Source organism: Periplaneta americana, chromosome 14 (assembly GCF_040183065.1).
Source record: "Periplaneta americana isolate PAMFEO1 chromosome 14, P.americana_PAMFEO1_priV1, whole genome shotgun sequence".
NCBI lineage: Eukaryota > Metazoa > Arthropoda > Insecta > Blattodea > Blattidae > Periplaneta > Periplaneta americana.
In genome coordinates, this window is record NC_091130.1 from 72001097 (window position 1) to 72072230 (window position 71134).

General features: G+C 35.8%; 1 protein-coding gene across 2 annotated transcripts; it reads left to right on the forward strand.

Moving 5' to 3' along the window:
* The first annotated feature begins 6832 nt into the window (after positions 1-6832).
* On the forward strand, positions 6833-54934 carry LOC138713451 (trypsin alpha-like). 2 transcript variants are annotated; one of them, XM_069845560.1, is made up of 7 exons: positions 6833-6897; positions 10926-11014; positions 22561-22652; positions 27414-27555; positions 45312-45425; positions 46460-46618; positions 53713-54934. In XM_069845560.1, the coding sequence occupies exons 1-7, from the start codon at positions 6837-6839 to the stop codon at positions 53890-53892; spliced, it is 837 nt and encodes a 278-aa protein (XP_069701661.1). In that variant the 5' UTR covers positions 6833-6836; the 3' UTR covers positions 53893-54934. The 2 variants fall into 2 exon arrangements, with proteins under 2 accessions (XP_069701661.1, XP_069701663.1); XM_069845562.1 differs by lacking the exon at positions 45312-45425.
* The last annotated feature ends 16200 nt before the right edge of the window (positions 54935-71134 follow it).

Here is a 71134-nt window from a genome sequence, read left to right on the forward strand (position 1 = left end):
CATATGCCTTTCTAACCAATGGCGACAAGCTACATTGTTGAGTCTTGAATCTAACTTCGCCACACACAAAACAAAATAAGTCAGGCTTATTTTTACATTGACGAGACATGATGCATTGAATGTAGTTCACTGTGTCCTTAGGCCTTAAAACATTAGTACTTCACACTTAACAGCACTCCACAAACAGCACTTTCAATGAGCAGTATCACGTGGTGAATGGAAACATTTGAAAGTAAACAAAAATTACATTTAAAATGCTGGAATTATGGTATGATCAACCTGGTAGTGAATGATTGATGTAGATATATATTTCTAAATGTGTCTAAATCTATCCCTGAACTGAAAATGTTTGATAGAAGAAGCAGGATATTCGAAAAATAATTTAAATTAAGGAAACATAGCAATATTATTGAGGAAATACATAAAATATTAATTGTGGATTTTTTGGAAAATGGTTCGTCTTAGACAAAAACTGAGTAAAGATTCGTTATTTCCAGCCATAAATATACAAGAAACACATGTTTTCATGTAAAGGGCATTTTTCATGTTGTACGTGTAATCTTTCGTTTCGCTTTTTCCTCGTTTACGAAATATGACTTGAAAATCGATGCTACTTATACCGCTTCTTTCGCGCACTCGAATCTTCACAGTTCCGCGACACCTATCACAGCTCTCGCATTAATACTCCACTCTATTTTTTCCTTTAACTAATATTAATACAGTACTCTAGCTGAAATACAAATTCAATTTGAATTCAAAATATGTATCTACTTTGTGACTCACCTTCAATATGAAAGTGTGGATTTTTTTTTATTTTAGTAGGTTATTTTACGACGCTTTATCAACATCTTAGGTTATTTAGCGTCAGAATGAGATGAAGGTGATAATGCCGATGAAATAACTCCGGGGTCCAGCACCGATAGTCACCCAGCATTTGCTCATATTGGGTTCAGGGAAAACCCCGGAAAAAACCACAACCAGGTAACTTGTCCCGACCGGGATTCAAACCCGGGCCACCTGGTTTCCCGGCCAGACGCGCTAGCCGTTACTCCACAAGTGTGGACGAAAGTGTGGATTCGAAATGAATTGGTCGGAACAAAGAGCCATTGAACAGTACAAACATTTTATATCAGCTGATTTTCAACACTCTTCTGTAAATCACACACACACACACACACACACACACAAACACACACACACACACACACTGTTTTCTCTACCACGCGCATATTAGCATGTCTGAGGACAGGTGAATGAAACTGGTAATACACAACAGAATGTAATGTCATTATGAAGCCCCTATCGCTCAATGTGTCTAATGTTTTACAGATAATTTTATGTCTGAAATACTCTTCTACCCTTCGAATTACAATTTTATATTGCCTACAAAATAGAGCTCCAAGGTTTGCACAAATCGTAAAGTAATTTTTACTCCTTCAAAAGTAAATATAGTGCCGTTTATATGACCACTCCAGAAATCCAGAACTAGTAGGCTAATGTGTCTTTCTTAACATCCGGGGAAATACATCTCTTAACCATCTTCTCACGTAGTTTCTCTTTGTCAGTTTACCAGAACTACTTCATTTGATAATGGCATTAAATGGCTTATCTTCGTCTACACGTTGTTTTACTTTAGGTCCAAATTTCCCTTCGGATCTTGGAAGCATATGCACAATCGTGTTCCTAGACTTCCAGCTGCATGCCTATTGATTTGAACGGTGTACGAATGTCATGGATTGCACTACTACTATATTAATGTGAGTTAAGATAAAAAAATTAACAACTGTGATACGGTATCGCAGAACTATGATGATCCGAGTGCGCGTAAGAAGCGGTATAAGTAGCAAAGATTTTCAAGTCAATATATTTCGTAAACGAGGAAAAAGCGAAACAAACGATTATCATCAAGTTTCTTAACGAACCAAAATTAGCTTACATATGCATTTTCATGAAATTTAAGCACCATGACATGGGACGGTTCCCTTATCAGAATAAGCTGACAGGTTTCCGACAATTCTCAAAAATAATACAATAAATGTAACTAATCAATTTCCTCACGAGTTCATCTGGAAAATCCACTGTTTTCACTAAAACACTGCATGGCGGAGGTGGATAGTAACACACAAATTCTAAGTAAAGTCGCCGTCCGCGTAGTAAGAACACTCATGCGGTCAAGACGGATCGGCGAAAGTGTCACAAGAGTGCAGACCAGCTTTTCTTAATACTGTTCGATGCTTAGCGAGCACTCGCTCGCAGCCGACTACTTCTTAATACGATGTGTTTCAAGCACACGCTCCCAGCAGAGTGCTCGATCTCAGGAGAAATGCTCACCAAGAAAACAAAGAGAAGGATCCAATACATAAAGATCATTACAATTTCGAAATAACCAATAGGCATGCTCCCTTCCAGTTAGCCTCGACCATCCGAAAATTGCACACTGTCATTTAGTGAGAGAAAAAAAGGAAACGTAAATGGATTAAATAAAGTTAAAATAAAACAAAATAAAAGGAAAGAAAAGGAATAAAGATAAGATGAGGAAAAGGAAAAAAAGAGAAAACAAGGAAAATGAACGTGGCGTGGAAACCAAACGCCTCAATATACATTACCGTGGCTAGTTGAGACTGTTCCAATGGTAGCCATCAACTAATAAACTTCGATTTTTAAATATTCCAAGTACAAATACGCAATTGTCAACTGAATTAAATCAGAGAAGAACAAAGTCCTGTGAATCTTTTAGTAATTTACCATATTTCTACATACCCACTTATTACCGTCATGAAGTAAAATAATTACAACATCGTTATCAGCATAAGGACTACCACTTGTTCGTACAAAAGGCTGGATAAAAAGTAATGGCAACAGTTCGATATTTCTGACATGGCTTTATTCACAGGAGTAGAAAATTTACGTATCTTCAATATAGTCGCCCCCCTTATTTATCATCTTTTGCCAAATGTTTGGAAGGCGTCGTACACCGTCAGCGCGTCCATCTTTGTTGATGTTCCGTATTGATCTCCTTTTAGCACGGAAAAGTTCACCTCTGGTATTGTACCGGGTCCCTGGCAGTGGTTCTTTCACTTTGGCGAAGAGATCGTAATCGCATGGACTCATATCGAGTGAGTATGGTGGATGTTCCAGAATCTCCCATTGCAAGCGGCGCAAGAGGTCCTTGACAGCAGCAGCGGTGTGACTCCTTGCATTGTCATGAAGAATGATGGGGTTTTGAAGCACCAAGATTCGTCGTTTTCTCCTGAGGGCTGGACGAAGGTGGTGCTGCAGGAACCTGCAGTAGTAGTCCGCGTTTACCGTCTGCCTTGGAGGTACAACGTGGTGCAGTATTACCCCATCAATGTCGTACGTCGCAATGAACATCATCTTCACAGCACTTTGTGTAGGGCGCACTTTCTTTGGACGAGGAGAACCGGGATGCTTTCATTCATTTGATTGGCGTTTCAAGTTTTGTTCGTATGAGCGAGCCCACGTTTCGTCCATAGCGACAATTCGTCCAAGAAAGTCGTCATTTTACCTTTGTACTGGTCCAACAAGGCCTGTGCAACTGCATAGCGGTGCCATTGTTGCATCTGGAATATTTCTTGGGGTATCAAACTCGCTGCAATATTGCGGTAATCCAGAATGTTGTGCAGAATGTGGAGCACAGTTTTGTGACATACTCCGACTTCCACTGCTAACTCACGCTCAGTCCATCGGCGTTCAGCATCCAACAGGGAAGCAAGGAGTTAAACTGTGTTGTTCTCCACGTAGGGTCGTCCTGTACAGAGGTTGTCCTGAACGGCGTCCCTGCCTTCCCGGAACGCTTTAACCCATCATGCCACTCTGCGATATGGCAACGCTGCATCGCCATTAGCTTCACGCAGTCCCTGGAAACATTCTTGTGCACTACGACCTCGTGCCACTTCAATTTTGATTCAGGAACGTTGCTCTAGTTTTGTAAACATGGTCTTAGGGCACTCGCACTATCCCTATGAAAGTCAACGTTCTACACACTGCAGTAGATTGACAGAGTACTGTCGCCACTGGCTGCACTAACTCATCTAGCAGTCCTTGTTCATGTCCACCAGCTGGCAGCTCTCGAACGCACCATCGTCATGTGACAGCAGAGTTGCCATAACTTTTTATCCAACCTTTGTATTTAAACTTCGATTATATTTAGGCTATAGTATTTATTTTGAAGCCAACTAGATTTGCAGCATGTTTAAACCAAGTGTAGGCCTACAATCAAGCTGGGACTCAATATGGAACACAAGCAACTGGACATCAATTCACGAATCTTCACTATAAAAATGCAGTTGAGACAGTATGAACTTCAAAATAAAAAAAACAGGATATATAATTGCAATAATAAGGTCCCTGTGGGTATTAAGGCCCACCTAACGGATCTTTTAGTATGGCCGCTACTGAAGTTGGTTTAGAAATACACTAATGAGGTAATGTCTAAAGATGTTTATTTATGTAACAAAATACAAAAAGAACAGACTGATATATCAAAATGTTTCCCTGTTATTCCAAATTTAGTAAATCTTTACAACTGGGCCTTATTTCCCGAGTAGTATGTTAATATGTACCTGCCGTAGGGTAATAGAGCCCAAAGAAAATACATTTCAATTAACTTATCAAATTAGGAAACAGAGTTAATATCACAATAACATAAAATGAAATGAATACAAGCAACAATTACATGTACTGGAATACCTGAACAATCGTATTTGTAAACAATAGTGACAATAAACTTCTGAAAATCTGAAACAGTGTGTCACAGAAAAAATCTGACTATTCCAAACATTTAGGGCATACACGAATATCTTTATTAGAGGCAGTGAGACCCACACAAACTTCATGGAGCCACAACGAACATGATACACACTATCTCATATCCAATGCTTCAGCTGATTCACAGACAAAACAGTACCAATCCTTATTAACATCATGTCTCGACTGGGAGATATTGCTCTTTTTCAACGCAACTGTTCTCGTGTCCTCAATACTTTCCTCCTTAGTGTTTTTCCTTTTAGGGGATGGATTCTTATTCCCCATTTCTTTATTATTGTCATTCTTATATCTTTCTTCTTCGCTCTCTTTGGTTACTTTCACAAAGAATTCCTTTGTAAGTGTGACTGCTTTATAATTTAATGCTTTTTTACGGATTACCTGTTTGTCGCATGCTACTTTCTTCGGTGTGCTCAGAATAGTTGCGAATGGGCTTGTTATTTTACCAGTATTTTTTTGTTTGTACTCCACTTGTTCTGACACCTGATTGTCATCACTCTGGCTACCTTCTATCGTTCATTGAGGTGTTGAAGGCTGAGAGCTAAATGCCTTATTTTCTATACCAAAGAAAGATGATTCAGTTGTAATTTGTGAATGAGTTGGTGCTGGTATTTCTGACTCCTGTTGTTCCAGTGGATGTTTAGTGACCAAACTTGGCGCAAAGACTGTTTCTGGTATAACATCTGGCGCAAAAAGATAGATACCAGTGGCTCGGAAACCATTGGCGACATTTTGTACGGTCATGCATTTATTCCAGACAGGTGTAAATATTGCTGAGAATCTCTCTTTATGTAGTCGCCTTTCAGGATAAAGCTCCCAGTATCTGAACAATGTTTCATCCCAAAGTGTTCGAAGGATCTATAGACTGTTTTATCAAGTGGTTGCATGTCATAAACACATAAGAGTAAATGTAATGTCTGCGAACAAAGTAGTAAACTGTACTTGAATTATTTATGTAGCCTACTTTAATTTTATCCCTAGATATTTATTATTATTATTATTATTATTATTATTATTATTATTATTATTATAACATTTGCAATCTGAAGTGGAAGTTCATACTCAACAATATAATTAACTTAATTAATCGTCTTGCAAATTTTAATAGTTGTCGGGAAATAAGGCCCGGGCCTTATTTACCTGTTGTTGCTTGAGCCTTATTGCACGATCACAGACCTGGTATGATTTTGAGGTTATGTCTGCGTCATGGAGATTTGGAAAAATTATTTTGAACTTGTATCTGGAACGATGAAATATCTCTCAAGCATAACATGCAATAACACTTTCAATATTCTGAGCATTGAAATATATTATTACATTTAACTTTACTTCCAATATCATAGTTTCTCTCCTCAAAATGTTTCGGCCGGTTTCTTCTTGTTACTCCATTACTACCAACATAAGCTGCGCGCAAATTATTAGGCAGGTGTAATTTTAGTTCCCCAACATGACTACAGAGTGATCACTCTTCCTCTTAGCCTTGATCCGCGAATTTCAAAGTTGGGCCTTATTTCTCGATGGGCTTTATTACCCACTGGGACCTTATATTTCTTAATGCAGCTTGAAATGTTACTTTCAATATTATTCACTTTACATTCACTTCAAATGCAACTTCATTGAACACTATACTGCAAGGGAGTGGACGAAACCTAGAACTATCCCCTGCTAGGCGCATTCTCAATGTCATGATTTGACTGTGCTAAGGTTCGCTGCGTGTCCACATTTCAAGCAGGCGTCCAGCTTGTTCGTAGAAAAGCCGCATAGTTGCGTCAGGGACCAATGTTAAACAAGTAATGTTTCTGAAACTAATATAATATATTTATAACCATGTGTAAATATTAATAAGTGCTTTATTAAATATACTGTAAATAATCTCTTTGCTTATTTCAAACTATAAATGTCTGTCTTGATATTTATTATGGAAATAAGTAGTTAATCATAATTAGAAATATTTTATATCTATCATAATTCAAGTTAGGGGCCTACGTGTATTTCAAACTATTATATAAATAACCAACGCCACAGATATGCATTTCCATTTACATTCGGTAATGTTTAAAACGATGTTGCTATCTATTATTTTGTATCTGGTTGCTGTTTGTGGATTCTCAGGTATGTACGTAGGATACAAGCAGTATGTAATCTAATCTTAGCCGTACATGAACTGTCGGCATCACGAAATTATGTCTATTATCTTTGAATGCAAATAAATCATCACCGCCATCAGTATCACCACCACCAGGGCTTGATTTAGGCAGGAGTCTATGGTGTCTCTGCTTAGGGCCTCATGATTGTGGGGGCCTCAAAATCCAGAAAAAAAGCTTTTCTTAAATGAATTATGCAAATGAAATAAACAACTCTGCCAAATGAAATCAGAATCGACGAAATAGGTAATTACGTAATTAATGATGTTAGAAAACGCATAAAAATCACTTCATTATTTTAAGTTTAGAGTGACAAGTTGATTGCAGAGTTTAATGTGTTCATCTTGTAAAAGTTGGCTACTTTGTACAGATTATTCAATTGTAACAGTGTAACAGTAGGCCTATTTAAACAATTAATAATGAATTCAGCAGTCAAAGTCAATAACATTATCAGTTCTCAATGTATTAAATGTTAAACCAAGTACTAGTGCTGTGATCCTGGCAGGTACCGAATTTTTGTTAATATAGGACCATTATCGGTGTGTAATGGTGATGTTAAAGAGGAATCCAAAATTAAAAATGGAATCCCAAGCAATTTTGAGTTAGGTGCCATAAAACAAAACGGAAAGATATTGAAATTCAATAACAGGAAAAACAATGCTGATCACTGAGCAAGTATGTTTCTTCAGGTGCTACTGACAGCAACTTTCCTTTACACACAGAGATCTCCAGTTTCAAAAAGTTAAGAATATTTTAACACAGACCAATGGAGATGTTTACACATGGAGACAACAATCCGCCACAGCTACTATTTTGGGGAGAGTCGAGGTATTTTTTACATAAGCCTAAACCTGAATCTAGAAAAAATGAACACTCCATGAAAACTCCTAAATTACGGCACAGGTACTACAACCAATACAATCAGCTCTGACCCTGTCTTATGGCTACATTTAATAACTGATAACTTATGGGATCACTTTATTTTTAATCGTCCTCAAAATAGAGAATTAAATATGTGGTGAAAGGAGAAGGTGACAGAATTTAGAATAAAATAGACAGGCCTAGTCATATATGAAAACAGGAGGCCTCTGAAATTGTAAATCAGGCCCTGACCACCACTACAACTATTACCTCATCAACATCGTGACTGCCATCAGAAAACAACTTAGTTTCCTAGGCTAGTTAATAAACTCAATCTGATCGTCTACAAAGCTCAGCACAAGATTCACATATCCTTCAATCGCTGATGAACAGATTATATCAAAATTATGTGAATTAGTCTAAAATAGCGACAGGAGATGTATGAAATCATTTCGATTGCTATGTATTTTTTTATATTAGGTAAGGATGGATTTAAGAATTAAATAAATAATACGAGAGAGCAGGATGAGAGCAGCGTATCCAATAAAACCAGATTATGAAGCGAGACTGACGACACAAAATATGGAGAGAATGGAGTGGCATGGATCACGTGAAAAACTGACGAGGCACAAACTTCATGTTACACTTGTATTTCCATGGTACCGAACCGCGAGTGAGTCAGAGTATACCTTCCATGTCAAAACGTTACATTCGTTCTCTTTTTTACCTCTAAAATAGACATTTTGCATAAAAAAATGGAATATCTGTTAGTGAGTCGCCACGATAGGGTAGAAGTCGTCATTGATGACGAGGTGCTTATCAAGCAATTAGGTATTATGTTCATGAACATACATCAACCTAAATGGAATAGAAGAAAACTCAGATAAAACAACGAATACAACAAAGCTCAAGAATTCCAGTGAGAATAATTTCCAGGGAAAATTGTTCCGGGGGCGGTTATCGATCCCAGGACCCTTCGCTTAGCACACAAATGCTCTACCGACAGAACCACCCAGGAAATATACATAACACCGTCACAATTTTTCCCTTTATATCCACACAACAAACACATTGATAGCTGTGAAGATGGGCTATTAATAAATGCTGGAATTTCAACGGTGGAAAAGGAAGCTAATAAGGAAGTAAGAACAGGAATTAATGCGGAAGAGACAGTGACGGGCAGAAAAGAAGGATGATAATTAAACTGGTTTGGACATATTATATCTTGCTGGGTCCTGAGACATGTTTTATTATATTTTTGAAATTCAATATAAGTCTACACTTCAAAAAAAAAGTCACTTACATGAGAAAAAATGCTGAAAATATTATGCAGGTTACAGTTTGGGCACAAATGCAGGTATAATATACCATACTTCAGGTCTCTACATATACAGCTTATATCATATTTTTTACTCTTAAAATATAACGTTTACTGTGTACTTCGAAAGCATGTCGTACGATGCCTTGACCTTGAGTTGCTGGTTGCCATTTTCATTTACAAATAATTGAAACACGCATTGTAATGATAGAATAGATCTTCTTGTGCTTTCTATAAGTCCCAAGAGATATCAGGAGCTTAACAAGCACAGAAAAGAAATGATCGATGACGATTCCACCTAGTGGAAAATTTGAAACTAAATGCATGTATGAAATACAGTATACTATATTTCAGGACCTAGAGGGTAGTACGGATACTGGAAGAACGTCTGCCTGCGTAAAATAATATTTCAGTGGAGACCATCTGGAAAGAGAAAGATAGTAGACCACATTCCTCATTACTTCAGTAATAGATGTCGGTAACCTGGGACAAGTTGACACCTTGCAATTAGTCTTGGCGGGGTGGACTGAACGGCAAGATGCTAGCAACAACAGGGATATTCTTATGTAGGTGTACTTCCATAATAATAATAATAATAATAATAATAATAATAATAATAATAATAATAATAATGATTACAATTATTACAATTATTACAACTATCGCCATGTAAAAACTAAAAGTTTTCTGGTCTCACCCACAAATGTCTAGCATACTCGTCTATACAGTAGAGGCCTGCACGGGCCGAAATTCTTAGACCCGGCTCGATCTGAACCAGATCCGAACCCGACATTAGCTTAGAAAGACATGTAGAAGTACAGAATCAAAACTTGGCCGTAAAAACAAAATGAGCTACGTACTTAAAGTTACATTTGTTTTGCTACTGTCAGCAGACTAGAAGATAAAACAGAGCCCAGGGGCCACAGGAGTCAGGAACAGAGATTACCACTCCAGTAGGAGCATGAGAAAACTGATCTTCCAGTGCCTCAATGCTCTGTGTCTATGACAGAGTAGAGACCAGACAAATGCAGTTACGAAATGCGAACTCAAACTAAACAATAACTTACGATACCAATAGTCTACTGCTCGGAATGGGTGCCTGGTGGACATTAAAAACTTCGTATTATTTTTAAACAGTACATAATTCGCGGGAAAAAAATGATTTATGTTCCTTTAAGACCTGAGCCCGGCCCGAATCCGACAAGGACCAGCGAATTTCAAGCCGAAACCGGCCCACGGGCCGATCCGGGCCGGACCAGGCCTAGCCCCGCGGGCTTGACCTGAGCCCGTGCAGACTTCTACGTATAGGCCTACAGTGCCATATCTTCATTTCCTCTGACTTGGTGAAAGTTCCGTAGCTCTGGTTTGACCCCGCGATTTCAGGCTCTTTCCAAAGCTAAAATCGACATTGAAAGGTAGAAGAATGCAAGAATGCAGACCTTGGACAGGATTACGAGGCAGCTGAAGGAGACCCTTAAAGAAGTCTTTGCAGATTGTTTTGAAAAGTGGAATGAACCTTGGGGTTTGTGTGTGAGGTCCCAATGGGAGTACGTTGAAGTGGAATAAGACGCCATTGTCCTGGGCAGGTGGATGGATACTGTCCAGACAGATCTCGTAAAGACAAAACAAAGTACACACACACACACACACACACACTCATAGTCCCAACAAAATTCAGATCCACTTTCCCCACGGAACATGAAAAAGATCTGTGAGTTTGTTCTAATTTAGAAATTAACACTACATGTGACGAGTTAAATGTCAACGCAACTTGCAAAACCTACTTATCTGTTCAGAAATGAATAATTTACTTCCAGATGGCAGTGCTACGGATGAATTAGGAAGTCCGCTACAGCCAAGAATAATTGGTGGAAGAAATGCTACACAAAACGAGTTCCCTTTCGTGGTAAGCACTGCAAGGATCACTCTATTCTGTATATTTATTTGCAGTTTTTTCTCTAAAATATCCGTCTGATAAGACTGGCATTAGTTCTCGAAACGAAACATATTCCAAATTACTCCTGTGTTACGTGTGCCCATAGCCAATGGTAAGTCACGCCCGCATGTAAGCTCGTCGGGGACCGTCGTACTTCAGGGTATCTCTGTTAACTGAAAAGATACCTTCTATTGAAGGAAATAATATACATGGCCATATATTTTACGTATGTGTGGAAATAAATTGCTTCCCTCATTTTGTTTCAATGTGATATAAAATAGTGAAAATCGTGCTGACAGCTTCCAAAATCAAGTCTTTTTCTCTTGGCTGTACAATATAGGGCGGGTTTTGCCCGCTCAACAATTTTTTCCACTGTGACCTCTCTCCGGATAAATGTCTCTATCCCATCACCTGTTTTCCCTTTAGCTCGATCTCCCATTTCTGTCTTGGTTTTGGTCTCAAACTTCGCAAAGCACGTTTCCAATCAAATTCCAATGCGCAAGATATGAACATGACCCATCCAGGGCAGTTTCATGAGGTCAGCTCGGTTTTAATCGTTGATACATTCGTAACAACCCCTAACCTGGTGGATCAGGTTATTTGAAGTCGAAGTTCTCTTGCCTTAGTCTTCGGAGATTCGAAATCTAGTATAACTTAAAAACCATATCAACTTAAAAAAATATACTTTTAGGTAGAAATGATTCTAACAGAGTAAATGTAAAGATTAGTTTCTGTGAAAAACGAGCGTCGTACGATTAATAGAACGGCGACAATCCAAAGTTAAAAATTCCCGGAGTTACAGAAGTGATGTCACACTCCACTGTGGCGAGCAGCAACTGGGCTTTGCGGTAATTGTAAGCTTCTTCCCGCGTCAGTCTCTTCCTAGCATTAGTGTAAGTTTCCGGTGTCCAGTGTCCGATGTCGTGTCTTATATGAAATAGTTATTTCCATGAATCATGGCTGGAATCAGCCATAACAATTTGAGCCCAGGAAAGGTGAAATTGTAAGAATACAGAAAGAAAGCAGTGAGAATACAGACCGGCTAGGAACCACGGACTGGTGTTTCTGTGGTGAATATTTCTTAAGCAATTCATCAAGAGTGTTTCTATCGCTGTGAAAATATAATGATAAGAGACGTAAAGAGAAGTACTGAGTGTATTACATTTCATAATGCATTTCACGCTGTTGTACTAAACAGAGATGTTGAATACTGCTAGGCATGTTATGATGGTGAGGGCGGAGTCTAATTTTGAAAGGGAAAAGTTGCGAGATATACGCTATGTAGCTTACAGACAGTTTGTTTACTGGATTAATTCTTGGAAATCCCTCGGAAGAGGAAACAGAAAAGTCATACCTTCATGTGTAATAAGAGAAATTCGTTGGGAATACCCCGACCCTGACAATAAGTATTACAGAAACTTTCAAAGTGCTGACAGAATGGAAATTTTGTATTTTGATTAATCAGGAATTGTTTTTAATTTTTAAAATTCACCACAATTTATTATATTTTGCAACCGACACTCAGAACATTAAAAAGAAATCTTAATTTTTACATTTTTTTCTTATTCTACCAATTTGTTTCTTCCTTTTATAAAGTTTTAATAACTTTATCTCCAATAAACATATTGTTGGCCATTTATAATTGTTTCAATGTTGGTGATAACTCGATCAAAAAAAAAAAAGGAATCAATTTCAAAAACCTATTATAATCTGCTTTTTTTTTTAATTCAAAGTTTTAACTCATAAATTTGTATCAATATACACATCGAAAATTTTATTGGATATTGGACAAAAGGTGACCAGAGTAGTAAACATTCGCACACAATAAAAAATATAACACTCTTGTTCATTTTTAAATTGTTATATTTCGGTAAAACCGCTTCTCCTATAGAGTCAGTGCACTCGTCACTACTGCTACAAGTCGTTTCACAGGACACATTCATATCATTTACCTCTTCACTTTCAGACGCTTCACAGTTTGAAATACTTCTGAAAAGTTCACCCCCCAGCTCACATTCCACACCTAATTCATTGCAATTTGTATATGTGTTTAAATTAACATCAGAGACTAGTCACGAAGCTGGAGTTGATGAGGTTGCTAGGAACAATAAACTGTGCAGGTACTCTTTCGCATTGTCTGTAATTAGGCGATAATAGCGATCCTAGTGGTTAGCAACTATGTATAGATGCATACTTATTACATATTGATCTTCGTGACTGTATATACTAGATTGTGTTAACATCATCACTTGTTTGTTCTTGGATATCACTGGTTTCTGCTTCATCGTACACTGTCTCACAAAGTTCGCTCTATGAAGTTGTAAATGACTAGTCTGTTGCTTGTTTTATCATCCTCTTCCATACATATCCACCAGTATTTCACTGACTTTGATGATGTTCGTTAATTTCACTCGGTTTCAATTTTAAAGAAGGGATTGCACTTTCTTCAACCGGTCTACTTGTTTTGATACGCAGAAGTTAATTTCTAAGCCGGGATGTAATTTCAAAATATTCTGGAGTGAACTGTTCGGAACAAACGACGGAATTCCGAGTGGGTTCGAAATTACGCCGATTTATTCAATTCTTCCACGCTTTGAATCTAATCAGTGACCTTTGGCGATTAGGAAATACATGAATACTTATCCCAAGATCTATGTTTGTAGTATGTGAACATCCAAAAACACAACAATAAGACATTTCCGATAAAATAGCACACAAACTTATATATAAAATAATAAGACACTATAGTCCCGTCGCTCTAATTTCCGGCAGACAATCGCGTTGTAGGTCGGCTACATTTAAACGTGTGCGTCTTGTGATTCGCTGACTCATTTCTTAAGGCTCGATAAATACTTACTATAATCGCCAGCCATTTTAGCTCTTTTTTTGGCGTTCGCAGAAAGCATACGAAGACGTTATTTGCCGCTCAATTATTTGCTGAATTACATTGCGTTTGATTTATTATCATAGGAGCTACGACATGATAATTTTTAACGGTGTGGCAAATAGATTCCTCGTATGGTAGCTCGGCAATGTGAGAACAAAAATGGCGAACGATACTACCTACCTACCTATTACTGCTAGTAGACTTTATAGAGCCTTTACTTTCTAAGACATAAGCAAAGGGGCGGAGTCACGCCGGAAATAACAGCGTCGGGACTATAGTTGTTTCACCGTACGAAACGCTACTGAGTGAAGCTCAAAGGAAAAATTGCAGTGAACTATTCGTACCTGGAGTTGTGACGTCACGACTACAGCTGGTGTATCATTAATTCATTATACACGCAGTTTTGAGAGAACGGGCGTCATAGAAACTGGCGGTTTTCAGTGCTATATTTCTCTTAACAAAACCTGTATTTTGAGTACCACTTTATGTTTAAGTTGACAGGGCCTTTAATAATGAAAGTGGTCAATGACAAAACGTTTTATATTAATGAATTTCATAATGCAATTTGCATTTCATAGCGTATTCCTCACTGTATAATATGGAAGATGAGCTCTTGAAAGCGGTACACTCTTAATGCTACGTTTACACGGCGACAATTTAGAGAAGAGCTAGAAATTATAGTTGAGTATCACCGTGTAAACGGTTGTGAAAGCAGGTATCTCGTTCACTCTAATATCTAAATAGAGAGTCTAAATAGAGCGGCCTTGAAAACTGCTCTCGCCGTGTAAACACCCTGAAAAGAGAACTCGTATATACTGTCAGCTCTCATTATAGCTACTCTAAATTAGTCAGCTAAGTTGAACTTTTTCATTAACTCTCGCGACTGTTGCGTACGAGATTATACAAGCTTGCGCATAACTCTTGAAATACAGGTCTAAAGTAATAATCATGCTACGTTTGCACGGCGACAGTTCAGAGCGAAGTTCTGAAGAATCATGAGAGCTCTCTAACGGAGTGTTTACACGGTGACAGAATATAGCTTCTCTAAACCCATTAGCAAGTTCTCATGAGATTTATATAATTCTAAACTCTAAGTTACTCTCTGGACCTTTTACATGGTGCAGACAGTTTAGAGTGACAGAAAGTGTTGAGAGAGAGCAGTTAGAGAAGAATAGGCTGGTCAGTGTGTTTTCATGACATCATCACCCATCTAACTTCTGAGCAGTGTGTCAGCAGTTGTGTAACCTGACCGCGCATAGCACTTGAGTTACTAATATTGTTGGGTGAGTCATTATTTATTTATTCGTATAGAATACTATAATTGCACGAAGGACGGAGTTGATAGTCTTGATCAAAAATGTGCAAATTATAGCTCAAGTCGGCACACATGTAATTTACATTCTATGAATCAGAGATGCATGAAAATAGTACCAATGGTAAGAGAAAATAAAAAAGTTTAGTTGTGTTAACATTGTTTCCCTATTTGATAACACGCCTCATAATAGTGCATATAAACAAATTTGTTCATTGTTGAGGCGAAATGGCTGCTATAGACGACAGAAGAGCTTAATTTTCATGTGAACCAGTCGGTTATTAATGTGCAAAAGCATTACCAAACAAAGTTTGGTGCAGATCCACCCAGTGGGCCTAAAATCCGTAAATGGTACACATATTTAAAGGCACGATTCTTCGCAAGCGGTTGCGACTCTATCCATACCTACTACAGTTGCTGCAAGCCCTAATACCAGAGGACAAAGTACTACGAAGAAATTTTTGCACAAGTATGTAGACTTTAATTGGAAACGATGATGAATTTATTCGTTCCGTGATATTTTCTGACGACGTCACTTTTCAACTTTCTGGTAAGGTGAACAGACATAACCTCAGAATCTGAAGATCGGAAAATCCGCGTACCTACGTGGAACTTGACTATAGGCTTGATGTGTGCCGTGTTACTAAGGAGGAGGGACACATTGAACATCTTTAAGTCAAGAAACTAAACGTTTGTAGTTTCTCTTTCCATTGGTACTAATTCATGCATCTCAGATTCATAGCACGTAAATTACATGTGTTCGAAACCGGAAAGGTCTTTTGTAGGAACAAAGACAATTTTCAGGCTTCCTGGTGAAAGAAAGGCAACGGATGCAGCTGAAGAAGTGGTTCTTGAGAAGAAGAAGAAGAAGAAGAAGAAGAAGAAGAAGAAGAAGAAGAAAAAGAAGAAGTGCTTTATGCCCCCCAAAATTAAAGAGGAAAAAAATATTCTTGCTACAAGGGCCAAAGTCCAATTTACCTCCAATGTTAAAAAAAAAAAGTGTGCAGAATTTGCGATGAAAATGACTGATTGCGTTTAAGCTCCTCAAAAGAGACCGCGTGTTCAAAGAAAAAAAAAAAACAATAATTTTTCACATAACATTGTTCATCTTCATTCAATATATTGTGTTTATAATGGTTCTACTAATACAGTGTAATAGTTGTGCCTATTTCGTTTTGTTAAATTATAACTATATTTCTGTTAACAGATACCGGTATAGACCCCACTGGACCAGTTATGTGATTTGTTTGTAATGTACTAGGTGAGTGTTATTATTATTATTATTATTAATATGATGCATTATCAATAGTATTAAAGGAATATAGAAACATTTCCACATCAAGTGAATGGTGATAATTGCACAATAATAATAATAATAATAATAATAATAATAATAATAATAATAATAATAATAATAATAATAATAATAATAACAAAATAGTGATATTATTATTTTTATTATTATTATTATTATTATTATTATTATTATTATTATTACAGTTCGCACTCTATGGACCTTACGCTGTACCTCCTCCAGCAAATAAATAAGCAAGAATAAAACCCACAAATTAACAACTAAAACAATGGACCTTGCTAAAATTACGGCCAAATTACAATAAATTAGCAAAACTAAAACCCAAGTTCAGACGCCTCAACAATCTCAGCTAATTTTGACAATGCCTGATTTCTCAAGGTCCTTATTCTTGTAATTCTTGTTAAAGACATTCCACAAACAACTTTCCAATTCATATGCTTCAATCAATCTTCGTGTCTTCGACACTCCATTGTTTTTGGCCGTCATTTATACTGCTTCTGTCGCGAGAGTTTATGAAAAAGTTCAACTGAGGTGAATAATTTAGAGTAACTATAATGAGAGTTGAGAGCATATGCGAGTTCTTTGTCCAGGGTGTTTACACGGCGAGAGCAGTTTTCAAGGCCGCTCTATTTAGTCTCTCTAATATCCAATTAGAGTCAACGAGATACCTACTCTCAAAACCGTTTACACGGTGATATAGCTCGAACGGAATCTGGTGAAGCTTGACCTTGATGGAGAAACCAGTTCTACAGGCGGTTAAGAGTGGAGGGGGTAACGCTTTTTCAGTCTCGCTTGCATCTCGTCACATAACATCGGTCGGTAGTCGATCCCACACCACAATACTGTTCTCTCCCTCCAAGTTTCACCAGGTTCCGCACGAGCTATACTCAGCTATAATCTCTAGCCCTCTCTTCTCTAAACTCTCGCCGTGTAAATGTAGAGACGCAATTCCGCCGCTCAGAGCGCTGTTCGGTTCTAGATATTTGTAGCAGAACACTTATTGACATTGACATTCGGCGCATTTAAAGGACTCACCGTTGCGTATTAAATGCGTACAATATTTTATGGTCAATAGACGTAAGTTCAAAACTTCTACGTATCAATTATATTAAAATAAATGGTTGTCATCTTTCATATGAAAAGATATTACATATTATAAACTCAGGCACTACCGTCCTGTTGTTCAATTCATACACCATACCTTTTCGAACATAATGAAAGAAACTTAATATATTTTACATGAGCAATGTAGTCTACCATTTTCATATGATTATTTATTATTATTATTATTATTATTATTATTATTATTATTATTATTATTATTCATAATTTATTCTGTTAAGAACAATAAAATAATATGTTTAGGATATAAACCTGTTGCTAGGAAGCGTAATGTGACCAACAGCCTTTACTTTATACTAATGACAATCCTCATAGTTGTGTCTTTTTTGCCAATTTCAGGTCCGATGTGTAAGCTCCATGCGTGTTCCGGCGAGATATCCACGGTTTTTCCCACGTAGATCTATTTCTCCTCTGCCTTCTTCAATGCATAAGAACTGCGCACTACAGCGGTAGAAAAACGTTGTGTTTCTGCCATAGTTGTAAACGCACTGACCAGCCTGTTCTTTTCTATATGCTCGTAACACTTTCTCTCACTCTAAACTGTCTGCACCATGTAAACGGTCCGGAGAGTAACATTAGAGTTTACAGTTATATAAATCTCATGAGAGCTCGCTAATGGGTTTAGAGAAGCTAAATTCTGTCACCGTGTAAACACTCCTATAGAGAGCTCTCCTGATACCGTACTTTAGATCTTCTCTCGCTCTAAACTGTCGCCGTGTAAACCTAGCATTAGAGGTCTTCTTAAGGGGAGGAAGTAAACCTGTGAACACATAGTCATAGAGTAAAATAATACTGTCACTAATAGAATGCCCAATGAAAAAAGAGTCTATTATTTCTCCCTCATGTTGAATTTCGACACTACATAACCTCTGAAGTTGAAAGAATAGTTAGATAATACTGTATTAACATCGCTTCTATTAATCATGGATATACACTGAACTTAAAGATACATTAACAGTTCACACTGAACAAAATGGATTAATTTAATTTCATGTTTGCAACAGCAAATGCTGGATAACTTTCGCACCTGACCTTGGAGTCATTTCGCAGATATTATCACCTTCATTTCACTCAGACGCTAGGTAACAATCGGAATTCATAAAACAAATCAATTAAAGAACAACATCTTATAATCGGCCTCGCTGGGATATGTCTGATGCATGTGATACCAATTCCAGCAACAATCAGTAAGGTATCTTGCGTGATTTTTTCGTAAAAAGAATGAACGTCGTGGTGCCTTTAAGCAGTCTTCAACGTCTTCTCAACCTTATGCCTTCTTTCGATGTTCATCTCAAAAGAGTGTATGTAATTATGTTCTACACTTATTATTCATTGTTATAAGAGAAAATAAATCGATTAGTATCGGTCTTCCACGTCCCCGAATACCATGGCATTACCGCCATTACCTTTATATAAAAAAAACTTTTTTAATGGTGACGAATCTAATATTTCTATTGCTTTCAAGCAATCTTTATATCAGGAATTTACTGGCATGCCAGAATCTCATCGTTTGTCCCAATCTCATCCAAGAACTCGTCACCCTCTTGGTTGTAGCACTGGAGATGTTGGAAATAAAGTTATAGACTCGTCTTGTTATGTTGACTTCAGTCACGTTCATCTTGCACCTGATTAAAAAAAAAACTTTAGGGGTTACTAAATGATATTCCCGGTACCATTTTTTATTTATTTTGCCAATTCACAGAATAATTCATAAGTTTTCTACTGCATGTTGCTAATAGAACTAAAAGACGGTAATGAAAGAATTAAAGTTTTTATAATAGACTGATTCCGACTTAAGTTACGGCGAGGAAAAAATATTACTTTAATCCAAGGAAGAAATAAATTCAGAATAAAGTATGAATGACACATGTCATGTGATAGAATAGGTACTTAACTAATATGAACACTATTTTAATTTTATGTCAAATGGTCTTCCAGAGGTTTACTGTCTTACTTTCTTTTGTAGTCATGTATAGCGGAAGTCCCAAATCTCCGGTCTCATAGATAGAACATAGTTATTATAATGTAAAGTTCCGTTCCATTGCAAAAGGAAAGTATTAGCCTACTGCAACAGACATTCAGATTGATACCTCTCATGAGCCTTACCGAAATGGATACGAGCATGAAAACTTTTTTGCATATTGCAGATTTGCACATTTCTGGTGCGCAGCGCGAATGTTTGTAAGAGATCCGCAATTGAACAACGTTTGAGGGACTATGGGAGCCATTCAATTTCGTTTTGTCTGAATGACGATGGTGATATTCATCAAATGTTTTACGCTGGGAGAGACCTCACATAAAAACCATCAGTTCAAACTTATCCAGCACAGTAAACGTTACATCTTTCTCAGCAATAGCACAATTCATTTTCGTTTACCTGGAACAATGATGGTAATTATCACATATGAGGCCGAATATTCTGTGTAGGATGTCCCTTATTTTACCAAAAAAAGGAAAGAAAAAAGTCGAAGATTTTTGCGCCCGTCTCGTAAATATTTTACATTTGGTCAGATTTACTTGAAAAATAAAATTTCACCTCAACAGGATAACATTAAGCCATGCCGACTCGAACGCCATATTTGAATGTTAGGAATTCAAGGTCTTGTAGGTTGAAGTCAGTGTAAAAGCTATTCATGAATGTATAATATCTATTTTATTTTATTAAAATTGAATACATTTTTGCTCTTTAGAGTGCATTATGGTTTTTAGGATTCTTGTGGATACTTTCTTTTCAGAGTTTTTTCTTCAATCAGGTTTCAGTCTATGATGATCTTGAACACAACGCAACACAATGGCAATAGTCCATGAAAATCTTGCATTAATTTAACATCCCTATCAGGAGAGACATTCCACAGCTTTTAACACATTAACTATCCTTTCAGCTTCTAAATATCAAGTGTTGCTCGTCCATGTCGAAGGACTTTCTTGAATAAAACTAGTGCCCATCTTCAGGCAAAAGTACAGAAAACTCTGATCTTGGTTGACACAAAGTCGGCTATTGTTTTCTCTGAAATGTAGATAAGATTGAATTAGGAGACGTAAATTAACAAATTAAAAGAATAAAGAATTGTAATCAGAATAAAATTAAATTTACAACTATTTGCCCATCCAATTCTCCACAAACAGGAACATATATCTTTTCCATGTGTAGATTCTCTCTATTCAAATTTTGCTACTATTTTGATTTTGAGTAGTACGTCTTATTCATGATCAAAGAGCGATAGGACAGACAACGATAAATACCACATATGGTGACAAAATTTCTTTACAGCTACTTTTGAAATTGTGAAATTTATTCTTTTATATGATTTCAGAACCTTTAAGAAGCAGAGATCTTGACAAGGAGCTTTTACAGATGCACTAAACTGAAACCACGATTTGACATAAACAAATACAGTGAACTGAGAGGCATCCCTTAACGCATTTTTATCTTTAATGAATATTTTAAGTTGAGATCTTAGCAAAAACATTTTTAAGCAATATATTGCTCTTGCAATCTTGCTTGATGCATCGCCCCAGGAGGACATATTTCTAGTTTTTTTCCAGGGTCTCTTCCCAAAAATATTAAGGAGAGCTCTACGAGTTCACGGTAATCACTTCTCAGTGTTAGTTTATCTGATTCACTGTCATAAATGTCTAAGATTTCCTTTATTTCCGACTCATTGAAAAAACATCCACATTCTTTCTGCCACTTTTAAAATTATTCTCATTGACACTTTTCCAGCTTTCCCTTAAATGTTTAGTTGTATATCAGGACTGCTTGTTACATCACTGCCTCTGCTGTCGACTGAAGGATGTATACAGAATCTCTTACACTCAGCTAAAATCTATCCAAAGCAGCCACTGACTTTGTAGTGATAAAATTTTTGGTACCTCGCCTTGTAGCATTCTGCATTGATGTACTCTCAGAAATCTAAAAACTGACCAACATCGAGTTCATCTAAACTTGGAAATGCCTTATCTGAATCTTCAGATGATGAAAAAGGAGGTACAACAGAAGATGTAGAAGTAGATGCTGGACACTGTTGTCTCGTTTGCCTTCTCTCTTCCAATTTTCTTTGCCTCGCACTTTGTTTTATTTATCCGCGATTTTTCTGTCAACCCCTGCAAAGTAGTCTTTATGTCCTGGCTCTCGCTGTTGACGTAAAAATATCATGTCTTCTTCCAACTTTGTTTGTAAAGCATTGGCATGTGCGAAATCAAATAGACTGTCCAAATTATTTATAAATTTCTCTTCACGGCACTTACGAAGTCTGCAAATTTTGCGTTTTTTTTTGCAATTTTCTCCACTCCAAATGCAAATTAATAAGTTTTTGTGAACAATGCTCAATAGCTCTTGTCGGAATTCTCCCAAAATACAACGCACTCAAGAACCACAAGATGAGCACTTTCATTAAGAGTTAATTTTACCTCCCGTATGTTATAAAATAAAACTTTCAGCACTTGGCTATTTGATGGTAATTTGTGTCCAGTTATTTGGTGTTTTATAACGCCTATTAAAAACAAACGTTTCCTGGTACTGCGTAATTGATGTGACATCATGTTAGAGTAACGACTCGAAAATACGTGCGACACGATCAATAACAGATGATTGTACTGCACGTACTGACTGGCCGAGGCTTGACTCAGCGTGAGAAGTCTAGGCATGTTCTTCATGCGAATTCGCGCTCCAGTCGGCATTGATTACAATGCTTCAATCACAACAAAATTTTGTGTAGACATGTTTTAGTGTCATTCGAACAAATTTGAAGGGTGGGCGTTCAAAAATATTGAAGTCGGAAAATAAGGGACACCCTAATATATACAGTGTGTGTGTGCGTGCGTGCGTGTGTGTGTGTGTGCATCTATGTGGCATAAATGTAACTTGTTTCATTTTACAGGTGGCTATTCTATACAAAGGAAGAAGAGAATGCACTGGTACGATTATTGCCAGAAAATTTATCTTGACAGCAGGTCACTGTGTTATAAACGTGTGAGTAGTGTAAATCTCTGCTGAAAATTAATGTAATCTAATGTCGACTAAAATGTTTAAGCACATGATAGAAATGCTATTTCTGAATATGATGCTTCAAGTTGTATGTTATTTTTATGACATTTCTAGGAAATTGACTCGTGTGAAAATGTATAAAACTTATTTCATGCCATTGAGATGAATAGCTACTTTATATCATCATCATCATCATCATCATCATCCATTATTATTATTATTATTATTATTATTATTATTATTATTAAACTTAACCACTGAATAACCTACAGACTGTGAAACATCTCATTATGCCTTAACGTTTATGTAATAATTAATATTTGAGGAGAAAAATTCGCTCAGGCACCGGGGATCGAACCAAGAGACCCGTGTTCGATCCCCGGCGCCAGAGCGAATTTTTCTCCTCAAATATTAATTGTCAATGTTACAGATATTGTTCTGTAGGACAAATTAATAAAACCTTTAATAGTCTATGTAATAATATTTTGCTTAAAATGGTGCTAATGTGTACTAATTTAGGTCTACTATTTTGCAAGTGTAATAGCGAAAACATACATTCTTTCGATTCTAAAGCTGAATATTGGAATAGTACAGACCCATGCAAGAATTTTCTTCATATGCATAAAAATTCATTTCTTTAGTTTAATATGAAGTGTTCGGTGCAGCAACCTAATATTTCTGAGTGCCAGAAGTTAATTAAGTATTAAAAGATGTATTGCTTAATGTCTAAACCGAATAAAAACATGCAGTTCGAACATGACTATTGAAGTAAAATAGGCTACATAATATAGAAGTCTTTTTAAATTTAAATACGCGTGTTTTTCAGTAGTTCTATATTTAAAAGTAACAGAAAATAGAAAGAAAAATAGTAGTTTACACCGCTGTGAAGTAACGGTTAGCATGTCTGACCGTCAAACGAGCGGGCCCAGGTTCAAATCTTGGTTTGGACAAGTTACCTAGTTGGGGGTTCTTCCGGGGTTTTCCCCCAACCAATTGAAGCAGAATTGCAGGGTAACTTTCGGCGTTGGACCTCGGACTCATTTCGCAATCATTAATTCACATAACATCATCATCATCATCATCACCTCCATACCATATTCCGGGCTCAGTTCACTGTGAGGCGTGCTGTACTTGTACAAGAGCGCGCCCGTTCGGTTACCCAATCATCCACAGAATAGGAGTGGTAAGCACAATAAGTCTCAGACTGCAGTGCAAGCCTTCGGGTCCCTCGTTCGCACAAGATAGAGAGAGAGAAAAAAGAGACAAATAGCAATTTCCATATAAGAGATGCAGAACACGTACGAATCGGAATTTAAATCCCATACAATGTTAAGTTCGTTTCTAAATGGACCACAAACATAAAATTCATTTTCACATTCTAATGTAGGTAAAGCCTTCTGTCAGATATAAGAGTTCAGGAGAGGATCCATGCCTTTATTTTGTTTTTGTTATGCAGATCTTTAATGGACATTTCCTAAGCTGTATGCAAACTGGTGAACACAGCTGTAGTTACGGTAGCATTGCTTGCTAGGACAGTTCTGTGAGCATAATGGAATACGATATTCTAACGAATAATCTATTTTCTGGTTCTGCTTCTTGAACAAAGTAGGCCTACGTATATTATTTGTACAATCTGAATGATGCGTGCACGGATAAAAGAGAAACAATGCATTTGTAATAAACGTAATCTACTGACGGAAACACGAATATTTCAGTTTATTCGCCATACGTTCTATACATATGTCACTAATACACAGAGTGAGATAAACCCATTGCATTTTTTTACAAACAAAAATAAATGTTTGGCATTTTTCTTTGTAATTATTATAAAAATATTTCTGAACCAACTTTGATGGTCCCTAGTCCGTATAAATAAAGTTTCATTATGCTCGACCATGCCGAAATGTAGAAATTATACACCGGGTAGTAGGCCTTTAATGCACTTCATTAAAGTACACCTATTCATTATAATTCAGTTGTTCAGCCAATGAGATATCACCATTGTACCATTATAAAACTGCAAGTATCGATTATTCTCGGATCTGCAATCGAAAGACAATTAGCGAAAAGTCACGGAGGCTGGAAATCCAATACTGTCGCAGAAGGTTATATTCTGTTACTATAATAATTAGCGTTAATTGTAAATAATATTCAAATAAATTCAATTTGTCATCTCGTTTTTCAATTCTAAATCAATTTCCAGGTTATATAAAGACTAATCTTCATGTTATTCTCTAGATTATATCAAGGCCAATAACATTCGTGCCTCGGAAAAAATCAATACTTTCGCGTCTGCGCATATCTCACATTTCAGGTCAGTTCCGCTCCTCACTTACATAACCATAACATGAATACTTATGAATAATTTCAAGTTAGAAATATGGTCGAGCATAAAAAGTCGTATGAAACGTCTCCGTTCCATTACTCTTTCATCGTATGATGACTCAGAATATCTGCATGGAAATATCATATGTACTTCGGTACAGTAAAATAATATATACGTATGAAACTTGCCTATAATGGTAATTAAGACGCTCGTATGAAAATTATGAAACTCGCTTGCGCTCGTTTCATAAACAAACATCCTCGCGTCTTAATTACTACCATTATAGGCTCGTTGCATAATGTACTATTATGATGCAGTCTGTATGGTATTGTGGAAGATTATGATTTCATTAAAATGTTCCAATAATATTTCCTTTATCTAAAATATATAACTTAGGAGTTATTCGCAGTGTATTATTTACGAAATTTACTAATCAAATTAATTTTAACACCCGTGAAGAAACTAGAAATATAGTGCTGAACACAACCTGATTGAACAAGCAAACTGAAGACAGAAAGTAGGCTATATGTGAAGGATTTTATGATTATACAGGGTTAACCGTAAGTAATTTTATTAATTGCAAGAGGTTATTCTTTGAGATATTTCAAACAAAATAGTTTAATACAATTTTGCTCGTTTTTACTTCCTTTTCGAGAAAAAAAAATATTTTATATGAAAAATTTCATGGCGTATTTTGGGAAAACTATTTAATTAATTCCCGATATGCTCAGTCAATTTAAGAGAGCATTGAAAGAATTGTAGTTTTATCCTATAAATGTGCAGAAATTTGATCCCAATAAATGTCACTTCTCGTTCTGGAAAATAATTTTAAAACTTGATGCACTCTGACAACCTTATAAAGGTTATTGTCTGGACAGATGCAACTCGCGTAATGCAAGAGATGGATGAGACAATGAGAAATATAAACATAACACAGTAAAACTGCTTTAAGTAAAATTTGATTTCTTGTATAAAATTTACCGGTTACTACTGTAAAAATTAAAGTGGGAGGGAGAGAGGCTGAAGAAAATGCTTCTAGTACGACAAACGGAGATTTTTTTAATCATTAATTAGATTTGCATAAAGTAAAATAAGCTTTTTTGTTGTCTGTGTCCACCGAATATTTAATTAAAATTAAGTCGAATTTAAAATTAATATTTTTAATTTATTTTGTTTAACGTAAAATAAGCATGTCGTAGTTTTATTTTTTCCTTTGGACTCTTAAACGTTTTAAAATTTTGTTATCATAACGTGACAGAAGCTTTCTCTAGAATATTCATTTGAAATGGGAGAGTAGAATCTTTTCAATTTAATTTGAAATAAGCATATTTTATTGCCTGCGGTTTCTGAACATTTAATTAAAATTAGGTTTTAGAATTTATTTTAAATTTTACAATATATTATTTAACGTGAAATGAGCTGTGTTCATTTTCCGCTCTCTAACACAGTCTAAACACAAAAATTAAACGATATATGATCTGAGTTTAAAAACAATGTACGTGGCAATGAACTTCAACTTCCCTGTTCATAACAAGCCAGGTGAAGGGGTTGTTCAGAGTAACATAACAAACATAACTTTATGTGCACTCCCTGCTGATTAGACAGCGTTTCACGACCTTGTAATTGATGTATTTTAAAATTCACATTTTTCTGGAAAACTATTCAAAATACAGAAAAATGGTATTTGTCTTTTTTGTTGCTCTTTACTGAAGGAATCATCCACGAGAATTAATGACATTACTTACGGTTCATATTGTATATTACAACATTAAAATATATTACAGTACGAATAATATTTATTGTGAATTTCTGAAACAAAAAATAGTTAGGCCTACAGCTGCGTACATCGTACAATTATTTCTAGAAAACTTAGACGTCTTACGTCATGGGATTATACGAAAAGACTATGTGCAATGTTTAACACGAAAGCTTGTTTCAATCTTTGTGAAATAAAAAAAAAATTAAATTAGTTCTGCTTCTTGAACTGTAATTCAAGAAATAAACCACAAATAGGATTATCAGTTACTACGTAAGAAAGGATACAATTTTTTCGAAGCTCATGAAACTTGTAGAATGAGCAATTTAAAACTGGCCGGCACACCAGGAAATGTCAGGAAAAAAAACTCTTTTTTTTTTACTCATATTAGAATTGGACATGTTTACTCTTCAAAATATTATGTTGGATGTGAGCTTCCTGTGCACCGATCGTAGCGCAGCAAAGACTAGCAGACATAATAGTCCGCAGAGCTAGCTGGACCGGACCGTTTTAAGTTCCTCATCCTGTAACGAACTATTAAGTGTTATCGCAATTATATACTGTTACAAGTTACCATGTTAATTATTATTATTATTATTATTATTATTATTATTATTATTATTATTATTATTATTATTATTATTATTATTATTTCTTTTTTAAGGAGCCGAGACGATATCACTGTAAAGGCTGGGTTCTACATTTGGGAAGATAAAAACGCTATTTTCAGAGACGTACGGGGCATAAGGGTGCATCCACAATATAGGATTCATAACAGAACTAGTATCGATATAGCATTGGTGAAGGTAAGCACATATTCATATTGTTGCGTACTAAAGTCTAGAATTACATGCATGCTACATTCATATGTAAATATATGAATTTCATAAACACAGAATGGATTTCTATGTAAATACACATATATTTATGAAGCTAAATAGGTTATATTTTATATGGCCCTTGTGTATTGCTATGTGTAGAGATGAAAAATGCTATTTTTATTTTCTAAATTTTCTCATATTTTAGAGTTTGGTACATTATAACAAAGTTCAATATATTTTCTATATTTTAAAATATTAAACAGAACTAAATACAGTCCATATTAAGTCTAATTAAAAGCTGTGAAATTCCATTAAATACAAACGTTTAATAATAGATTTAGACAATAGAGTTTTGATCATTTACGGTAATTCTGTTAAACTTGGTTTCTGTTATTATTTTAAAATTAACTGTACTCTCAAAAATAGGAATACAAATTTGTAGAGTAGACGCAAGAAGAGCTTGCCACGGAAATCTGCGCGAACTTTCGGAAACGTTCGGGTGCACTCGACCTCGCTTCGATTCGATTGGCAAACTGTCGACAATTCTCATTCTGCTGGCTTGATGTTTCGAGTGAGATTTATCAGAGCGCGTGTATCGTAACGTAAACCTTGTTACAGAGTAACTAATAACACAACGTTTTTGAAAATACAGAAGAACGAATTTGTTTACACATAAAATCACTGAATCAAATGACAACGATGTTATAAGAAATATGTAATTGTTGAAAATACAGAAGCACGAACTTTTTTAGATATATAAAATCACTGAATGAAATGACAAATATGTTATAAGAAATATGTAATCGTGTAATAATAATTGATATTTGACGTTGTAATAAAACACTAATACCACAGTCTAGTATATACAGTCACGAAGCTTGAGTTTTGAGGTTGCTAGGATCAATTGACTGTGCCGATACTATTTCGCATTGTCTGTAATGAGGCGATATTAGCGATCCTAGTGTTTAGCAACTATCTATGGATGCATATTTACTATGTATTGAGCTTCGTGACTGTATATACTAGACTGTGCTAATACTATGTGATTTTATTAAAATGTTCCGATAACTGGGGTACTATGGTCGGTTTATTTTAATCTGTATAGGAGGAATCACATTATTGCCACGGCATGTGTTCTCCTGTGAGATCATATAAATTGGAAGGCAAGTGCTGTGTCGCGTTGTGTGCACATTATCGCCACGCCATGTCACTTCACACTTACAATCTGTTCAGGCGCTCTTTTATTCGGTAGCTTTTCTGTAGCAGAGATGGAAGGTGAATGGATTATTAGTTCAGCAGTTCTTCAGAGTTTGAAGAAGACATCGAAAATGCGGCTTCGGCTATTATCATTCAGGAAAAAAAGTGTTGGAAGTGGGTGCATGACAAACTTAAAACCGGAGGAATTTGGAGAATTTCACACCTTGTTTATACATCTGGAATAATGTTTTCATATGAACTTCAGAATGAATAAAGAAGAATTTGAATTTATTTACAATCTAGATAGAAACAGAACACCCAATTTCGAACAGCAGTGAACACTGGCGAAAAATTAGTTGTATGTTTAAAGTGAATACATGCTAGAAATTTAAATAATAATAATACTCTTTAATTACCTCTGATTGAGGTTCTGTCTGATATGTACATCTATTATCAGGCAGTACATCTCACTTGACGATATGTGTCAGAGGAAGAACAATTGTTTGTATGCATCTGAAGTCTGGTTAGTGTAATATGTAGCTAGTCGCCGATGTATGCAATGGAGGGGGAAAGGAACTGGCTACCGTACCCCATTATCTCCTGGCTATTTGCCTCATAAGTAGTGTCTTGTTGGTATCACTTGTGAGGTTCAGATCTGTTTTCGGACAGTTGACTAAACTAAAAAACTCTTTATTATAATATTTCAATGAAGTTTCATACCTACGTGAAGTGGTTTCTTGAATAATGTCCATTGTTGTACAACTGAACGAACCCTGATAATGGGCAGTTTAACGATAATAATCATTGTTCATTATGGGCTCACAATTTGTGAGCGTACCTGCACTTATGTCTTCTGCTGTTGATGGGGATGGTCCTGCAGTTCATAGAGCATCATCCTATGGTGAAAATATATAGTAACTTGATGGCGCAGATAAAGGACGCGATAATTTTATTGCAAATGCCGCTGTGTGTTTTCATTGCCTTCTTCTTGCTCTGTCATTAAATGTTCGTCGAAGTAGATCGCAAAATTAAGATACATGTTTAACATACAGCTATTGTAGTTAATATGTATGGTCACATCTACACTGCTGTACCTACAATAATAATAATAATAATAATAATAATAATAATAATAATAATAATAATAATAATAATAATGGAAATAAAAAGGTTAGTTCAGTCGATTTAGTTAGACTACTAATACTGGATAAATTGACATAATTATAGTAGGCCTATTCATCGCTCATATTCAAATCTCTTCCTATTTCCTCACGTCCTATGTTTCTCATGTTCAAGTCTCTGTACTTAGAGCACATGAAATTACACAAACATTCATGTTGATTTACTTTTTCAATCATGTATTACTCCATAATGAAACTGCACGTGCTCTCCACCATCCACCGAAGTCCGGTGCAACAGAAAATCTAAACGTGATGGCACGAGTGCTACACTGGAGAGGACGTGGCGTCCGTGGCGTGGGAACAGTGTGATTCTAAGCAACGTAAATAAATGGAGAAAACGAATACCACACATTGAATGTAGAACGTGACAGCACAGGAAATCACATTCTGTGCCGTGCAGTGTCAATAATGTGTTTCTACCTTATATACTCCTTATGTTACGAGCGGAGCCTGTTTCGTTTTTCATAAATTTATAAACGTTATAAATAATTCCCTAGTTTGACTGTGCAATGTTTTATTAGAACTTCCTAATTTACAGCGAAACATGGGGCATTATTAAGTACCGGTACATAGAATGTTATACAGAAGTCTGTTATGTAATAAGCACATTTTGAACTATATAAAATTCCTGATATCAGGGATAAAACGCAGAATATGTAACGCACACGCTGGCTTCTACCGGCTCAGCACAATACACTTCACGTTACGAACAGCTCAAGACCCGCTTTCGAATGCGCCCTGTAATCAGCATTAGGTGATTCATAGCAGCCCTGTAACGAGCATGGCGGCACGAGGACCGAATATCGTTCTCTGCGCATCAGTCAAATGGGCAAGCTTTCTTTGCGCTTCCTCTAACTTATGTAGCCTACATCTCAACAATCATTTAAGAATTTGTTATTATTATCGCCGCGGCCTCATGCTTAACATGTCGGCATCATACAATAACGTGCAGGTAGGTTTCACTCTAAGCGTCACGTTGTCACGTCTACTTCCTCGATAAGAATAAGCACTACGCGACGCTGTTATTCCCGGCGTGACTCCTCCCCTTTGCTTACGTCTTAGGAAGTCAAGGCTCTATAAAGTCTAGGGAGGTAGTATCGTTCGCCATTTTTGTTCTTTCGTTGCCGAGCTATCAGACCTATTTGCCACACCGTTAAACATTATCATGTCGTAGCTCCTACGATAATAAATCAAACGCACTATAATTGAGCAAATAATTGAGCGGCAAATAACTTCCTCGTGTGCTTTCTGCGAACGCCAACGAAAGAGACAAAATGGCAGGCTATTATATATTAAGTATTTATCCGCCCTTAGGAAATGCTGTACATCTTCATCAGCGAATCACAAGACGCACACGTTTAAATGTAGCCGACCTGCAACATGATTGGCTGCCGGAAGTTAGAGCGACGGGACTATAGTTTGTTATATTGTTAAATGATTATTATTATTATTATTATTATTATTATTATTATCATTATAATTATTATTTCATATACGAGTACGTTGACATTCTTAACTGTTAATAATAATCATCATCATCATCCTTCACGAATTAGGCCTCTGTAGACCTGTTTCGGCCCCATCTAGCAGTCTTCTTAAAGGTCTTCCTGGTCGACGATGTCCTCTAGGTTTATACTGCATCATAATTTTTGGGATTCTTGAATTTTCCATTCTTCTTACATGATCTAGCCAATTGAATTTGTATCTGCTGATTTTTTCTTCTACTGACTCTACTTCTAATTGTTCTAAAATTTCTTCATTCCTTTTTCGGCCTAAAAGAGTATATCCTGCTGTCCTCCTCAAAAATTTCATTTCCGTTGCTTTGATTCTGTTCACGTCTTTTTTCTTTAATGACCAAATCTCGCTTCCGTATAAAAGGGTGGGTAATGCTAGTGTATTATATATTTTTATTCTTGTAGATTTTTGTACTAATTTAGCTTTTAATGCATTGTTTATTATTCCTAGAATTTGTGTAAATTTGGTAATTTTCTTGTTCACATCTTTTTCATTTTGATAAGATATTTCACAACCCAGATAATTGAAATTTTGCACTTGTTCGAGGCATTGGGTATTGTGTATTATCTTACTTCTGACTGGGTCTTGTCCTAAAAATGCCATTACTTTTGATTTTTGTGCTGAAATTTCCATCCCAAAATCTTTTAATATTTTATTTAATGTATACAATCCTCTTTGTAAATTATCCTCTGAATTGGAAATTATGACTTGATCATCGGCATAGAGTAAGGTATTTAATGTTAGAGCACTGGTTATTTTGATTCCTGATGTGTAGATTTGGTTCCATTTTAAAATAATTTCATTTATATAAATATTAAATAAAGTTGGTGATAGTGGACAACCTTGTCGAACTCCATTATTAACTAATTTTTTTTCGGATATACAGTTATTTATTTTGACACTTATTTTGCTGTCTGTGTAGATTTCTATTATATTTTGCAATAGCAAATTTGGAATATTTTTTTCTTGTAATATGTCGAATAAAAGGTCTCTTCGGACTTTATCAAAAGCTTTCACAAAATCAATAAAAGCTATATGGGTTTCTAAATTAAATTCTCTTCTTTTTTCTAACAATAGTTTCATACTAAATAATGGATCTACACATGATCTTCCTTTTCTAAAGCCATTTTGACACTCCAGAAGGAAAGTTTCAGCATGTTTTTTTAATTTTTCATTTAAAATCCTACTAAATATCTTATAACATGTGTTGAGGATACTAATCCCTCTATAGTGTTCAACATTCTGTTTATCTCCTGTTTCATATATGGGAATAATTACACTATTTTTCTATTCTTCCGGTAAAGTGGCAGTCAGATATATTCTGTTTAGAAATCTTAGTAATCTTTCTTGAAATAGATCTCCTGCATATTTATACAATTCTGAATTTAGGTTATCTTCTCCAGGTGATTTACTATTTTTCGTCTTCTTTAATGCTTCTTGTAGTTCTTCTTTGGTAATGCATTGTTCATCTGGGTTTTTTGTGTCCCAGAATTTTGAATCAAAAGTAGGATTGTTCCATAAGTTTTTGTAAAAGTCTAGGAATGTTTCTATTTTAGGGCAAGGGTTTATCTTGGCGGATTCCTTTATGTCTCTGTTCATGTATTTTAAAATTTTATATGTATTGGGTTTCATTTTATAAATGTCAGTTTCTAAAAAAGATATAAACTCTTTCCATGATTGCCTGTGTCGTTTTCTAATTTCTCTGTTAGCTATCGCCCTTTTATGTTTATAATCTATTTCATCATTAACAGATTTTGTTTGAAAGTATTTTCTATAAGCTATATTTTTATTTTTTATGATCTCCTTAATTTCATCATCCCATGATCTTAATTTTTTCTTTTGTGTTAATAATAACTTTAATAATAATTTTTAATCACATACCTTAATGTTCGTCCTCACCACAAGACACTGCAACCTCGGTTTTAGTCCATGTTGATTAGACAAGTAGGTGTCATTTAATAATGGAAGCAGCTTATTGGTTGCAATATTGAAATTGAGGCGAGTGATTGGAGCGGCGACATAAGAAATTGAAAACAATTATATTGTTAAATGATTATTATTATTATTATTATTATTATTATTATTATTATTATTATTATTTCATATACGAGTACGTTGAAATTCTTAACTGTTAATAATAACTCTTTAATAATAATTTTAATCACATACCTTAATGTTCGTCCTCAGCACAAGACTTCGCAACCTCGGTTTTAGTCCACGTGGATTAGACAAGTAGGTGTCATTTAATAATGGAAGCAGCTTATTGGTTGCAATATTGAAATTGAGGCGAGTGATTGGAGCGGCGACATAAGAAATTTAAAACAATAATACATTTAAATTTCAAAGTCCTGCCGAATGTTATGCACGAGGCCGCTCAAAGAACTGCCGAATGTTAAGCATGATAATACTTATTAGTCAAGACCGCAGATCTTTCGGAAAAAAACTATTGTTCTATTGATAATGTATGGCTTTGGTACTTTGTAGGCTACTTACACGTTTCATGAACATTTATGCTTTATGAGAGTGCCTAAAACAGCCTATTTTGATGTTTTTGCCTATTTTTCTCTATTTCAAAATAGACAGCGAAATTTTTTTTTATTTTTTCCCCCTCTTTGTGAAGTACTATTTAAAAAAATCCAAGTTCTACGTTCTAAAAGCAACAATGACTTTTCAATTCTTCTATTTCTCTCTCTCTCTCTCTCTCTCTCTCTCTCTCTCTCTCTCTGAGTGGAAGAGCGCTTCTTATTGACTGAACTGGCTAGCTTTACTGACAACAATGGGCACAACCAACCACAGATCACAAACAGAAAGATGTGCAGCTCAATGCTTAAACGATGCCAACGTTGGATGCCAGGACGACCGTAGAGCCATCTGCGGGCGATTGCAAATCTGAAGTCGGTAACAGCACTTACTATCTTACCACCCACCTCTCTTTCTATGTCGGTAACAATATTCATTACTATATCAGACCATTTTACTCACTACTGCAATGTACATAATTTATATATATATATATATATTTATTTATTTTAGTAGGTTATTTTACGACGCTTTATCAACAGCTTAGGTTATTTAGCGTCTGAATGAGATGAAAGTGATAATGCCGGTGAAATGTGTCCGGGGTCCAACACCGAAAGTTACCCAGCATTTGCTCATATTGGGTTGAGGGAAACCCCCGGAAAAAAACTCAACCTGGTAACTTGCCCCAACCGGGAATCGAACCCGGGCCACCTGGTTTCACGGCTAGACGCGCTAACCGTTACTCCACAGGTGTGGACCATAATTTATATTCCATTTAGATTACAATTTTATCCTCCTTTTTCCACCCACCTGCCGGTAACAATAGTTAATAGTTACCAGCTTCGTATTTCGGATTGGGAAGGGAATGAAAAGGGCATGTTTTTTGTAACTCTTAAGGTATGAAATGTCTTATACGTGTTCTTTTATTCTATTCAACAGATTATAAGGGATGCAGTTGATACTTACTGGGTTTTAAATGGAAATGTATTTACTGAAATTGTAAATATAAATGAAACATAACGAGTTTATTATTGATACTCTTCAAGCAAACAAATGCGAAAGAATTAAGGTACGTAATACGTGTAGGCTCAAAAAGAAGGAATCCGGACTTGGCAATCTTTCCACTTTCCGAAATATGTTGAGAGGCATGTAATATTGTTTACTTAATCCTATTTCTTTGAATTACGTCCGTCTTCGGACCTGCAGAGAGTAATACAATCGTGTTTTTTATAGGTGAATCTAATATTGAAACATACGATTAGCTGTGTGTCTTTTAATATCGCAATATTCAGACAAACTGTACCGGTACACATGTTTTATGTTAATAAACAGGAAAAGATTTTTATTTGGTATCATGGACAACATCTGTAGTAATTTAATGGAGCCCAGACAACCTGGTACCGTTGCTTACGAGATAATACAAGCTGGCCCATGGCACGATCGAGAGAGGGTCCTAGCGTCATGACAATTTCTGCCGCTAGGTTCGCCTCGCAATCCTATTAAATGATGAATAGCAGTTTTTACTAAGCATTGTGTATCGTGAAAATTCTTTGATTAATTTTGCATTACTGATCGAGTACGAAGATTATAAACATAACAAGCATATTACAGTCTTATTTGAGATTTATTGATGACTTGTTAAATATCAGTATGCAGATTTTCAGCGTCATTTAATGGAATTTACAATTTTGTTTCCCGAAAGTCTGAATTTATTCAATTAAAAATTTTGCTTCCAAACTACATTGTTCATCTGGTTCATTTACTTTGGCAAGTTGATTGCTTTCAGTTCCGTGTTTTTCTTTCAGATTTCGTTCCCTCTAATTTGTTATAATTGCCGAAAGTTAACTACCGGTGTCTGCTACTTTCAGACATTATTATTATTATTATTATTATTATTATTATTATTATTATTATTATTATTATTATCATCATCATCATCATCAAAATCAAACTAATATAGTTCTTAGTTTGCCTTAAGGCAATCAGTAGCGTTATTCGAGGAAAAGAGCATGATTTGAAGAGTTCGCGGGAAAAACGATGAATGTCACAGTTTCGTTAAGGTTGATGTCATTATATAATTCAATGGATCACTACGAAATTTAATGTTGTTCTTATGAAAAATGGTAAAAAGGAGAATTATCACCACGAATATAGTAATCCTTTCCTTTATTTTCTATAGAAATAGCACTACATCTTGCAGTTATAGACTCAATTAGTTCATTATCTAATCCTTAACTGAAATATGACATTCATCGTTTTTCCCGCGAACTCTTCATTTACCATCATCATTTATAGTGGCGAAATATTCCACGACAATGGTTAATTATTACTGCTGAATATTGACACATACGATTTACATTATTTAGGATACAACATACGCAGCAATGCGATTTTAATGTTGAGCATGCCGAGTTTAGTGTAACGTACTCCCCTCATCCTCCAAGTCAAATCAAATATTATTACGACATTACGAGTAATAAATAAATAAATAAATAATATTCGTTGTGATAAAGCACAATTATCACTGCATGGTACCCAAAATTTTACTTTTATGTTATCATTAAATTGACATGTCATGAGTGACGACAGAAATCAGCTCAGGGGAGCGAAATTCAGACATTACTAAAAATGAAATGGGGATCGAGGAGAGCAGATGCGCATGTGCCTATGGGCGGCAAAATTCTAAAAAAATATCATCCCTGAGATTCCTGAGATATTTGTTTATGTTTTGGGAAATGAACAAATTCGAAAACCATTTCTAATCACATATATTGCAGTCTAACTTCCTAATTAATTTAATTCTATCTCCTAATTTAAAAACTGTTTATACACACTAAAATATCATATCATTTGCTATTACTATCCACTACTGGATTAATCTTGCACAGGATAGGGACCGATGGCGGGCTTATGTGAGGGCGGCAATGAACCTGCGGGTTCCTTAAAAGCCAATTGTAAGTAAGTAACAGGTTAATCAGCAGGCCTATTAGATATTTATTTCACCACTGCAAGGTGTGCAAGAAAAATCGCACATTTGTCCTAATCATGTATTGTGACTGCTGTTTGCATTAGTAAAAATCATAACACTTCAACGTCAATATATTTTTTAAAAAGAAAAGGACAAGTTAGGCCCACTTACAAATGATTAAATTATGAAGTCAGGGAAATGGAAGATAGTACAGTACCTTAATTCATTGGAATAATAATAATAATAATAATAATAATAATAATAATAATAATAATAATAATAATAATAATAATAATAATAATAATAATAATAATGACAAATACGTGAAAAAGGTAGACTACAGTGTTCATGTAAAATATATTAGGTTTCTTTTATTATTTCCGAAAAGGTACGGTGTATGAATTGAACAACAGGAAGGTAGTACCTTAGTTTATAATATGTAATATCTTTTAATATCAAGAATGACAGCATTTTATTGTAATATAATTGAGACGTAGAAGTTTGGAAATTACATCTATTATCCGTAAAATATTGTAAGAAGCATTTAATAAGCAATGGTGAGTCCTTTAAATGTCCCGAATGCCAATGTCATTTAAGTGTTCTGCTATGAATATTTAGGATGGAACAGCGCTCCGAGCGGCGGAATTGGCATTACGAGGGAACCACTTCAGACCCTTATTTCAAGCTCTATGCGCCGGCTTGTATAATCTCGTAAGCAACGCCTGATACACAGCATGTTTTGGCCCTGGTTTTCTGTGACATGCTGGAATCATAGAAAACAATGTTGTGATGTTTCTTATATCACTAATAAATAACACATATATGTATTTCATTATTTTGCATTTGTTTTCTTGCAGCGTATCAGTCATTTCACCTTGCAATAAGCTCAATGATAGTATGTGAAAACTACATCACAATAATTCTCGTTATGTTTAATGTGATATTTATAATTTCATTAAATACATTTCCATTTAGCCTATATAATCAGCAGTAAGTATGTATTAACTGCTTGCCTGATATTTTGTTGAATAGATTAAAAGAACATAATTAACAAAAGACGTGAATAGTACTATATTCTGCTGGTAGTGTGGTCAGTGAACTCGAACGTTAAAATTTGAATTTCAAATGAAAATATGGTCGCTCATGTTTGGAGCAGAATTCGATTTGTTTGCCACCTACTGAGAAATTATTGAAGGAATTATCAATTATTGAAGACAGACTCCGTTAGATGTCTCTCTATTTCGTGTATGAAATCTTCCAATGAGAGTTGCACCTCCCTGCAACCAACAGTTTGGTAATTTAAATACCCTAAGGATTTCGAAATTCAATATCCATCGTCTCTTCTTTAGTTCACTTCAGTTTTAATGTCAGTGCAGTGATGGCAATGCCTAAAGTAGCGAGTTTCAAACCAAATCGTATAAGGCAATGGCTTCAAGAATTTCCGAACTTTTCGACAGATGGGAAAATTATATTGTGCCAAACATACAACAAAGACATTAGTTGTTATCTTTTATTTTTTCTTTATTTTATTTCCGAGTTACTGCTTTCTTTCCACAGCATTATGCGTTAGGCCTAATAGGCCTAATGATTTAACAAATATCAAGAGATTACATTAAGTTAAAATTATCCTCAATTAATTATCAAATAATTTGCTATCTGCATCCTATATAGGATTCTTCTTTTTGGTTTCGAGTGTTAAGAGTCCCGTTTAAATCAGCATATACAATGAACGTTACATAAGGCAAATGCCGAACACAAGTCTAAACTTAAACTCTTTTGACACAATCACCTGAAGAATCCAGCAAAAAGGATCAGTCTTACAGAGACTTTCCATTCCGTTGTGGCAGCTGACATTTCATTCCGGAAACTAGATAATCCAAAATTCAAAGCCTTATATATATATATATTTCCATCCTTCTGAGTAAACGGTGCGCAAAAAGTACTTGGATTCAACATAAAATGACGCAATTAACGGAATCCGACAAGATATTGGAGACTCACATACCTGGATATCAGTTCACGAAACGACTAACGATCTTGGTCGATACACAGCGAATTTAGTTGTCGGGAAATTGAATCCAGATACGCCAGCCCGAACTTATCTGATATGCACAAAGCAACTTCTAAGACAAACCTGGAAACAATTGCACAATTAGTCAACAATGGACTGAAATTACTAATGATGTTGAAGAAAACAAAGTGCTGCTCGCCTACACAGATGGTTATAGGGTAGAATTTCCTAGGGTCAATAAATTAATCTCTACAATGAAGAAAATTTTCGTTAAGTCATTGTCAAGGATACAGACTTCCAGAGAAGAGCTCTCAGATATTCCTCTGCCACCTCAACCAGTTCTTACCCGATGAGGTACATAGTTAAAAACAGCAGAATACTACAGTGAACATTTGTTAATGATACAGCAAGTTATAAAAAAATGTACCCGAGGATGCTGCTTGTGCCACTTCGGCAAAACAGTTATTCTACGATCCCTCCATCCACCGTGATTTGGCTTTCACTAGGTCCCATTATATGCTTCTTGTGGCAGTAATTTCAGAATTGGAAGGTTCATGAAAACCTATCTATTAAACATGGCTTTACTGGAGGAGTTAAAAAGAATCAAGGAAGCGCCAAGAGATGTGGGAGAAAAAGTGCGTACAAAAATGGAAAACGTGTACAAAAGAAAGAACAAGGGCCCGAAAGAACTGTGTGCAGCAGTGGATATTCTATTGGGAAAATCAGTGTAGTTGATTGCAACATTTCAGTTGAACATGTGCCGAAATTTAAGTATGTCCCCGTCACGTCTGTTGATGTAGAACGTTCTTTTTCTGCTTATAAACTGATTTTGACCGATAAGCGTCAAAAGTTTTCTCTAGAACACATAGAGAAATTTCTAGTAATTTATTGTGAAGCCAATTATGGCTTCAACAGTTCAAACAATTTTTATGGAGCTTTAAATGCATTTACGTGTATACATATCATTTTAAGTGACAGTACCCGTGGACACTTAATTACTATTTCCTACAGTTTACGACTATGTATAGGTCTAATGTTAGTTTCTTTGCATTTGCCAATCAAATCGCTAATTTGTTAACATTGTAGTACTGCTTTTTTAAATATCTATAGTGTCTCCTACCCTATACTTTTAGGGCCTAGTTTATGTTTTATAAAGCCTAAATGAGTTACTGAAAGACCTTATTGTAGGCACCTATTTAGGACTTAAAAATCCGCGGTTCACATTACATCATGTGATGTTGAACGCATTTTCAGTGAATATAAATCTGTCATCAGAGACAACAGAATACATTTTCGAGTCCTTGAGAGACACTTTCGTAGTGTGTTGACTTGGCAGCAGTAAGTAAATCATGTCATTTGAATTTCATATTCAATAAATTGAAAGTAAACATTGCAAAATAGTGATAATTTTTGGTAAGTTTAGATCCATTTTTAATTACTATTAAGATAAAATTAACTGAACATATATTTACACATTTATACATTTTTTACATATAAATCCTTTCCATTCACATAAGTAACTGAAGCGTACAAGGTCTGTCCGTGACAGCTGGCAACTGTTTCTCGGAATTGGCTATCTGTGGACCTGTGAAACTGCAATTTCCTCTCTCACCACAAGTGAGAAGAGCTGTCATCACTAAAAATTGTACTGTAACTAACACACATAAACATTGATGTGTCATTTAGGAGTGCTTTGTAAGTTATCATAACGCTGAATTATGAAGCAATAATTTCATAAACATCAGCTACCTCTGTTTCCGTTTCCAATCATAAACATGTCTCTAGGGAGTACATGTTGTTTCTCAATGCCCAGAGCGCTCTTTTTCCCAGTACAAGACAGTGTTCCGCGATAATCGTCAGTCATTTGTGATGGACAACTTGATAATGAGTCTCATTGTGTACTGTAATTCTTAGGCAGTTGGCGAGATAGCAAAATTTATACTGGTTAAAACTGCATATTGTTTATATTCACAAACAATAATTGAACCATAATTAAATATTTTTCCTATTTTGTCACATATTTTCCCTATTTTTAGAACACAAAAAATTAATATTTTCTCGACTTAAAGCACCAAAAAATCCGAGCTGTAATTATATTATTATACATAAAATCTTAGTGAATCTCTGCCGGTTTCTGTTTTTTTTTTTTTTTTTTTTTATTTATGGGCTATCGTGCGGCATGTTCAACGAGAAACGATTAAACTGTCAAACTAGAAATTTTGAATCGATAAATTATGTTGAGATTGTGCAAATAATATGTTAATTAGTAGACGTCCAATAATATACAGTATTATTAAATTACGTAATCATCATTTATTAATTGCGTAAAAAGATTAGGGTAAATCAATTAATTATAATCATTAATTTTCAATATAAATACAGTAGTGTCATGAATTGAGCGATGAAGTCTATACCATAGAGCAATTGACATTGTGCGTTGAAAAATGCTTAATGCATGACTCATTTTGTGATGATAGAAATGTAAGATATGACGAACTGTATGGTAACGACTTTATAATACAAAAGTACAAATTGTGTGATGGATATGTAATGTGTGACGAGTTCTCCGTGTGACCGGTAATTTGTGACTAATTCGCCGGATCCCGTTTTAGAGTAACTGCTTAAAATATAAAAATAGTTACATACATTTTAATTCTTGTAGGCCTTTAATAGAAAAGCATAACAAGCTAAACCATGTAAAATTCAATAAGCACCAAATTGGATGTTTCGATGGAATGCCATGTTTCTTTGCCGATTTTGAAATATTAATTTATAGATGACATAATTTTATATGCCTGTGTAACAAGGACGTTAGTCTAGAGAATGAATTCAACGGATGAGTGACTGGATGCTCAACTTTATGCAAATGTTAGCCTTCCAAGAGAAATAATGTAAGGCAAACTCGACTAATTTCGTGATATTTCTTTTCAAATTTACCACGAAATTATACCAGCGACAAATGTAATTTTGATGGTATAGTATTAACTTATTGAAGAGTTGTAAGATCTATAGCTTTGTAATTACGAGTGAACACACCATCCGATTTTCTTTGTTAAAAGAAGACGTTTTGCTGTGATTTGTGGTCCAAATTGTTTTCAATGGTAAGTACTGACATTGTATACTTCTCGGTGAAAAATATATGCTTATTAGTGCACTGATTATGTAACCTAGCCTTATTTTTTAAGGTTATTTTCTTATGTTTTTCTCATTCTACGAGGCCATTTTTTCTGTTTAAATTTTTTATTTATTATAATAACACTCTCTGGTGGAAGAAATACCGAATGCATTAGATGTAAAATATTTGTGTGTGTGTGTGTGTGTGTATGTGTCAGAGGCGGCTCCTCAGGGCAGGCAGTGTAGGCTAAGCCTACCTCAACACATTTAGAAAAATCTAAAAGTGGATATTTATTAACTACCCCAACACATTTGGAAAACCTTATATAATTATATACTCTTGTCTAGGTGCTTAGAAATTCTTCAATTAACTATGAATGGGATTTTTTTAGGGTTAGTTGGACGTTGCTTACTACTGGCAGTTCGATTTATGCGACAAGAATACACTGGACAGATCACGATGCGTCAGAACTGTCAGAAGGTAGGCAGAAGCGAAGTTAGCCGACCTTCCACGTAACTTCAAAGCTGGCCCTGGAGTAAGCATTAAAAGAGATCGCTATTCTAAATGCTTTCTTAGTGCATGCGTTCTATGCTGAAGCCAGCGCGCTAGAATTCTGCCTGCCCTAACGAGAACCCACGAGCATTATCGAACACCTACGATTTGCGAAATTTCTGTTTGAAAGTTTCACGAGTTGGAACGTAGATTGTTACGAGTAGTATAACAGTTTTTAAACAGTGTGTTTTAAAAGATGTTTTTTTTAACAGTGTATTTTAGAAAATGTGATTTTTGCAAGTACGTACTGTATATTAATGTTACGTATATTTGGTGATTTATAGTTAATGTAAGTGATAACAATAATATTATATTATGACTGATATAATAAGTAAACTGTTACGTTGTCCGTTTTCGCGTCGTAATGACATTGAAAAGAGAAGTATTTTGGACAATGGACGACCCACTCTTGCATTAAGCTCTATTGTTCATAAAGTCAGTGCTAAAGGTGCAAGAAAATTTAATCCTTCATGGTATGAAACACTATGAAATGGAAATATAAAAATTGGAGGTTTATCTTTCGATAAGGTGGAAAAATTCAAATATCTTGGAGCAACAGTAACATATATAAATGATACTCGGGAGGAAATTAAACACAGAATAAATATGGGAAATGCCTGTTATTATTCGATTGAGAAGCTTTTGTCATCCAGTCGGCTGTCAAAAAATCTGAAATTTAGAATTTATAAAACAGTTATATTACCGGTTGTTCTGTATGATAGTGAAACTTGGACTCTCACTTTGAGAGAGGAACATAGGTTAAGGGTGTTTGAGAATAAGGTGCTTAAGAAAATATTTGGGGCTAAGAGGGATGAAGTTACAGGAGAATGGAGAAAGTTATATAACGCAGAACTGCACGCATTGTATTCTTCACCTGACATAATTAGGAACATTAAATCCAGACATTTGAAATGGGCAGGGCATGTAGCACGTATGGGCGAATCCAGAAATGCATATAGTGTGTTAGTTGGGAGGCCGGAGGAAAAACGACATTTGGGGAGGTCGAGACGTAGATGGGAGGATATATTAAAATGGATTTTAGGGAGGTGGGATATGATGATAGAGACTGGATTAATCTTGCACAATGTAGGGACCGATGGCGGGCTTACGTGAGGGCGGCAATGAACCTGCGGATTCTTTAAAAGCCATTTGTAAGTAAGTAAGTATGGTATGAAACACATAAATGGCTAACAGGAAGTGAAGTTAAAGCTAAGCTGTAGGTGGTCACGTTTGTTATTGTAATCTAAAGAAGGTACTTGGAATCAGATCATATTTGTAACTCGGTAAGTCTAAAGAGACTTGAAAAGAATTTGAATCCAATTTCGGAAATGTTGTCTGAACAACAAGGGTTGCAAGACAACAGTATTACAATAAACTAGAAAAAACCGACAAATTATGAGACGGCTCATTGATGTAACAGTATTGTTATGTAAGCAAGAGTTAAATTTTCGGGGGGGGGCATGATGAAAGCGAGCTGTCATTGAATCGCGGGAATTACATAAAAATGTTCTGTAAATTTTGCCTACCCTGGACATTTGACTACGAGCCGCCACTGGTATGTGTGTGTGTGTGTGTGTGTGTGTGTGTGTGTGTGTGTGTGTGTGTGTGTGTGTGTGTGTGTGTGTGTGTGCAGATCATCTCTGATATATTGTGCATGTCGTGCATGTTGCAGATGGCAGATAATCGCAACGTAAAATGTGGAAAGAAATACAATATAAATTACACAAAGAGGCAATTGATTGTGTCTTAAAAAAAATGCAGCAGAGAGACCTCGATTCTTCTTGGCAAGTTACACAAGGACCAGGAAGGAACCAAAGAGAATGACATTTCCAGCCTCCCAAATGAGTTAAAAGAGATAGACAACGAAACACCATTATCTTCAGGAGCCAAAAGAATATCTGTGCTTAAAGAAAAGCTAATTATGAGCCTAATGAGATCTTGCCATCTTGCTCAGAAAATTTCTAGGAAAAGAAACATGGTGGAAGATGGTTTCGGTGTATCAGTGATTTAATTAAACATGCCAAGGCCTTTCAAAATACCAAAAGTACTTTAATTTTTGTATTGTTGGTACGAATCTGACAGAGGAATTTAAAATTTTACTGAATATGCCTAAAGATTTTGAATTAAAGAACTATCACGAAATTATACCAACTCTTCTACAATGCTAAATTGTTTTGTATACTTGTATTGCTTGTTTGTAACTATTGTATAAATTTGAGGTAAAAATGCTGATATATAAGTTCCAGAACACTCTTGTTTTTTTTTTTTTTTTTTTTTTTTAATTTTAACCTTATTTCTCACCAAAATCTTAGTATTATGAAATTAGCCGAGACTTCCCAACCAGTAGGTCTACACAATTAGGCAAACACAGCTATTAGTAGAATTTTTAAGATTATCGAATTTAATGGCATTAAATAGCGAACTATAGAGGATTCCACGTTAAGAAAGAAACTTTGAGTATATGGGGCTATTTCATCAAATGACAGTTGCCATAGAATCGCCTACCTACCACACAGTTTCTACAATGTATTAGGCAAGCCCTATAAAACCAACGCTCTATAGAGTAAGTAGAAAATACGATAATCGAAGACCTAGTCTATTCAAAGTGAAACAATCAATTAATGTATTTATAATTAATTTTAAAAATTAATTATCGTCCCTTAATACTCTTTATTTACACAGATGAGACACCGCTTGGATTATAACCGAGCAGTTCAACCCCTTAGTCTTCCAGCGTTTCGCGGAAAGCTGCCTGTAGGAACAAAAGCCACATTCGTCGGCTGGGGCTTTAGTCAGGTACTTTTCAAATACTAATAACTCCAATACTTCATATAGGAGTTAACAATTTTATTATGTTTTTGATATAGAGTTATTCAAAAGTCAGGATAGAATATTTTATTTTCAAATAAAATTTTGTATCAATTGTTTCACTTGTTGCTATGGAAAATGAAATAAATAAACCAGCTATTCCTGAGTGTGCTTCTTTTAGCAAATTCATATAAGGAAACAATGCTAATAGGCTTTATTCATGTAAAAAATGATTGTTCATGCAGATTTAAAAGATTCAGAGTTTTCTTAGCTTGCAGTTATTCTCCTCGACTGTACTAGCATGCTCATAGATGTAGCTAGTTCTCAGAAGTGTACACCACCTAGTTCGTCAAAGACTATCAAGAGTGCAGCATAACAGGTGGATCTACATTACACCCGTTACAATGATGCTGATTATGATGATAAAGAATCGTTGAGATGTCATGGGGACCGCGAGTATCCGGAGAAAATCCCTGCGTTGTCTGGATCACGTGCTTCCTAAATACAAATTATAAACTCAGGGTATAGCTGGATTTGAACCGGGCTTCTGGCTTATAATCCATTGCTGAACCATGACTGCTGAAGCTAAATAACCGCGATTAAATAATAAATAATAAATGAACTGAATTGTTACGACACACTTAAAACATGTGAGGGAAAACGTACGAAATCGATTACATTTAATTTTAAACGTTATTTCCATTTTCAGAACTGAGTGACTCAGTTCCAAAGTTGCCAAACTCAGAAATTTTTAAGCCTCTGAGTTCTGCATAGAATGACTGTAAATTACCATTTATATTTGTGCCAAAGTACATATACTAAATACATCTTAGATTATAGTAAGTGAGAAATAATTTCCAATTGAGAGCATATAATTAAAAAAAACAACGTCTAAGTTTAAACATTAATAACTCTTTTCAGTGTAATTATGGTTTAGACAACTCTTGCACTGAGCCACATAACTGAAAATGATAAATCCATAACAGGCTTCAAGTTGAAGAGTGTAATTTGTGTTTTATTAGTTTCAACCTTACATAACACATCCTCGAATACTACAAGCCATGGATCTGACTACGATCTCCAGACAGGATTGCATATATTTCTGGCTCTATTTGGACATTAACACGATATGTGCTAGCAGTCAGACCAGTTCTGCCATACCCTTCAAGGATGCCTGCCGTGTAAGTAAAACTTCGCAAATTCTGTGGTCCTCATTTTCATTTCCTGAATATTCAAATTATAAAGAAGTTTACTGTAGGTGTAAGTAATCTCGTTAGATAATTTCAAGTGAATACACATTTTGAGCACGCCAGATGCAGAAACATGGTCTTCGGTATTCCGTACGTAGGGCAAATCCGGTAGTGATGCCATACTTTCTAAAATTATATTTATAACCTTCTCTCCAAAGGTTCAAAACGGCTGAAAATTCTGAAGCAATATATTTAATGAATGGGTTTTCATAATACGGGGACATCATTTTATTTTACTTCAATTTTTATTGTACCTGAAGTTTTGAAGGTACTTCACTCCACTCCCACCCCCTCTACTAGTAAACTTCCAACCGTTCTCCACACAGAACCAAGGCCGCGTATGCACTCAAAGTCGCCTTAAGTCCAAAGTCATAGTAGGCAGTACTGAGTTAGTGAGCATAGTATGTTCCAGAAATATGTTCGCGTATTCTAATGAAAAAAAGGTTTCAATACTGAATCATGTATTCGCACAGGTACTGACGTCCGTTTGCCTACGTCGCATCCCGGCTTCTCCCACCCGCTTCTGCTCGCCTCTCTGTAAATGCTAGTGGCTGGACTGTTTTAGCTCTTTTCTGAAGACATTAATTTCTGTTAGAAATTTACGTCTACGTAATATTATGCAACAATTTAAAATAACTTAAATAAAAGGTTCTCGTTAAGTAATTAACTGTCACGTGATTCCCCCCCCCCTTCTAGACCCTGCTACAAAACCACTTGGACGGACAGTAGATAGCATGTCTCAGTAATTTTATCTTTTCGGATCGGGCAGAAGTGAAGATTGAATTTACACTACGTAAAGTACTCTTTTATTGAGTAGGTAGAGAATTATTTCAACATGAGTTAATAGTATACGAAGGCCGAAACTGGTAATTGGAATTAAGTACAATAGTGTATAGTGCGATAATATGCACAAAAGAACTGAAGCCTGTATCGAAATGAACGGTCAATATTTTAAAAAATGTGTTTAAATGTCTATATTATGATTATTTTTCAATTTAACATCATTCTCTATATTGTACGCTAATGTGCTGTAGACAGTATAATATACACTGCATAATGAATACGTCCGAATGGATAGCTCAGTTCGTGAATAAAACAACTTATTGTTAATACAGTACTGTATTTTGATTAAATAAAAACCTAATGAAAATTATGAAACTGAAAATCGCGATATTTCCTAGTTTACGTAAATGGATGAACTACTTTTCTTCCCTTCTTTGTTTGTATTTTACGCCAGTATCATCAAAACTCCGGTCGTGGAAGGGGGTATCAAACGGTTTTCCGGTTCTCAATTGTTAATCCAAAGGTATAGCCGGTTAATATTAGAAATTTTAGTAAAAATAAAATGATGTCCTGTAGATAGGCAGGTGTAGAAATTAAATTTCTTGGATATAAGAACAACTTAAAAAGCTGGATTCGAGGTGTGTCTCTCTCTCGGGTATGTAGGTAGAGTTGCCGCGTCTGTTCAGGGTGAGACGTCGCGCTGTGAATTAAATATAAAAACACGCGTAAATTAAAATATAACACGTCTGATTTATCGAAGATATTCATATTCACTAATTAAGTGGGCTACAGGTAGATAAAGTTCTCAAAGTACCCATTTAAAATTTGGATGTTGACTACTTAGTTTTTTAGAGTTCAAAAGAATGATTTTTTATTGGCGTGGTTTAACTCTCGTGCTTTTTTCATACCACAATTGACACATATTTTGTCTCCGTATGGACAGCAAGGCACATGAAACCGTTTTCTACTTCCGATCCAATCATCATTCTTTGTTGTAAGCAAGTATGTAGTTTTCCCAGCACCTGTTGAAATTTTGGGGGCCAGTCTTTTCTTGATTTGAGCTTTTGAACGACTGTTTCTCCTCACTCCAGTGACCCCTGTTCACATTCGGTTTTCTTTTATATTCAGTAGGCATTTTGTGTTGTAATGTACTCGAATCTGTAAAAAGAAAAATTCATCGTCATTTTTACAAATAATTATCGACTTAGTAGCGAGATAAAATAAGATCTAAAGACATTTATTGAATAAACTTCAAGGTAGACATATTTATGAATATATAAAAACATATGTTTAATTTTTTATATTGCGGCATCTATCTACCAAACTTCAGGTAGAGATGCCACACCCCTCTCCTACTTGCCATATAGAATTGAACAAGGTGGCAACATCACGTGAAGTTAAGAGGAAGAATGTTAGAAACCATAATTCAGTGTAATTTCACGGGTACTCGATAGGAAGTATTTCAGGTACTTTATATGAAAGGTAAGAAAAACTTTAACGCCACATATAAGAAACTTGCCGCATTAAATCAGTTGTAACTCACGTAAAATACCACAAATATTCAACACATCCACTCATAATGCTTGCTTTAATTGACTTAACAACATAATGTGCTGTCACCTATCGAAAATTACCGGATTTGCCCTATGTCTTACTGTTTAAAGTTATTTATCTTAAATAATGGCCGGATTTTGCTTCTATTAAGTATTTAAAAGTTAATTTATCAAGAACTGTTACACATGATAATGCCATATAATAATTGTAAAAATTATTTGATTTTTATTTTAGATAAAAGTACACAATGGATAGCTACTCCAAGATTTGAAAACGATTATTTTTTTCATTATTTTTTCAATTATACAGAATAGACTGACATATGAAACAGTAGACTTCGTATCAGTAGTACACGTGTCTAAATTTTTTCGCATGGTTATAGAATGTAATACCAAATGGATTTTATTTGTAATGATATCAACAAGCATTTTCTGCGTTCAATAAAACAACTCAGTTTAATTTACCCTTTTTCTAGCAATAATATTTTATAATTACGAATTTCACTTCTAGCTAAATAGATACGTAGTTACTGAATATCAACTGAATCAGACAATTAGTGTAAGGAATTTCATTGTAGTTGATCAGAATCATGTCATTGTGCATTTCAACAATGTAGGATCTTAATGTCTTCTCTACTGCAGTAGGCAATGTGTGCGTATGGCTGTTGCAAGCCAGTTCATCTGTGACCCTAAAGAGACATTTCCAGCTTCAGTTTCACAAATATCTACCAAATACACACTAATAGTACTGTGCACGGTAGTTGAACCAGTATCTAGTAAGAATGGTGTGTTGCATCAGAGAAGAGCAGGCGGACCTGCTGCTTCAGGAGGAACTTGAACAATAATTTATTTATCGGTAGTCCAAGTAAATCAATACGAAAATCAAAAACAAAAATAATTGAAGGTAAATGCTGAAAAGTTGAAAATCTTTCAAGAAATTTAGTATTTCCTTCAGCAATTTTCTGTTCACATTTTTAAGCGTAACGATGATGATGATCAATTCTTGCTTATCGTTGTTTTTAATGATGTAGAGATATTTCATCTTCTAGAAAAATTAACAGAATTGCAGAATATGGGGTACCGATTAGAATTCTACCGATTAGAATTAATGTTAGGTGTGGAGTCGCTTATAATCATGGAACATTTAACTGTGAACTCATGCAATTATCTTCACCTGTTGCGCTTCAGGAATGTTGTTTCTCTACTTTAAAAAATGCAACAACAGACGATGCAAGATGAGACATCACCACATTTGGGTAATGATGTACTTAAATTTGTGGATAAAAAATTCCTATTTTGTGGGTCGGTCGGGGTGGCCTCTTCCCGTAATAGCTTCACTTTTCTCACATCACACCAGTGGCCTTTTCCTTGTGGGGATAAGTGAACGATCGGTCGTTTGAAAGGATAGTAAATGACATGATGAAACTCAGAATCAGGATTAGGCAATCTGTGGCTTCTATCATACCCGACATCATTCTTACAAGATTTGCAAATATATAGTTTCCCATTTTAATATTTTTCTAGTTAAGGAATCGCTTATGTGGAGAATTTATCAACCTAGTTCTTTTAACATATTATTTATTGTAGCAAACCTTTTTTAAATATAGTTACTAATAACAATTTTAAAATATTATAAGATTATCTAGTGTATAACTTGTAGTTACGGTGTATTTAATTTAACAACGTTTGAACTGTAGAGGTTATTGAGCATCAAAATTTGAGCTGAATGAGAATATCAAATAAATTTTCACTGGACGGTTCTATGAAGGATAAGAGACTTCATGATGATGATTAAAAAAACACAACGTTAAGGTTCATGATTATAAAAACTGACGAAGAAAATAATAGCCACAGTAGTAGGCTATAAGTTGATACAGAATGTGAAAAAATAACTTTGCTGAGGTTAAGGGGAACTGATGAAGATGAGAATAGTGTTAATGGAAATGAAAATAAAAATATAAGATTTTGACGAAATTGAAAGAAATGTTGATGATGATTAAAATGGTGATGATGATGATGATGATGATGATGAGGAAGAGGATAATGATGATGATGATGGTGTTAATGATGATAATAAATAAACTAGATACCAAAATACAGGTAATATTATGCTGTTGGTTACGAAGAAATTAGAAGAGAATGATGACGGATATAGGTTGACAATCAATGAAAGAGCAATTAATGAATATGAATATGGTGATTATGGTCATTATAGTGATGATGATGATTATAGGAATGATAATGATTATAATGAAATAATAAATTGATGAAGAGAGTGGTGCTGAAATAGAAACATTTGGTGGTGGAGATAATGCACTTGCTGCTGCTGCTAATGATGATGATGATGGTGATGATGATGATGATGATGATGATGATGATGATGATGATGATGAATGTTGAAATTGTTGCTACACTTATTATATTTTCAATAATTACGACATTTATAACAAATATCGCTTTGATGAAAATAGAAGAATACCTATGAATATGAAGAAATCTGTGCAGACAACCATTATACTGTGAGAATGAAGATGAGTTATTCAGAAGGAAATAAACCCTTTTTTTTCGAATTTGAATCCTATTTATAAATAACTAGATTATGAATTATGAATAATTCGGAAATTGGTTAGCTGAACAACAAATTTTTACTTTTTGTCTTGCTCCAAAATAAAAATATGTGAATATTACTAATATGTGTGCCGTAAATCTGAATTAAAAATCCAAATTGTCCCATCACGTACCATTTAATATTTCACTGCTACTGATAAAATTACAACACACTAGGGATTCAAAATGCCTCATAATACTTGAGAAATATGTACTGGATACAAAAATGATGTCACATAGTTCAAAACACAACAACAATAAAAATTTTATGCGTATAATGAGAAAAATCTCGGAATTTGAACTTATCATTTCGACGGATTTTCTGACGACTTCCATTTATAACTAGACCCGGGACTGTCTTTTACAAGGAACCAACGCTAGTCTGCAAGCATGTTGGTTGATGACCTTCCTTTATATCGCCTTTTCATTTCAGATATTTATTGATGAAATCTTTCCCCATGCTCGTCGCTTACCGCCCAAAATTAGGAAGAAAGAAATTCAAATGAGAATATAAGAAGTGTATTTTGAGATACATATTACACTCCACTTTCTCATATGCACTTAACATGGTTTCCACAAGTTCGATGTAATTGTCGTCCCTAGAATTTCCAAAGATATTTGAGCAAACATCTTTGAAAGCACGCCAAGCCATTTTTTCTGAAACGGAAAGTTTTTCTCAAACAAAGAGTCAGCTGATACTTTAGTGTCAGGCTGAAGAAGGTGCCATCATTGTAGTCAAGAAGCTAATAGTTCAGCTTTGACTTTTGTGAGATTTAGCCAAGCCTCTTATGAGGCCATTTAACTCCGATTGTGAAATCATATGGAGCTTTTGGATTCTATAAACTCAGAATCAAAGTCAGGAGTGAAGAAAGGTCCAGCTTCCGAGGAAGAGTTCGATTCTTCGTCCAAGGTCCAATTTTCAGGTGATTTAGGTATCGGAAGAGAATCGGTGTGCTTAATAGGTCTAACGGCTGAGGGCAAATTTGGATATACAATGGAGTGTGTATTTTTTAAAGTAAAGCCTGACACTTTTGTTAAACAAAAATAACAGTCTGTGACATGGTCTTTTTATTGTCTCCATACCATCGGAATAGCAAATGCCATCGAAGGATGAGAGCCGTTAAACATTCTGTCAAACATCGAGAACATTTACATGTATGGGGGTGCAAAATGTTTTCCTGATCTCCTAATTTGCATTTAAAATACAGTTCGTGTGCTTTCTTAATCACAGGTGAAGTAATTTTTCTTTGGGATTTAGTGATATATTCACCACACACGTAATAAAACACGTTCGGAGAATTTATACACCGCCGGTGCAACATTATATCTATGTGGGCACAAAGACTGATACTTTAAATTGAAAACTGTGTTATTAATTAATCACTTACACACTAACACTCTTTATATATAGACTATGTTATTAACTAATCACTTAAATACTACCACTCTTTATACAATATATTGAAGCTCGTACATGCAACAATAACTAACTAGTTTACAACGAAACGCGACCCTAGACCTCACTTCTTTCAACTGTTATGAAATTTACGGAATAGAAGGGGCCAATATCTGTTTATTTATTAGATATGCGAATGAACATGACAACAACCATAACAAACCAGAAATTTAGGTCATTAACTCATAAAATGCATTAGCTTTTGTGTTAGTTTACAATCCCCAAACCCCGCCAGACTTTTCCTGGAGGAGCGCTTATCGAAAAGTGAAATCATAATATAATATCTTAAAAATCTTACGTGATATGAAAAAAGTGATGCATTTTCGTATTCAGTGCACACCAAACCATAAGGGACACATTGTTTTAAGTCGCAGCAAAATTCTTGTTGTTCAGTGTTATTTTAATTATTGATTTTAATAAAATTACAATTATTTCATATTGGAATGGTCTTGAGTTTGGTTTCCCAGTCTCTGGTAGAATTCAACTCGGAGGAAAGTCTGCTTCCAACTTTTCTGGTAGAATGATGCTTAACACAAATCTCTTTCAAGATTTCCAGGTACATTTTTAACAATGTATAAGATGGAGTTATTGATTTCAATACTATCTTTTTCATCATGTGTTCAAAGGGCGATTCTGGTGGTCCGCTGGTTGTGGGAAACATGCAGTGGGGAATGAACACGCGCGGCTCGACGAACTGCAGCGGCTTAGACCCCATAAAATTTATTGAAGTGTCGCGCTTCTCGAAGTGGATCAGAACCACCATCAGCAGAGATTACTATAAGAAGAGAACCACCTGCAGAATGTGATATAATTTCATGTCTAACTCTTTTAACTTTATTGTGATTCAGCTTAATTATATAAAAATAAAGTTCACAAAATTGTAAACTACTTCCACCTATGAAACAATACAATTCAATGATAAGCTGATATAACTATATTTCTGGAAATAAAAAAGTATCCGTTACCTATGGATTCAAACAGCTCGCCAAACATACTGCTGCCACCAAAATTTTACGGTCGTAAGTGAATTTGCATCTCACCTTGCCAGATTCTATAAAATACGAGTATAGAACTCAAAGAAGTCCTTTACGCCAACTATTATGTTAGCTTTTGATGAATTATAATTTTTGCAGGTATAACCAGAGATAAGTAATGTGTTCGATATAAAAGTGACCACTCTATAAGAGGGATAAACTGACAATCGAGAGGCTTTCACTCGTCTTAGCAGTAGCTCAGGCAATAAGGCGGACTTCACAGTTTTCGCAGGGTTTGAGATATGTTGAATGAAAAAGGGATGTCATAATGTACTATAGTTTCGCGAACGTAATATATTCCTTTTCTACTGTCGACGTTTATAATTGTCATTGTTACATTATTGACATAATTGTAATTAATATCATCATTGTTACTACCTGTATAGAAAAAGACTATATGACGTTGATGCCATAGCCTAATAGTTAGAAATATAAATCAGAAAAATATTGTTGTGAAAGGATAAGTATGAGGGTGTACTTTTACTCTTGCATTAATTTACTGAACTACTGAAAACACGAAAATTGTTCCTCTGCGTTTGTCTTATGAATTCAGAACTTATTTGGCGAATGTTTCACTCACTTCAAGGAGTGTTTTATGTGACATTTTTGCATTCCAGCTTAAACATTGTCTAGGAATTAGAGACCTGCAAAACTGCGCACACAACCGGTTTAGATTCGTCCGGTCGGAGCTCAACCGGGTACGATGAACATCGGGCCGAATAACTCGGTTGTCGAGCGGTTACGCCTGATGTCTTGCAGAGTAGACAGAACATCAGGCGCATTTAAATGAAAATAACGTTTTTCGAGTACACAACCGGAGTAACAAGAAAATTTATGTTGTCTTATTGAAAAAAAAAAGTGTTTGCAAGTATTCTTACAGTTCATTCGACACTATAACACATATTTTCTTTATTATTCTGAACTTGCAGTAACTTTATAAGTATCGTTTATATTTTAAACTTTTAGAGTTTTACTAATGAAAGTTGCTTATAGATATGTTAAACAATATTATAGTTTTTCACAGACCAAGACGTGCACAAGCCATGTATATTTTTCTTACCAATAAACGCTATATAGCTGGCGTTTTTCCATACCAGTGTTAAACAGTATACGTCATAACTTCATCATTTGATTACGTCGTAACTCTTTCTCGTCACATAGTGACTGAATCTTGTTCGATTTGTATAACCCAATTATCGATATTACATAAGTTCATGTAAGATCGCGAATTATTTAGAACACAAATCTCACACAGAAAGAAATGATAAGGAGGAAGAAAATACGATCTCCAAATAACATCAGGTACATTTCATCATACAATAACTCTTTAACATTTTCTCAGTATACAAACAGAGTAATAATATTGAAGGATATTTATTTTGTTTAATTACAAAAATATGTTTGCTTTAAATAGGAATACAAATAATTTGACACTTTAATACATTTATTTTCGTATTTCGAAAGTGCAGTAATTTGACTAGTAACAAATAAATGAACAATGGACACAGTGACATCGAAGGAAATAGACGTAATGTATAATGTGAAATATCATAATGTAAACATATTCAAAAATATAATTACAATTCATTATAAAGCAAAATAGGAAATAAGTACATAAGTCCATTATGACGTTTGTACTTTAAACTAAAAAAAAACAATAGTTGCATGCTTTTTAATTATTCTAATCAGTTTCAATATTATTTATTAAGACATCAATTTAAAAAGATAAACAGTAATGTTATTTTCAACAATACGATTACTTTGGCTACCAATGGTGGTTGTTCTGTACAAAATAAGTATAATTTACACATTTCTAAAGTATGAATAACAAAAGAATAGCAAATCATTCTGTATATAAAAGATCTACTTCAGAGAAAACAAGTGTCATTCAAAGAAATATTTTATTACACACGTGCTAATATCAACTATTTGATGTTCACAATTATTATTAATTTATATTCCAATTTTCATATAAATCGGTTCAGCCATATCGCGTGAAAAGGTAACAAACCTCCATACAGACAGACAGACATACAAACAAAAATTTCAAAAAGCGATTTTCGGTTTCAGGGCGGTTAATTATACATGTTAGGACCAATTATTTTTGGAAAATCGAAAATTACCAGAAAAATTTCGGCTACAGATTTATTATTAGTATAGATTAACACAGTAAAGCAGTCGTTACTTGTACAATAATGTTAATCATTATACAAGTGTTAAAAGAAGGTAATCAAGAATAAGTTAAAAAGCATAATTGATTATTCATTGCCGTATATACATATACAGTTCATTTTGTACCAACGATTGTAATGTATAAGTGCAAAAGATTGAAACTTTGTATATTAAGTATTTTATTTGTATAAGGAAATGACAGTCATACTAGCTAATATAAATATGCACCGTGTCGTATCCTATTTTTTTAAAACTGTGACAAGGTGCAAAATTCCAAAAAAATGTTCACCACGCCGAACACAGGGATAATTCTTAATGATAGTTAATTATAACAGTCTTCTCTCATGAGCGCACCACTGGGTGTAAATAAATAGTTTTGTAGATTCTGAAAGGTTGTGGAGAAGAAAAAAGGACAAATTTTCATTACACATATAAGATGTGAGGAGTTATTTTCGAAGATATCAACGCTTTATGAGCTTACTGTATAACGTTCACAACAGTAGCTGCATTCAAATTCTCGTAAGTTTACCGACATTAATTTTACATTCCATCAACATGCCGATGTATCACAAAAGCTATTCAACTTGCGGAACTTACTATAATCCAGGCCTCAAGCATCATGTTTTGACACCAATATCGGTGGCCACCACATCCAGAAGTGTTTGTGATACATCAACAGAATAACAAACTGTAAAAGTAATGCACTGAACTCTAAATTTCAATATATTTGAGCTCAAATAAGACACTAGTCACTTTTATGAGTGTAACTCCACCAGTGTTGCCAACTGAGCAAAATGAAAACCCGCTAACATCTCGAAAACAGCAGAATCTGAATAAAAACCGCCAGATTTTTAAATGTGCCTTAAATACGAGTAACTGAGTAAATGGGCTTACTACTCGTAATATAACATGTAATAAATTACTGAAGAATATCACAACTCACACAAACGCACATAACCATTATAACCATTATACATACATACATACATACATACATACATACATACATACATACATACATACATACATACATACATACATACATACATACATACATACATACATACATTAGTGCTCCGCCAAAGGGCAGATATTTTACTGCAAATCCAGCATTCTCCAATCTTTCCTATTGGCTTAATATAGAAGGGACAAACCTTGAAAAAGCTGTCTATAAACCACTCGTTACTTTTCATTAAAATTCTAAGTTTTCTTTGGTGCCAAACATATTAATTACCCGGCCTTTATTACTATTTTCCTGTAGATATGAGTCAAATAATTTAATAATAAACTCTCTCACCATGAAAAAAAGAATCCTATGTTCGGGAATTTGAAAGTCTTCTAGTGATGTCGGATTTAGGAGTTGATCACATCTCCTCTTCCTTCAAATTCATTTCTTTAAATTTTCCTGTTAGAGCAAAAAAAGTTATGACACAGCAAGAAACCCGTAATTCATTACCGGTACGATATGTTTGTGATAGAAATTTCGAATGCTCTTGGGCTGCGCACTCCGTATTTCGTGTTACTTGCTCTCTAGTAGGCCATACCAAATGTGAGGGTTTGAAGTTGTATGATGTAACAATGGTTTTTGCACTCAACACGCTGAATGAGCACTATCTGCTCAAGGCCGAAGGTTACTCAAACTTTCTGCAGTATTTTATTCAAGATTCAGGTTCACAACATTAATGTCCACATGGGCAGCTATTTTTTTTTATTTATTTATCTATCTGTCGTGGAGGCCTTAATAATGTGCGCAGTTTGAGATGTTTCGACATGAGCTCATTAACAGTTCCCTTGCAAGTATGGATAGTAGCAATCTTCGTAGCGATATCGACGGTCAAGTGCAATTTATGGTGGACAAAGGTGGCACATGGTGGTAGGTTTTCAAGGATTGCTTTCGTTTCCCTACCGGAATTCCATCATTGTTTAATTAATTACGATCATGCGATGATATGCAGTTCGTCTCCGATGGTGCACTGAGGGTAACGACTACAGAGGAAAAAAGAACAGAAGCTTTGGCGCGTCTGTCATAGATGGGACGCAATGTCAAGTACTCGTCATTGAGTAATAAACATTTTTACATTGAACGCTTAAAAAGTGTAAAAACGAGATTTTACTGCACTGATGTATGGCACTCTTCAGTCCTACCGTGTTTTTGGAATGCCTGTTCTGAGGAATGAAAGTCCACCGAGCTCAAATGTTATTGTACCTGATTATGATTATTCTTACTTCAGATAGTAGTAAACTTCAGAAGAAAAATTTTACCCCCTTGCCTGTCATAAAATGGAGTAAAAATTAGTACTTTACTCTAGACCAGCGGTGAGCAAAGCGGGTGTCGTGATTACATCGTGTAATCACAGACATTCAAACGAGTACAAGAAGTTTCCTGTACATTGTTGTGTGTTTCATTCACGTACTAAAGGCAAGTAGTGGCGGTATCATGTCGCTCTACAAACTCTGTCTCTATAAGCAGTAAGAGGTGGTTTGGTAAAGTGAGAGGGACGATCATCTATGCCGGGTTGTTATTCGCCAGATGGAATGGTGCATCGGATAATTGGGATGTGCGCAGTGGAAGACTTACAAAATAAATAGTGTGAATTTTTAGTAACAATTATAATTAACAAATAAATGGATAACAAATACATGAATGATTCAATGGAAGTAACATACAAGTATGAAGTTAGATGAACGGAAAAGATGTCTTAACTTAATCTGAAATATAACAATAAACAAATTACTGAACCGTCGAGACTTTGGACAACCTGGGCCAATATACCTGCAAGTCATTATACAACCTATTTAACAAATTCCAAGTAATAGATTCTTGATCTATTAAAACATTTGCCCGCTGGAACATTCTCGCAATATGTCCAACAACATATGAGAATTTAACATCAATGCCCAGCCATTATGATAACTCTTAATAAGTGCCCCATTAGATTACAAAATACCATGAGAGTGCAAGTAACAAGTTCAATATACACTCAGTATAGCACAAAGAAGTAACCCAATATAAACAGTCACACTACTGATCAATGTACACATAATTAATTAAAGATAAATCTCAAATAGACCACACACATAGTAATAATCTCTGTACTACAACAACAAACCTGATGCCCAAAAGAGAGAGAGAGAGAAACACCGGATAATATACAACAGACAATAGCTTCGAATCCGCGTACTCATTTAAATACCCACTGAAACTCAATATACTCGAATTCATAAATACCAGCGTGTAGAAAGTAATAATAATCAATTTGGAAAATATAAAGTATAGAATAATCAAGAGAGCAATATGACTCCAGTTTCATTACGTACACTATTACGATATAAGCCATCAAGATCGTTAATCACCGCAACTTCGCCAGACTATCTCGGAATCTCGATTCGAGGTAACTCATCACAACTATATAACCTCACACAAAATCGAATACATGAACCAAGACCTATCACTAGCGAATAATCTCCATATACGATCCACCAAACATATCGCAAACACATATAAGCAAATATCAAAATAACTTCATAACTTCGATTTAACTACTCCAATGATAAATCTAATACAACTTTATACCACAGCACTGAACTCCGGAATGGATTTAACTGTCCGAGATATTCTCCAAGCAAGCTTTCATGTCGAGCGTAAATTCCTGCGTGAAGCTAATAATACCACAATTCTCGGAACAACCTTACACATCGAACTTAAGTTCCTAAGTGAAGTTCTCTAGACGAGCCCTGGTTCCTGAGTGTAGTTTACTAGACGAGCGCTGGTTCCTGAGTGTAGTTTACTAGACGAGCCCTGGTTCCTGAGTGTAGTTAACTAAATGAGCCTTGGTTCCTGAGTGAAGTCAAAAATAACTGAGCGTAACAAAGAAACCTCGCATCGCTCTCTTTTGTTTAACAAATACCAGCCGGCCAATAGGAAAATTAGGTAAGAAACTAGGAGGATAAATGGCTCTAACTATGATATGCTGTCGGAGTGAACTCTGTCGGGCGAGATGGTGTACTAGCTGAATTACTGACGCGTCGAGCTCGGCTCAAAAGAATGAGGAGAACTTTTTTGTTGTTCTGTCGGACAAAATCTAATGTGTTTACTTTGCTCAACGGTTCAATTAGGAGTATATAGAAACATTAATTGCCACGCTGAATAATGTATTATTATTATTATTATTATTATTATTATTATTATTATTATTATTATTATTATTATTATTAGTATTATTATTATTATTATTATTGACCACTAAGTATGTGTTTCTATAATTCTTTTCTACCTGCATGAATATTGATATTTTTAGATCTTCTCCCTAGAAGGATAAAATTATTAGTTTTCATCTCAATTTTAATCTCCTTAATCTTTAGATGAGGGTAACTCTCTATTAGTTATTCATTTAATAATAATATTGTAGAAAAACTGATTCAATATTATGTGCCAACGAACTGTTAAATGCCAGGAATTGACATGTCTTAAATCACAGCCAGGAAGAGAAAGATGAGATAAATAAATGTAAGGACGTCAGCTACCTAATGGGGTTTGAAATATCTCGTGCTCTAAAGTCTTTTAATAGAACAGAATTTCTCAAAAGAGTAATCATTAAAATAGCTTAAATAACTTGTCCATAAGAAGTTTTTAATTTTGAAAAAACTACGAATTTCTCGACCAAGTATCGAGAGAAAAATTTAGAAAATTCATGATTATAACTTATTTAAGAAAAAGGTTAAAAAAAAAGAAGCAAGAAAAATTGTATATTATTCACCGGCTCTTGATGACAGCAGTGACATTACTGATATAGCAAAGCTTGAGACTTTTAACCCCGGGATTGATGAAGATGTTAGTACAGGAACCACCACTGGTTGTAGTTTTCATGCCAAGTAGGCCTACCTTTCCCCCGTCTCCTTACTACATAGGCTGTCTGTTGCATGTAATCACTGCATCCCGAGTTTTGGTCACCGCTGCTCTTGACCAAAATAATAAGCTTTCAGGCATCGTCGCCATTATAGAGTTAAGTCGCCATATCGATTGCTCACTACGTCACACTCTTCTCCGTAGCTCAACGGTTTAATTACTGTGGCGGTACTGGTACCCGTACTCATCCGTGTATCAAAGGTGTGTTGAGGTAAACAGGGACCGAAAGATGGAAAAACCGGTGAGTTGTCTTGCGGTAACATAATATCAACACCGTGAACAATATTTGGTAAAACTACTTTAATTATTAATAAATAGACCCAAGAAAAGTGACATAACACAGAAAGAAACTTCTTCCTCCCTTAAGAGACGGAACACCAACGAAACATTATAAAACCTTGACAATAAAATCACTCCATTCTCTGGCGAGGAGGAGAACGAAACTTAGAGCTAAAATAAAATCTTAACATTAACTCGGTCTCAAGAGCAAAGAAATTGTAGTCACTGCCCCACAATGAATAGCAAATATAACTGTAATGTAACCATAACCCTGGTAAGCAAAATTCCTTAACACAGAACCAGGTCGTCTAGTCATGTACATCATGTCCTCCTCCGGGATAAATATCTTGACTCACAAGGGAACGTTCCAGGGCATGGTGCTTGAATATAATGAAAATGCATATTTAAGCTAATTTTCGTTCGGTAAGAAGCGGTGATAAATAATCTTTCGTTTCGCTTTTTCCTCGTTTACGAAATATGACTTGAAAATCGATGCTACTTATACCGCTTCTTTCGCGCACTCGGATCCTCACAGTTCCGCGACACCTATCACAGCTCTCGCATTAATTCTCTAGTCTATTTTTTCCTTTAACTCTAATTAATATAGTACTCTAGCTGAAATACAAATTCATTTTAAATTTAAAATATGTATCAATATGAAAGTGTGGATTTTTTTATTTTAGTAGGTTATTTTACGACGCTTTATCAACATCTTAGGTTATTTAGCGTCTGAATGGGATGAAGGTGATAATGTCGGTGAAATAAGTCCGGGGTCCAGCACCGATAGTTACCCAGCATTTGCTCATATTGGGTTGAGGGAAAACCCGGGAAAAACCTCAACCAGGTAACTTGTCCCGACCGGGATTCAAACCCGGGCCACCTGGTTTCCCGGCCAGACGCGCTAGCCGTAATCCACAAGTGTGGACGAAAGTATGGATTCGAAATGAATTGGTTGGAACAAAGAACCATGGAACAGTACACACATTTTATATAAGCTGATTTTTCACACTCTTCTGTAAATCACACACACACACACACACACACACACACACACACACACACACACACTGTTTCCAACATACAACAAACTTTCTAACATGTTTCTCCGTCACATATCCACACCTCTACCACGCGCATATTAGCATGTCTGAGGGTAGGTGAATGAAACTGGTAATACACAACAGAATGTAATGTCATTATGAAGCCCCTATCGCGCAATGTACCTAATGTTTTTACAGATAATTTTATGTCTGAAATACTCTTTTACCCTTCGAATGACAATTTTATATTGCCTACAAAATAGAGATCCAAGGGTTGCACAAATCGTGTCGTTTTTGGAGTGATAATTTGTGTTTTAATTGTCTTACCATGTAAAGTATTGTTTACTGCAGGGCTGGGTACATTACGTGATTCTGAGAAATGAGCGCTGTGTGCTTTAAAGAGCGGGTCTCGCGAGCGGTGTGACGTATGCATACTGTACTTCATTCAGTGTCGGTGCAGTGGTGACTCTGCAGTATGACGGCGAACTTTGAAGACGGAGCTTCCGCTCATACACTAAAGCGTCCCGCTACTCCCAATGCTTTTAATGTATCATGGGAGGAGGAGTTCTTTTTGGTAGAGAGCAGTGGATTAGCAAAGTGTTTAATTTGGCATAAAACACTCCAACGTATTAAGAAGTTCAATATCCAACGACATTATTCTTTACAACATCCTACTGAATATGACAAATATGTTGGTAATGAACGCCATCAATTAATACAACTTAAAGAAAATGTTTCTCAGGTACATTATATTAGAATATCTATTTGATATTTACATTGAATTATAAGCTATTTTACATTTAGTAATATATAATTTTAAATTATACAAGTATTATGATATATAATATATCATATTATATATTATGAACTGCAATATACTATACTATGATATATCATAATATTTGTATAATTTAAAATTATATATTACTAAATGCACTATAATAACATATAATGCAATATAAATATCGAATAGATACTCTAATATAATGTACCTGGAAGCTTTTTCTTTAAGTTGTATTAATTTATGGTCATATATCTTATATCATATCTTATATCATATCATATCATATCATATATCGCATCGCATTGCATTATATTATATTATATTATATTATATTATATTATATTATATTATATTATATTATATTATATTATATTATATTATATTATATTATATTATATTATATTATATTATATTATATTAACAGGATGACAATAATGCACTTAGTGAATCGGCTATGAGAATTAGCTACAAAATTTGCCACGAAATTGCAAAGGAATTGAAAACATTCAACGAAGGTGAATTCATCATGCGATGTTAAATTACATTGGCAGATGAACTCTGTCCACAGCAAGTAGGGGAAGTGGAAGCCATACGCCTGTCTCGTAGAACCGTGGTGAGGAGGTTCCAATATGTGCGTATGGGTTATGTAAATAAGCCTAATGATTTGTGTGTGTGCATAGAGCGAAGTTTATTTCATTAAATTAATAAAAGTTTTATAAATTCTGTAATGTACAATAGATTGATGTAATATCCTTATAAACTATTATGTACTGACAGACTGAATGACTAAAACAACCGTGGCTCTTGTTACATTAATGCAGGGAAGGTAGCTGTAATGCGAGTGCGTGAGCGTTCTGCTGTGGCTTGGAATTGAAGTGCCTTTCGGAGCGAGAGCAGTTCTGGCCGACTAGACTGAGCCGCTCTCATGCCCGGCCCTGATTTACTCCTTCAAAAGTAAATATAGTTCCGTCTATATGACCACTCCAGAAATCCAGAAGTAGTAGGCTAATGTGTCTTTCTTAACATCCGGGAGAAATACATCTCTTAACCATCTTCTCACGTAGTTTCTTTTTGTCAGTTTACCAGAACTACTTCATTTGACCACGGCATTAAATGGCTTATCTTCGTCTACACGTTGTTTTACTTTAGGTCCAAATTTCCCTTCGGATCTTGGAAGCATATGCACAATCGTGTTCCTAGACTTCCAGCTGCATGCCTATTGATTTGAACGGTGTACGAATGTCATGGATTGCACTACTACTATATTAATGTCATGGATGCACTACTACTATATTAATGTCATGGGTTGCACTACTACTATATTAATGTCATGGATTGCACTACTACTATATTAATGTCATGGGTTGCACTACTACTATATTAATGTCATGGATTGCACTACTACTATATTAATGTGAGTTAAGAGAAAAAAAATGAACAGCTGTGATACGGTGTCGCAGAACTATGATGATCCGAGTGCGCGTAAGAAGCGGTATAAGTAGCAAAGATTTTCAAGTCAATAGATTTCGTAAACGAGGAAAAAGCGAAACGAACGATTATCACCACGTTTCTTAACGAACCAACATTAGCTTACATATGCATTTTCATGAAATTTAAGCACCATGACATGGGACGGTTCCCTTGTCAGAAAAAGCTGACAGGTTTCCGACAATTCACAAAAATAATACAATAAATGTAACTAATCAATTTCCTCACGAGTTTATCTAGAAAATCCACTGTTCTCACTAACAAGGGAAGTACCCCAGCTCGAACGGCTAAAACCGACTGGAAACGCGTTTTAAATATAATGTTATACCTGTTCGAATAGCTATCAATGCCATTCATCTGTAAAACTAGGTGTGCGGCCGCTAACGCCATCTGAAAGTTAGCGTACTAGCCTCACTACGTCGTAGCTGTACAGACAGTACGAGTGAGACCATTGCGGTGTTCAATAGTGAAGTGCACGTACTAACGGCAGACATGAGTAGGCTGAAATCAATCCTGTGAACATTGTTTACCTGCCGTGCGAAAAGCTACGTCGAACTTACATACCGGATAATGAGGATGTAATTGGAGTGAGGATGAGCCGTTTGCATGCATGTTACGTGACATTATAATGCAAAAATACTACGGGGAATTATCAGAAGTAGATACCGACATATTGGATAGGAATAGTGATTGTGAGTCTGATGGTGGAGAAGAAACAGCACATGGGTATGAGAGTTCCATCAGTTCTGGAACGTCCTCTCCAGCAAATAAAGGAACTGCATTCTCAAAAATATCACGACCTAGTGTGCTACAGGTCTTGATGATCTTACATTGGACAATATTTATTATTATTTTAATCGTAATTACAATTCTTACAGGAAACTAATGAACCGTTATAGCTGCATTCGTTTGAAATTCAACTGCAAGGGATTTTGGATTATGTTACGCGCAAAATGCAAGACCGGGGCCACTTCAAGGGAAACAAAACATCAAATCTGAAGGCTGTAAAAGAGAATGTAAGAGCATGGTTTGACAGAGCCAGAGACTAAGATCAGTAATCCACTACTGGCACATTCACGCGTGGGCTCCGGAAGCTGCTACAGTAGTTGCTCTGGACAATTTAAAGCTTATTTGCATTTCGCCAGCGGCTTCAAAGAAGAATATAACATTTCGTACAGGCATATCAATACATTAGGCACAAAGCAGAAACATTTGTGGTAGATGTGAACATGTTTATTAAAGACAAAAACATAATTACGCAACGCGTGTGGAATAGTGATCAGAACCAATTTTTTTTAATAAACTATCGTCTTCTTAGTCCCGCGCCGTGGCGTCGCGGTCTAAGGCATCCCGCCTAGGACTCGCGTTACGGAATGCGCGCTGGTTCGAGTCCTCATGGGGGAAGAAATTTTCTCATGAAATTTCGGCCAGTGTATGGGACCGGTGCCCACCCAGCATCGTGATGCACTTGGGGAGCTACGATAGGTAGCGAAATCCGGTTGCGAATACCAGCTATAACGGCTGGGGGGATCATCGTGCTAACCACACGATACCTCCATTCTGGTTGGATGATCGTCCACCTATGCTTCGGCATGTGGGCGTGAGGCCAGCAGCCGGCTGGTCGGTCTAGGCCCTTCACGGGCTGTAGCGCCACGGATTATTATTATCGTCTTCTTAAACACTATCGCACAGAGGTGGAAATCAACAGCTGGTGTGGTATAATCTTTTTATAGCTCCACACAAAGTTACATAATAGATGTGGCAGTGTCCATAGATGATAGATTAGCGAGCAAGCTTTACTTTTGCAGGAAACACAGGGATGTTTGGTCCACAGTTTGCAAAGAAACTAGCAGAAATTTTTCCACGGAACGTCCATGTTGAAGCGAGTGAAAGTGGAAATATGATCAAAGAGCACATGAAAAGATTTTTACATTCGGTCCTCCGTGAACATGTTTGTGAAAAAAGGTCTATTACTTTGTGATTTCTGGTCAGGACACAAAGATTACAGTCTGATAGAAGAATGTTTCCCCAAGAAGGATACTACGTTACAGATACTGCCATCAAAGACAACCAAATACTGCCAACCTCCGGGTGTATATATTTTTTTCAGACGGTACAAACTGCATTGCAGAACTGTTGATTTTGTACGCTTACAAATTGACAAACTGCAGGTCACGTTACATGATCGATATTTCATCATCCGCCTTCACTCTGTCATCTACAACCAACTTACTTCACCGAGGTACAGACCTATGTTAACATTTCGTGGCGAAGATCCGGTTATGAAATTGATATTCCTGTTGCATAATTTGATAGTGTGATCATTGTGGCTTGTGATATTGAACTATTGCAGTGCGAATAAACCGAAGCTGATGTAGCATGTTCACATGTTGCTCTTGTCAAGTGTGCATTCTGTTCCACTTCGTTGTGTTTTAATCACTTCGTTGAAACTGCAGATTTGCACTCTGTGACGAATAAGGGAAGAACGTACCACAACACAGCATCTTCTAGTTCGGGATATACGGACTGGTACGCACTGCATATGTTAATATATAGGGTATTTCAAAAGTCAGTTCAAATATTAAATCGCTATCAATTTTATAATATTTGAGATAGGGAAAAAACAAAAACATCACAGTGTTGGGCAAACAACGGGGTTTACAAAACATTCGGAAGATGTCCGCCATTCTCTTGTTGAACGTACAGCATTCTGTCTGCTACACCATGCACACCATTTTGCAGATAATGTCTTGGAATATTGGCAATTTCTTGCGAGATAGCATCTTTCAGTTGCAGTAGGGTTGTTGGATGTGTCAGGAAAACTCGGCCGGATTTAAATCTGCAGATCGCGGAGGCCACATGGTTGAAAAGTGCCTACTATGACTTTGGTCGGAAAACGAACCTTAATGACGCGTGTTAACTCCACCATTAATTATTATAGTAGGTTATTTTACGACGCTTTATCAACATCTTAGGTTATTTAGCGTATGAATGAGATGAAGGTGATAATGGCGGTGAAATCAGTCCGGGGTCCAGCACCGAAAGTTACCCAGCATTTGATCATATTGAGTTGAAGGAAAACCCCGAAAAAACCTGAACCAGGTAAATTGTCCTTACCGGGAATCGAAACAGGGCCACTTGGTTTCCCGTCCAGACGCGCTAACCGTTACTCTACAGGTGTGGAAAATAATGGAATAAGACAGACTGTTACAGTAAACGGGGTGCGCTACTACAGCATGTTACAGAACTTCGTCATCCCTAGACTGAGGAATCACGATATGGAAAGCATAATCTTCATGCAAGATGGCGCTCAACCCCACATCTTTATCCCTGAAAAACAGTTAATTACGCAGATGTTTGGCGATCGTGTCATCAGTAGGCACTTTCCAACAATGTGACCTCCGCGATCTCCAGATTTCAATCAGGCCGACTTTTGGTTGTGGGGTTACCTTAAAGAACGAGTTTGCCTGACACATCCAACAACCCTACTGCAACTGAAAGATGCCATCTCGCAAGAAATTTCCAATAATCCAAGATATTATCTGCAAAATGCTGTACAAGGAGTCACAGAAAGAAAGCTGTACGTTGAACAAGAGAACGGCGAACAGCTTACCAATGTTTTGTAAACCTCGTTGTTTGTCTAACACTGTGATATTTTTGTTCTTTCCTTATCTCATATTATAATATTTATAGCGGTTTAATGTTTGAAGTGACTTTTGAAATACCCTATACTCGCATATTATTTAAAGCAAATGTCGTGGAGCTTCTTGTCACATAATTCCTCATTTATGTATTTTGTGGATCTCCTTGTCATAACTGTCTGTTACACGGTGTTGTTTCTTCAGCGATTTGTGCTTCTCTAGTCATTAGATTCGTTATTCTTCAATCATTGAATGCACACGACTGCGGAGTTTCACAGATAAATAACCTTGATGGCTGGTACAACAAGCGCAGCTCTGTATTTTAAACGCATTTACACTCGGTTTTAGCCGTTCGAGCTGGGGTACTTCCCTTGTAAGACACTGAATGGTGGAGGTGGATAGTAACACACGCAAAATCTAAGTAAAGTCGCCGTCCGCGTAGGGAGAACACTCAAAGCGGTCAAGATGGATCGGCGAAAGTGTCACAAGAGTGCAGACCAGCCTTTCTTAATACTGTACGATGCTTGCAGCCGACTACTTAATACGATGTGTTTCAAGCACACGCTCCCAGAAGAGTGCTCGATCTCAGGAGAAATGCTAGCCAAGAAAGCAAAGAGAAGGATCCAGAACATAAAGATCATTACAATTTCAAAATAACCAATAGGCATGCTCCCTTCCAGTTAGCCTCGACCACCCAAAAATTTCACACTGTTATTTAGTGAGAGAAAAAAAGGAAACGTAAATGGATTAAATAAAGTTAAAATAAAACAAAATAAAATGAAAGAAAAGGAATAAAGATAAGATAAGTAAAAGGAAAAAAGAGAAAACAAGGAAAATAAACGTGGCGTGGAAACCAAACGCCTCAGTATACATTATCGTGGCTCATTGAGACTGTTCCAATGGTAGCTATCAACTAATAAACTTTGATTTTTAAGTATTCCAAGTACAAATACGCAATTGCCAAATGAATTAAATCATAGAAGAACAAAGTCTTGTGAATCTTTTAGTAATTTACCACATTTCTACATACCCACTTATTACCATCATGAATTAAAATATTTACAACATCGTTATCAGCGTAAGGACTACCACTTGTTTGTACAAAAGGTTGGATAAGAAGTAATGGCAACAGTTCGATATTTCTGACATGACTTTATTCACAGGACTACAACATTTACGTATCTTCAATATAGTTGCCCCCCTTATTTATCAACTTTTGCCAAATGTTTGGAAGGCGTCGTACACCATCAGCGCGTCCATCTTTGTTGATGTTCCGTACTGATCTCCCTTTAGCACGGATAAGTTCACCTCTGGTATTGTACCGGGTCCCTGGCAGTGGTTCTTTCACTTTGGCGAAGAGATCGTAAACGCATGGACTCATATCGAGTGAGTATAGTGAATGTTCCAGAATCTCCCATTGCCAGTGACGCAAGAGGTCCTTGACAGCAGCAGCGGTGTGACTCCTTGCTTTGTCATGAAGAATTTTTTTTTTTATTTTAGTTGGTTATTTAACGAGGCTGTATCAACTACTAGGTCATTTAGCGTCGATGAGATTGGTGATAGCGAGATGATATTTGGCGAGATGAGGCCGAGGATTCGCCAGAGATTACCTTGTATTCACATTACGGTTGGGGAAAACCTCGGAAAAAACCCAAGCAGGTAATCAGCCCAAGCGGGGATCGAACCCGCGCCCGAACGCAACTTCAGACCGGCAGGCAAGCGCCTTAACCGACTGAGCCACGCCGGTGGCCCTTCATGAAGAATGACGAGTAAAGCGCGGACCTCGTTGCCTTTTCATTGCCTGCTGCCGCGATTCAAGTTGTCTGCACAAGGGCTATACCGAGAGTCTGACGTCACGTCCACATCACTCGCGATGGGTACGACGTTTCGACGCATTCTCAATACGTATAGCAGTCGGTCGGACACGTGTAGATCGTGCAAGTTGTAAACAAGAGTGCCAGTAATGTCAGATGTAAAGAAACAGAAGTTGTTACAATATGTGGAGGAATTTGGCCGTGATTATTTCACTATACAAGGAGTAAATATATTTTGCAAAGTATGCCATATACAGTTTAAAGGCCACAGAAAGCTTTTCATCCAAAAGCACTGTAAGTCTAAACAACATAAAAAAGGATAACGCTGTTTGGCAGACATGATACAACATCGAGTGCAAATTCATGTAAGCCTACTCAGAGAGAGTTTTGTAACGACCTCTGCAATATGATGGTAAGTTGCAATATTCCGTTACACAAGTTACAAAATGTTACTTTCAAATCATTTCTGCAGAAATATACTGGGCGACTCTTCGCAAAAGATATTTATCCCCGTGCTATGATTATGTCATCAACAGCATTAGGAAATGTGTCGCAAATAATAAAATATGGGTATCTGTTGTACATAAAAGATGTTTACAAAGATGTTCCCACAACAATATAACAACTAGAATCGTCAACCCTCGAAATGTTCAGTGGCCTCCGACTCGTAGAATATTTGTACCAAAGTCTATGTGAAGCAAAACCACTTCCAAGTTAGGAACCGGTAAACACGAAATTTGGGACCGTGTTGAAAAAGAACTGTGGATTTTCAGCAATGTGTGAAATAAGAGATATTTCGTCGGTTAATGGCGAGCCCTCAGATGATACGTGTGACAGCTCATATTTTCGTTTCGCACCACTCATGTCTTGCGATGTGGAACGCGCATTTC

What these genes read in the sequence shown, in the direction of transcription:
- LOC138713451 (XM_069845560.1), top strand. Translation starts at nt 6,837, where the DNA reads ATGTTTAAAACGATGTTGCTATCTATTATTTTGTATCTGGTTGCTGTT. An exon ending in TGCTGTTTGTGGATTCTCAG is followed by an intron (nt 6,898 to 10,925) that starts GTATGTACGTAG and finishes ATTTACTTCCAG; the next exon opens with ATGGCAGTGCTACGGATGAA. An exon ending in CCTTCAAGGATGCCTGCCGT is followed by an intron (nt 46,619 to 53,712) that starts GTAAGTAAAACT and finishes ATGTGTTCAAAG; the next exon opens with GGCGATTCTGGTGGTCCGCT.